The sequence below is a fragment of the Phasianus colchicus genome, unplaced genomic scaffold (genome assembly GCF_987193195.1).
Source record: "Phasianus colchicus unplaced genomic scaffold, bPhaCol1.hap1.1 HAP1_SCAFFOLD_66, whole genome shotgun sequence".
Lineage (NCBI taxonomy): Eukaryota > Metazoa > Chordata > Aves > Galliformes > Phasianidae > Phasianus > Phasianus colchicus.
The window spans coordinates 230,361-302,449 of record NW_028325240.1 but is presented as its reverse complement, the minus strand read 5'-3'; the positions used below and the strand labels follow the sequence as shown (position 1 = coordinate 302,449).

Here is a 72,089-nt window from a genome sequence, read left to right as displayed (position 1 = left end):
TGTTGTGTTGAGCAAAAGGATAGATATACTGGCTGAAAATAAACCTGTAAAAGTGAGGTAATGCATTTACTAAAACACCATGGGAGTGCTACAGATATCTAGGGGATATATGTATATAAGCTGCTCATTCAGTTTACGTGTTTGTCTTTTTCTTGGATGAGAAATAGTTGCTGTTTATTATTTCCTTAAATGCAACACAAGCATTTACTCATAATATCCAATCTGAGAACACCGTTCTTGTAACTGCTTATGAAAATCATAGATACAGAAATCAAAAGAAACTGTTTCAATCTGCTTGCATTTAAGGAAATAGGAAGTCTCTTTCCACCCTTGCGCATATTTAAGACTGTTTTCTGACAAATTGCTAGCTAAAGGCTTCAGTCTTTCTTTTTGTGCTTACTCCCTCAATGGAATAGCTGAGCTTTTGTAACTGTCCCTACTTTGAAGTTTTCTAGTGGATCCAGGTTGGTTTAAGTATCCTCTATTCCTCACTTCTGTCTTTTCTACCATTTTCTTCAAAAAGGAGCATGTTAAGAACATAAATTTCTATTCTGTTAAGAGTCTTCTCCTGCAGTTAGCTGGTTAGTAAATAATACTTTGCTCACTCACCTCACTCAACCTGCTGGCCACATTCTTTTTAATGCATCCCAGGATACCACTGGCCTTCTTGACCACAAGGCCACATTGCTGGTTTGTGGTCACCCTGCTGTCTACAGGGACACCCAGGCCCTGTTTGTAAGAGAATGTGATTGACTTCACTTCTTCCAGCAAAAAAAGAGAAGCAGGTCTAAGACATCTGTTTATCTCCAATTTAAACAACTTAATTTAGGTAGAATTATGTGTTTTACAGCTATTCACGTTGCTGTGAAAAGAAGCGCGGCTATACAAATAAGAAATCGCGCGGCTCTGCCCTCGCAACTCCCCCCGCCCCGCGCACGGAGGCGGCCCCCAGCCGCAGCCCCCAGCCGCTCCCCCCCTCGCGCAGCGCCACTCCGAGGTGCCGCCTGCCGCAGCGACGGCGGCGGGGAGCCCTCGCGCCCAGAGGCGGCCTTCCCGGGGTCTGCCCTCTCCGCCCCCCTCCCACCTACCTGAGGGCAGCCGGCATCCGTCCGCGCAGCGGCGCACAGCCGGTGGCACCGCGCGCACAGCCTGCCTGCCTGCCTGCCTGCCTGCCGCCCTCCCTCGGACGAGGGTCCCCTTAGACGAAAGCACAGCCCCAGCCCGGCCGCTACCGCGAGGGACCGCGCCCGCGGCCGGAGCCCGGGGGCCGCGAGGAGGGAGGGCTGAGCGCCCGGTGACAGGTGAGGACGGCCCCCGCGCCGCTCCCTACCTCGCGCCGCTCTCCTCGCAGCCGGCGGCTCGCTTACCCTCGACCGCCGCCGCCCCCTCGCTCCGTTCCCCCGCCCTAACGCGGAGTTCAACGCGACCCCGCTAGCCGCGAGGCCCCGCCCCCCGCCCCGCACTGACGGCTCTCTCCGCCAATAGCGAAGAAGACGGCCGTCCTCGAGCTCCGCCCTCACCTCCTTCGACCAATAGGAGCTATCCGTGGTGCTGCCCCTCCGCCTTCCCGGCAGGCTCGGTTGGCTCGCAGCTGCCGAGCAACGGGCGCGGGGCTGCGGGTGGGGCCGCTGAGGGCGGTGGCCGGGCCCCCGCTGCGGGCCGGGGTTGGTGCCGCGGGATTGTGCCCGGGGCTTCTCGTTCGGGAGCTTTCGCCTCATAGATGGACGTTTTTTGTTCCCCTCCCCTTTTTCCCTCTTGGCTCAGCCATCAGGAGGATGGAAATATCTCCCGCACTCTCAAAGCTGTAATCTCGGCTTGCAGAAATGATAACTGGTATGTGAAGATGTTTCTAATTTTTTTGTTTCTTCACTTGTTTGTGAACCTAGGGTAGGGAGAAAGAACTGAAGTAACCTGCAGTGAGATTCTATCACTTTTGTAACTCCTTAAGCATAGTCAAGAATGTATGTTTGTGAACTACTTTATTAAGATAGTCCTGGTGGAGTATACTTTATATCACTGGGAGTCCAGGATTTTCTGAACAGTTCTTAAATCAGAGTCTATTACTTACAGGGCCTGCCTTACAGCATAAGATCACATGGCAGTGCCTTCTGCTTTCAGTATTTTACCAGTGCTGTGGTACAACTGGGTCTGGTTAATACCTGTTCAGATACAAGACAGAGTAAGGAAAATGTGTTTATTATTTCAGATCAGCCCTTTTGTACAAGCTTGTTATTATCTTCAAGAGAACAGATTGATGCTTTTGTTTTCTGTAGCAGAAACGTTACGTATAGAAGAAAACAGCACTTCCAAAGAGCATTGCTTTTCTGAGGACTCTATGGATTCTGCACTTAATTCAGTAAATCTGTCAAGCCCAGCCCGTCAAAATTCCACTGAATATCGTACTTCGGGGAGTGCAGCATATTACAGGAATTCCTTTCAGCCAGTGACTGCTACCTCAAATTCAGCCCCGATCCTGCGCCGGCTGTCATTGAGCTCTGCTGGGAACAGCAGTTACTATGAAGTCAGTAGGAATCGAATACAGAGGAGGATTGAAGGTATGCCTGAACTTTCCAAAGTATGTAACAGCTTTTATGAACATGCAAAGTCCGTGAGTTATGAACAAAACAAAAGCATCAATCTGTTCAAAACGATGTTCAAAACGATGGGCTTTGTAGCTTTGTTATTTAATTCCTTGCTATGTTCTCTTGAAGATAATAACAAGCTCCAAGCCTGTTAACAAGTCTCCTGTGAGACAAGACTTACTGAAGAATAGTCATTCTCAAGTAATCACTGGTCCTTTACTACATTAAAAAATTTCCAGTAAAATGTCTAATAGACAAGTTTGAGACAGTCTTCCATAAATCATCTCAGCTGTATATGTTAAATATTATGAGCAGGATGTGGACATAAGGTTTGATTTTTTTTTTTCATTGTCTGATATTAGCATTAACACATATGCAATCTCAGTCAAGCATTTTCATTATCTTTCTTAATGGTTATCTTCTGAGAATTTGTTTAGGAGTGCATTATGTTTCTATTTTTTATAAATATAAAAAGAATTTTTTAACATAAAAAACCCTCTCATGTTAACTAGCAAATGTTTAATTTGTTCTACACAGTAGAGGGAGTCTCTAACTTCATATGCAAGAGGACAATTATCATCTGTAGATCTCCATATGTTCGGAGACAATAGCCATCACAAAAAACTGAAGAGACTACATGCAGAGCTGCAGAAGGCTGTAAATCCTAGACTCACATGCACACTAACACAATACAGTCTGATCACAATGCTGCAACTACGAGTCGTTAAACATCAGTGGGAACACCACTCCATTCTCTCATCATTGTATGTTCTCAGCTCCACTTGCACTAGGCCAACATCTAGCCTGAGGAAGAAGTTGGAAGCCTGATGCAAAAATCTGCATGAAACAAATGCTGCTTTGGCAAGAGACTTAAGAGCTGGAAAATATAGCTAACAGGTTCACAGAAGTGTAAACTCCACATTACCATCTTGAAAATTACTCTATGAAAGTTATAAAACATATGCTAGTGGAGCAGCATATTCTTGGGGGTAACTGGTACAATCTGTGAAACAAGTTCCTAGAATATGGTCTTTATTACTCTTCTTATATGACAACTTCCAATAATTTCTTGGGAAAATTCCAGAATTAAATAAAGGAAGAGTATTTTCCACAAACAAACAAACAACAGCAACAAAAAACACACAGAGAGCTTTTTAAGCACGTTTAACTTGTTCTATTAGCAATTACGTTCTCTCTCCTGAAGTCTGTATAAAACTGGAGTTTAGTGAAGAACTTGAGGTGTATTTCACAGTTATGATCTTCAGGCAACATTATCCCAAAGTGGAACAAAGACACCCAGAGAACCGGTTCCCTACTTAGTGAATTCAGTAAAGCAAGACATGCAATCCACCATAACATCTTCTATTAAACACAACACTTGTGGCAAAAAGAAGCTTTTAAGTCCACAAGCCCTTCTCTTTCAAGTACACAATCCTCAAGACAATAATGATAAACTTTCTAGTTTGATCTGTATCAAAAAAGCAAAGCAGTGGCTACTGAGGTTTTCGGAGAAAGCAAACTTTTATTTGTCGGCTTGAAGTAGCTGCAGCAACTTGCTAAAAGGAAAGCAATAGCCAGCTTTCTCACAGATACATCACCTTCCCCCCCCCACATCAGACCTCTTCTCCCAGAAATACCAGGACTCTGCTGAATATTTCCCATTTCCTCCGGAACATACAGCATTACACTCCGCAAGAGGACAGTTTCTTTCAGAAATGTGGCATTTTATCACAGATATACCGTTTTTATGCCCAGTAGAGCTCCTTTTCTCCCAGAAATAGCACTGCTCTTAGGAAGAGCTCCCATTTTCTAACCAAAATGCTGCTTTACACTCCTCAAGATCACACTTACCCCCATCAAGATGGCAGTGTCACAGAAATACCAGCTTCTGCCCCCAAAATGGGACTTTGGCTCTCCAAAACAAGACATTTTCTCCCAGAAATACCAGGACTCTTAGAAATACCTCACGTTTCATCTCAAGAATACTGCTTTCCACTCCTCAAGATCACACTGACTCCCATCACAATGGCCTTGTCTCCCACATACACCAGCTTTCTCCCAAATACACGACATTTTCTCCCACATACACCCGTTTTCTCCCAAAGATGGGACATATTCTCCCAGAAATGCCAGCTTATTCTTTAAAAAACGGCCTTTTTTCCCCAAAATACCAGCTTTCTCACAAACACCTGTCATTTTCCAACCAAGTCTGCTACTATCTCCCAGAAACAGCCGGTTTCCGAGAAATACCTGACGTTTGCTCTCCCAAATACTACTTGACACTCCTCCAGAGGACATTGTCTCCCCTATTTACCACGTTGTCTCCCCAAGAGACCACTTGGCACACCAAAAAGACCACCGTTGCTCTCCAGTACAAGATCTTCTTTCCCACCGGTTCCCACTTTTCTCCCCCAGCTATGTCATTTCCTCCCAGAAGTGCCACTTTTCCCTTGGAAATTTCACCTTCTCTTCCAAAAAGAGGAGATTTGCTCCCAGAAATACCCCTTCTCTTACAACTGCCACACGCTTTCTCCCCAAAAAGCCTCCATGACAATGCCAAATGGGACACTTGCAGCCAAGAAGAGGACACCTTCTCTCAGAAAGACCACTTTTCTCCCCAAGAGAGGAGATTTTCTCCCAATTGGATGACATTTGCTGTAAGAAAGACCTGTTTTCTTCCCTCAAGAGGACATTGTCTTTCCCACTGAGGACATTTTCTCCCAGAAGTGCCGCTACTCTGTGAAACACCTCCATTTCCTCCCAAATCTACTCCATGACACGCCTCAGGATGACACTTACTCCCCGATTTGGGGCATTTTCTCCCAGAAATACCACTTCTCTCCCAAAGGGATGGCCTTTTCCCTCTCTAGCATCTGTTTCCTCACCAATACCTGGCATTTTCTCCCAGAAACACCAGCTTTCTCACAGATACATCACCTTCCCCCCCCCACATCAGACCTCTTCTCCCAGAAATACCAGGACTCTGCTGAATATTTCCCATTTCCTCCGGAACATACAGCATTACACTCCGCAAGAGGACAGTTTCTTTCAGAAATGTGGCATTTTATCACAGATACACCGTTTTTATGCCCAGTAGAGCTCCTTTTCTCCCAGAAATAGCACTGCTCTTAGGAAGAGCTCCCATTTTCTAACCAAAATGCTGCTTTACACTCCTCAAGATCACACTTACCCCCATCAAGATGGCAGTGTCACAGAAATACCAGCTTCTGCCCCCAAAATGGGACTTTGGCTCTCCAAAACAAGACATTTTCTCCCAGAAATACCAGGACTCTTAGAAATACCTCACGTTTCATCTCAAGAATACTGCTTTCCACTCCTCAAGATCACACTGACTCCCATCACAATGGCCTTTTCTCCCACATACACCAGCTTTCTCCCAAATACACGACATTTTCTCCCACATACACCCGTTTTCTCCCAAAGATGGGACATATTCTCCCAGAAATGCCAGCTTATTCTTTAAAAAACGGCCTTTTTTCCCCAAAATACCAGCTTTCTCACAAACACCTGTCATTTTCCAACCAAGTCTGCTACTATCTCCCAGAAACAGCCGGTTTCCGAGAAATACCTGACGTTTGCTCTCCCAAATACTACTTGACACTCCTCCAGAGGACATTGTCTCCCCTGTTTACCACGTTGTCTCCCCAAGAGACCACTTGGCACACCAAAAAGACCACCGTTGCTCTCCAGTACAAGATCTTCTTTCCCACCGGTTCCCACTTTTCTCCCCCAGCTATGTCATTTCCTCCCAGAAATGCCACTTTTCCCTTGGAAATTTCACCTTCTCTTCCAAAAAGAGGAGATTTGCTCCCAGAAATACCCCTTCTCTTACAACTGCCACACGCTTTCTCCCCAAAAAGCCTCCATGACAATGCCAAATGGGACACTTGCAGCCAAGAAGAGGACACCTTCTCTCAGAAAGACCACTTTTCTCCCCAAGAGAGGAGATTTTCTCCCAATTGGATGACATTTGCTGTAAGAAAGACCCGTTTTCTTCCCTCAAGAGGACATTGTCTTTCCCACTGAGGACATTTTCTCCCAGAAGTGCCGCTACTCTGTGAAACACCTCCATTTCCTCCCAAATCTACTCCATGACACGCCTCAGGATGACACTTACTCCCCGATTTGGGGCATTTTCTCCCAGAAATACCACTTCTCTCCCAAAGGGATGGCCTTTTCCCTCTCTAGCATCTGTTTCCTCACCAATACCTGGCATTTTCTCCCAGAAACACCAGCTTTCTCACAGATACATCACCTTCCCCCCCCCCACATCAGACCTCTTCTCCCAGAAATACCAGGACTCTGCTGAATATTTCCCATTTCCTCCGGAACATACAGCATTACACTCCGCAAGAGGACAGTTTCTTTCAGAAATGTGGCATTTTATCACAGATACACTATTTTTATGCCCAGTAGAGCTCCTTTTCTCCCAGAAATAGCACTGCTCTTAGGAAGAGCTCCCATTTTCTAACCAAAATGCTGCTTTACACTCCTCAAGATCACACTTACCCCCATCAAGATGGCAGTGTCACAGAAATACCAGCTTCTGCCCCCAAAATGGGACTTTGGCTCTCCAAAACAAGACATTTTCTCCCAGAAATACCAGGACTCTTAGAAATACCTCACGTTTCATCTCAAGAATACTGCTTTCCACTCCTCAAGATCACACTGACTCCCATCACAATGGCCTTGTCTCCCACATACACCAGCTTTCTCCCAAATACACGACATTTTCTCCCACATACACCCGTTTTCTCCCAAAGATGGGACATATTCTCCCAGAAATGCCAGCTTATTCTTTAAAAAACGGCCTTTTTTCCCCAAAATACCAGCTTTCTCACAAACACCTGTCATTTTCCAACCAAGTCTGCTACTATCTCCCAGAAACAGCCGGTTTCCGAGAAATACCTGACGTTTGCTCTCCCAAATACTACTTGACACTCCTCCAGAGGACATTGTCTCCCCTATTTACCACGTTGTCTCCCCAAGAGACCACTTGGCACACCAAAAAGACCACCGTTGCTCTCCAGTACAAGATCTTCTTTCCCACCGGTTCCCACTTTTCTCCCCCAGCTATGTCATTTCCTCCCAGAAGTGCCACTTTTCCCTTGGAAATTTCACCTTCTCTTCCAAAAAGAGGAGATTTGCTCCCAGAAATACCCCTTCTCTTACAACTGCCACACGCTTTCTCCCCAAAAAGCCTCCATGACAATGCCAAATGGGACACTTGCAGCCAAGAAGAGGACACCTTCTCTCAGAAAGACCACTTTTCTCCCCAAGAGAGGAGATTTTCTCCCAATTGGATGACATTTGCTGTAAGAAAGACCTGTTTTCTTCCCTCAAGAGGACATTGTCTTTCCCACTGAGGACATTTTCTCCCAGAAGTGCCGCTACTCTGTGAAACACCTCCATTTCCTCCCAAATCTACTCCATGACACGCCTCAGGATGACACTTACTCCCCGATTTGGGGCATTTTCTCCCAGAAATACCACTTCTCTCCCAAAGGGATGGCCTTTTCCCTCTCTAGCATCTGTTTCCTCACCAATACCTGGCATTTTCTCCCAGAAACACCAGCTTTCTCACAGATACATCACCTTCCCCCCCCCACATCAGACCTCTTCTCCCAGAAATACCAGGACTCTGCTGAATATTTCCCATTTCCTCCGGAACATACAGCATTACACTCCGCAAGAGGACAGTTTCTTTCAGAAATGTGGCATTTTATCACAGATACACCGTTTTTATGCCCAGTAGAGCTCCTTTTCTCCCAGAAATAGCACTGCTCTTAGGAAGAGCTCCCATTTTCTAACCAAAATGCTGCTTTACACTCCTCAAGATCACACTTACCCCCATCAAGATGGCAGTGTCACAGAAATACCAGCTTCTGCCCCCAAAATGGGACTTTGGCTCTCCAAAACAAGACATTTTCTCCCAGAAATACCAGGACTCTTAGAAATACCTCACGTTTCATCTCAAGAATACTGCTTTCCACTCCTCAAGATCACACTGACTCCCATCACAATGGCCTTTTCTCCCACATACACCAGCTTTCTCCCAAATACACGACATTTTCTCCCACATACACCCGTTTTCTCCCAAAGATGGGACATATTCTCCCAGAAATGCCAGCTTATTCTTTAAAAAACGGCCTTTTTTCCCCAAAATACCAGCTTTCTCACAAACACCTGTCATTTTCCAACCAAGTCTGCTACTATCTCCCAGAAACAGCCGGTTTCCGAGAAATACCTGACGTTTGCTCTCCCAAATACTACTTGACACTCCTCCAGAGGACATTGTCTCCCCTGTTTACCACGTTGTCTCCCCAAGAGACCACTTGGCACACCAAAAAGACCACCGTTGCTCTCCAGTACAAGATCTTCTTTCCCACCGGTTCCCACTTTTCTCCCCCAGCTATGTCATTTCCTCCCAGAAATGCCACTTTTCCCTTGGAAATTTCACCTTCTCTTCCAAAAAGAGGAGATTTGCTCCCAGAAATACCCCTTCTCTTACAACTGCCACACGCTTTCTCCCCAAAAAGCCTCCATGACAATGCCAAATGGGACACTTGCAGCCAAGAAGAGGACACCTTCTCTCAGAAAGACCACTTTTCTCCCCAAGAGAGGAGATTTTCTCCCAATTGGATGACATTTGCTGTAAGAAAGACCCGTTTTCTTCCCTCAAGAGGACATTGTCTTTCCCACTGAGGACATTTTCTCCCAGAAGTGCCGCTACTCTGTGAAACACCTCCATTTCCTCCCAAATCTACTCCATGACACGCCTCAGGATGACACTTACTCCCCGATTTGGGGCATTTTCTCCCAGAAATACCACTTCTCTCCCAAAGGGATGGCCTTTTCCCTCTCTAGCATCTGTTTCCTCACCAATACCTGGCATTTTCTCCCAGAAACACCAGCTTTCTCACAGATACATCACCTTCCCCCCCCCCACATCAGACCTCTTCTCCCAGAAATACCAGGACTCTGCTGAATATTTCCCATTTCCTCCGGAACATACAGCATTACACTCCGCAAGAGGACAGTTTCTTTCAGAAATGTGGCATTTTATCACAGATACACTATTTTTATGCCCAGTAGAGCTCCTTTTCTCCCAGAAATAGCACTGCTCTTAGGAAGAGCTCCCATTTTCTAACCAAAATGCTGCTTTACACTCCTCAAGATCACACTTACCCCCATCAAGATGGCAGTGTCACAGAAATACCAGCTTCTGCCCCCAAAATGGGACTTTGGCTCTCCAAAACAAGACATTTTCTCCCAGAAATACCAGGACTCTTAGAAATACCTCACGTTTCATCTCAAGAATACTGCTTTCCACTCCTCAAGATCACACTGACTCCCATCACAATGGCCTTGTCTCCCACATACACCAGCTTTCTCCCAAATACACGACATTTTCTCCCACATACACCCGTTTTCTCCCAAAGATGGGACATATTCTCCCAGAAATGCCAGCTTATTCTTTAAAAAACGGCCTTTTTTCCCCAAAATACCAGCTTTCTCACAAACACCTGTCATTTTCCAACCAAGTCTGCTACTATCTCCCAGAAACAGCCGGTTTCCGAGAAATACCTGACGTTTGCTCTCCCAAATACTACTTGACACTCCTCCAGAGGACATTGTCTCCCCTATTTACCACGTTGTCTCCCCAAGAGACCACTTGGCACACCAAAAAGACCACCGTTGCTCTCCAGTACAAGATCTTCTTTCCCACCGGTTCCCACTTTTCTCCCCCAGCTATGTCATTTCCTCCCAGAAGTGCCACTTTTCCCTTGGAAATTTCACCTTCTCTTCCAAAAAGAGGAGATTTGCTCCCAGAAATACCCCTTCTCTTACAACTGCCACACGCTTTCTCCCCAAAAAGCCTCCATGACAATGCCAAATGGGACACTTGCAGCCAAGAAGAGGACACCTTCTCTCAGAAAGACCACTTTTCTCCCCAAGAGAGGAGATTTTCTCCCAATTGGATGACATTTGCTGTAAGAAAGACCTGTTTTCTTCCCTCAAGAGGACATTGTCTTTCCCACTGAGGACATTTTCTCCCAGAAGTGCCGCTACTCTGTGAAACACCTCCATTTCCTCCCAAATCTACTCCATGACACGCCTCAGGATGACACTTACTCCCCGATTTGGGGCATTTTCTCCCAGAAATACCACTTCTCTCCCAAAGGGATGGCCTTTTCCCTCTCTAGCATCTGTTTCCTCACCAATACCTGGCATTTTCTCCCAGAAACACCAGCTTTCTCACAGATACATCACCTTCCCCCACCCACATCAGACCTCTTCTCCCAGAAATACCAGGACTCTGCTGAATATTTCCCATTTCCTCCGGAACATACAGCATTACACTCCGCAAGAGGACAGTTTCTTTCAGAAATGTGGCATTTTATCACAGATACACCGTTTTTATGCCCAGTAGAGCTCCTTTTCTCCCAGAAATAGCACTGCTCTTAGGAAGAGCTCCCATTTTCTAACCAAAATGCTGCTTTACACTCCTCAAGATCACACTTACCCCCATCAAGATGGCAGTGTCACAGAAATACCAGCTTCTGCCCCCAAAATGGGACTTTGGCTCTCCAAAACAAGACATTTTCTCCCAGAAATACCAGGACTCTTAGAAATACCTCACGTTTCATCTCAAGAATACTGCTTTCCACTCCTCAAGATCACACTGACTCCCATCACAATGGCCTTTTCTCCCACATACACCAGCTTTCTCCCAAATACACGACATTTTCTCCCACATACACCCGTTTTCTCCCAAAGATGGGACATATTCTCCCAGAAATGCCAGCTTATTCTTTAAAAAACGGCCTTTTTTCCCCAAAATACCAGCTTTCTCACAAACACCTGTCATTTTCCAACCAAGTCTGCTACTATCTCCCAGAAACAGCCGGTTTCTGAGAAATACCTGACGTTTGCTCTCCCAAATACTACTTGACACTCCTCCAGAGGACATTGTCTCCCCTATTTACCACGTTGTCTCCCCAAGAGACCACTTGGCACACCAAAAAGACCACCGTTGCTCTCCAGTACAAGATCTTCTTTCCCACCGGTTCCCACTTTTCTCCCCCAGCTATGTCATTTCCTCCCAGAAATGCCACTTTTCCCTTGGAAATTTCACCTTCTCTTCCAAAAAGAGGAGATTTGCTCCCAGAAATACCCCTTCTCTTACAACTGCCACACGCTTTCTCCCCAAAAAGCCTCCATGACAATGCCAAATGGGACACTTGCAGCCAAGAAGAGGACACCTTCTCTCAGAAAGACCACTTTTCTCCCCAAGAGAGGAGATTTTCTCCCAATTGGATGACATTTGCTGTAAGAAAGACCCGTTTTCTTCCCTCAAGAGGACATTGTCTTTCCCACTGAGGACATTTTCTCCCAGAAGTGCCGCTACTCTGTGAAACACCTCCATTTCCTCCCAAATCTACTCCATGACACGCCTCAGGATGACACTTACTCCCCGATTTGGGGCATTTTCTCCCAGAAATACCACTTCTCTCCCAAAGGGATGGCCTTTTCCCTCTCTAGCATCTGTTTCCTCACCAATACCTGGCATTTTCTCCCAGAAACACCAGCTTTCTCACAGATACATCACCTTCCCCCCCCCCACATCAGACCTCTTCTCCCAGAAATACCAGGACTCTGCTGAATATTTCCCATTTCCTCCGGAACATACAGCATTACACTCCGCAAGAGGACAGTTTCTTTCAGAAATGTGGCATTTTATCACAGATACACTATTTTTATGCCCAGTAGAGCTCCTTTTCTCCCAGAAATAGCACTGCTCTTAGGAAGAGCTCCCATTTTCTAACCAAAATGCTGCTTTACACTCCTCAAGATCACACTTACCCCCATCAAGATGGCAGTGTCACAGAAATACCAGCTTCTGCCCCCAAAATGGGACTTTGGCTCTCCAAAACAAGACATTTTCTCCCAGAAATACCAGGACTCTTAGAAATACCTCACGTTTCATCTCAAGAATACTGCTTTCCACTCCTCAAGATCACACTGACTCCCATCACAATGGCCTTGTCTCCCACATACACCAGCTTTCTCCCAAATACACGACATTTTCTCCCACATACACCCGTTTTCTCCCAAAGATGGGACATATTCTCCCAGAAATGCCAGCTTATTCTTTAAAAAACGGCCTTTTTTCCCCAAAATACCAGCTTTCTCACAAACACCTGTCATTTTCCAACCAAGTCTGCTACTATCTCCCAGAAACAGCCGGTTTCCGAGAAATACCTGACGTTTGCTCTCCCAAATACTACTTGACACTCCTCCAGAGGACATTGTCTCCCCTATTTACCACGTTGTCTCCCCAAGAGACCACTTGGCACACCAAAAAGACCACCGTTGCTCTCCAGTACAAGATCTTCTTTCCCACCGGTTCCCACTTTTCTCCCCCAGCTATGTCATTTCCTCCCAGAAGTGCCACTTTTCCCTTGGAAATTTCACCTTCTCTTCCAAAAAGAGGAGATTTGCTCCCAGAAATACCCCTTCTCTTACAACTGCCACACGCTTTCTCCCCAAAAAGCCTCCATGACAATGCCAAATGGGACACTTGCAGCCAAGAAGAGGACACCTTCTCTCAGAAAGACCACTTTTCTCCCCAAGAGAGGAGATTTTCTCCCAATTGGATGACATTTGCTGTAAGAAAGACCTGTTTTCTTCCCTCAAGAGGACATTGTCTTTCCCACTGAGGACATTTTCTCCCAGAAGTGCCGCTACTCTGTGAAACACCTCCATTTCCTCCCAAATCTACTCCATGACACGCCTCAGGATGACACTTACTCCCCGATTTGGGGCATTTTCTCCCAGAAATACCACTTCTCTCCCAAAGGGATGGCCTTTTCCCTCTCTAGCATCTGTTTCCTCACCAATACCTGGCATTTTCTCCCAGAAACACCAGCTTTCTCACAGATACATCACCTTCCCCCACCCACATCAGACCTCTTCTCCCAGAAATACCAGGACTCTGCTGAATATTTCCCATTTCCTCCGGAACATACAGCATTACACTCCGCAAGAGGACAGTTTCTTTCAGAAATGTGGCATTTTATCACAGATACACCGTTTTTATGCCCAGTAGAGCTCCTTTTCTCCCAGAAATAGCACTGCTCTTAGGAAGAGCTCCCATTTTCTAACCAAAATGCTGCTTTACACTCCTCAAGATCACACTTACCCCCATCAAGATGGCAGTGTCACAGAAATACCAGCTTCTGCCCCCAAAATGGGACTTTGGCTCTCCAAAACAAGACATTTTCTCCCAGAAATACCAGGACTCTTAGAAATACCTCACGTTTCATCTCAAGAATACTGCTTTCCACTCCTCAAGATCACACTGACTCCCATCACAATGGCCTTTTCTCCCACATACACCAGCTTTCTCCCAAATACACGACATTTTCTCCCACATACACCCGTTTTCTCCCAAAGATGGGACATATTCTCCCAGAAATGCCAGCTTATTCTTTAAAAAACGGCCTTTTTTCCCCAAAATACCAGCTTTCTCACAAACACCTGTCATTTTCCAACCAAGTCTGCTACTATCTCCCAGAAACAGCCGGTTTCTGAGAAATACCTGACGTTTGCTCTCCCAAATACTACTTGACACTCCTCCAGAGGACATTGTCTCCCCTATTTACCACGTTGTCTCCCCAAGAGACCACTTGGCACACCAAAAAGACCACCGTTGCTCTCCAGTACAAGATCTTCTTTCCCACCGGTTCCCACTTTTCTCCCCCAGCTATGTCATTTCCTCCCAGAAATGCCACTTTTCCCTTGGAAATTTCACCTTCTCTTCCAAAAAGAGGAGATTTGCTCCCAGAAATACCCCTTCTCTTACAACTGCCACACGCTTTCTCCCCAAAAAGCCTCCATGACAATGCCAAATGGGACACTTGCAGCCAAGAAGAGGACACCTTCTCTCAGAAAGACCACTTTTCTCCCCAAGAGAGGAGATTTTCTCCCAATTGGATGACATTTGCTGTAAGAAAGACCTGTTTTCTTCCCTCAAGAGGACATTGTCTTTCCCACTGAGGACATTTTCTCCCAGAAGTGCCGCTACTCTGTGAAACACCTCCATTTCCTCCCAAATCTACTCCATGACACGCCTCAGGATGACACTTACTCCCCGATTTGGGGCATTTTCTCTCAGAAATACCACTTCTCTCCCAAAGGGATGGCCTTTTCCCTCTCTAGCATCTGTTTCCTCACCAATACCTGGCATTTTCTCCCAGAAACACCAGCTTTCTCACAGATACATCACCTTCCCCCCCCCCACATCAGACCTCTTCTCCCAGAAATACCAGGACTCTGCTGAATATTTCCCATTTCCTCCGGAACATACAGCATTACACTCCGCAAGAGGACAGTTTCTTTCAGAAATGTGGCATTTTATCACAGATACACCGTTTTTATGCCCAGTAGAGCTCCTTTTCTCCCAGAAATAGCACTGCTCTTAGGAAGAGCTCTCATTTTCTAACCAAAATGCTGCTTTACACTCCTCAAGATCACACTTACCCCCATCAAGATGGCAGTGTCACAGAAATACCAGCTTCTGCCCCCAAAATGGGACTTTGGCTCTCCAAAACAAGACATTTTCTCCCAGAAATACCAGGACTCTTAGAAATACCTCACGTTTCATCTCAAGAATACTGCTTTCCACTCCTCAAGATCACACTGACTCCCATCACAATGGCCTTTTCTCCCACATACACCAGCTTTCTCCCAAATACACGACATTTTCTCCCACATACACCCGTTTTCTCCCAAAGATGGGACATATTCTCCCAGAAATGCCAGCTTATTCTTTAAAAAACGGCCTTTTTTCCCCAAAATACCAGCTTTCTCACAAACACCTGTCATTTTCCAACCAAGTCTGCTACTATCTCCCAGAAACAGCCGGTTTCCGAGAAATACCTGACGTTTGCTCTCCCAAATACTACTTGACACTCCTCCAGAGGACATTGTCTCCCCTATTTACCACGTTGTCTCCCCAAGAGACCACTTGGCACACCAAAAAGACCACCGTTGCTCTCCAGTACAAGATCTTCTTTCCCACCGGTTCCCACTTTTCTCCCCCAGCTATGTCATTTCCTCCCAGAAATGCCACTTTTCCCTTGGAAATTTCACCTTCTCTTCCAAAAAGAGGAGATTTGCTCCCAGAAATACCCCTTCTCTTACAACTGCCACACGCTTTCTCCCCAAAAAGCCTCCATGACAATGCCAAATGGGACACTTGCAGCCAAGAAGAGGACACCTTCTCTCAGAAAGACCACTTTTCTCCCCAAGAGAGGAGATTTTCTCCCAATTGGATGACATTTGCTGTAAGAAAGACCTGTTTTCTTCCCTCAAGAGGACATTGTCTTTCCCACTGAGGACATTTTCTCCCAGAAGTGCCGCTACTCTGTGAAACACCTCCATTTCCTCCCAAATCTACTCCATGACACGCCTCAGGATGACACTTACTCCCCGATTTGGGGCATTTTCTCCCAGAAATACCACTTCTCTCCCAAAGGGATGGCCTTTTCCCTCTCTAGCATCTGTTTCCTCACCAATACCTGGCATTTTCTCCCAGAAACACCAGCTTTCTCACAGATACATCACCTTCCCCCCCCCACATCAGACCTCTTCTCCCAGAAATACCAGGACTCTGCTGAATATTTCCCATTTCCTCCGGAACATACAGCATTACACTCCGCAAGAGGACAGTTTCTTTCAGAAATGTGGCATTTTATCACAGATACACCGTTTTTATGCCCAGTAGAGCTCCTTTTCTCCCAGAAATAGCACTGCTCTTAGGAAGAGCTCCCATTTTCTAACCAAAATGCTGCTTTACACTCCTCAAGATCACACTTACCCCCATCAAGATGGCAGTGTCACAGAAATACCAGCTTCTGCCCCCAAAATGGGACTTTGGCTCTCCAAAACAAGACATTTTCTCCCAGAAATACCAGGACTCTTAGAAATACCTCACGTTTCATCTCAAGAATACTGCTTTCCACTCCTCAAGATCACACTGACTCCCATCACAATGGCCTTTTCTCCCACATACACCAGCTTTCTCCCAAATACACGACATTTTCTCCCACATACACCCGTTTTCTCCCGAAGATGGGACATATTCTCCCAGAAATGCCAGCTTATTCTTTAAAAAACGGCCTTTTTTCCCCAAAATACCAGCTTTCTCACAAACACCTGTCATTTTCCAACCAAGTCTGCTACTATCTCCCAGAAACAGCCGGTTTCCGAGAAATACCTGACGTTTGCTCTCCCAAATACTACTTGACACTCCTCCAGAGGACATTGTCTCCCCTATTTACCACGTTGTCTCCCCAAGAGACCACTTGGCACACCAAAAAGACCACCGTTGCTCTCCAGTACAAGATCTTCTTTCCCACCGGTTCCCACTTTTCTCCCCCAGCTATGTCATTTCCTCCCAGAAATGCCACTTTTCCCTTGGAAATTTCACCTTCTCTTCCAAAAAGAGGAGATTTGCTCCCAGAAATACCCCTTCTCTTACAACTGCCACACGCTTTCTCCCCAAAAAGCCTCCATGACAATGCCAAATGGGACACTTGCAGCCAAGAAGAGGACACCTTCTCTCAGAAAGACCACTTTTCTCCCCAAGAGAGGAGATTTTCTCCCAATTGGATGACATTTGCTGTAAGAAAGACCTGTTTTCTTCCCTCAAGAGGACATTGTCTTTCCCACTGAGGACATTTTCTCCCAGAAGTGCCGCTACTCTGTGAAACACCTCCATTTCCTCCCAAATCTACTCCATGACACGCCTCAGGATGACACTTACTCCCCGATTTGGGGCATTTTCTCCCAGAAATACCACTTCTCTCCCAAAGGGATGGCCTTTTCCCTCTCTAGCATCTGTTTCCTCACCAATACCTGGCATTTTCTCCCAGAAACACCAGCTTTCTCACAGATACATCACCTTCCCCCCCCCCACATCAGACCTCTTCTCCCAGAAATACCAGGACTCTGCTGAATATTTCCCATTTCCTCCGGAACATACAGCATTACACTCCGCAAGAGGACAGTTTCTTTCAGAAATGTGGCATTTTATCACAGATACACCGTTTTTATGCCCAGTAGAGCTCCTTTTCTCCCAGAAATAGCACTGCTCTTAGGAAGAGCTCCCATTTTCTAACCAAAATGCTGCTTTACACTCCTCAAGATCACACTTACCCCCATCAAGATGGCAGTGTCACAGAAATACCAGCTTCTGCCCCCAAAATGGGACTTTGGCTCTCCAAAACAAGACATTTTCTCCCAGAAATACCAGGACTCTTAGAAATACCTCACGTTTCATCTCAAGAATACTGCTTTCCACTCCTCAAGATCACACTGACTCCCATCACAATGGCCTTGTCTCCCACATACACCAGCTTTCTCCCAAATACACGACATTTTCTCCCACATACACCCGTTTTCTCCCAAAGATGGGACATATTCTCCCAGAAATGCCAGCTTATTCTTTAAAAAACGGCCTTTTTTCCCCAAAATACCAGCTTTCTCACAAACACCTGTCATTTTCCAACCAAGTCTGCTACTATCTCCCAGAAACAGCCGGTTTCCGAGAAATACCTGACGTTTGCTCTCCCAAATACTACTTGACACTCCTCCAGAGGACATTGTCTCCCCTATTTACCACGTTGTCTCCCCAAGAGACCACTTGGCACACCAAAAAGACCACCGTTGCTCTCCAGTACAAGATCTTCTTTCCCACCGGTTCCCACTTTTCTCCCCCAGCTATGTCATTTCCTCCCAGAAATGCCACTTTTCCCTTGGAAATTTCACCTTCTCTTCCAAAAAGAGGAGATTTGCTCCCAGAAATACCCCTTCTCTTACAACTGCCACACGCTTTCTCCCCAAAAAGCCTCCATGACAATGCCAAATGGGACACTTGCAGCCAAGAAGAGGACACCTTCTCTCAGAAAGACCACTTTTCTCCCCAAGAGAGGAGATTTTCTCCCAATTGGATGACATTTGCTGTAAGAAAGACCTGTTTTCTTCCCTCAAGAGGACATTGTCTTTCCCACTGAGGACATTTTCTCCCAGAAGTGCCGCTACTCTGTGAAACACCTCCATTTCCTCCCAAATCTACTCCATGACACGCCTCAGGATGACACTTACTCCCCGATTTGGGGCATTTTCTCCCAGAAATACCACTTCTCTCCCAAAGGGATGGCCTTTTCCCTCTCTAGCATCTGTTTCCTCACCAATACCTGGCATTTTCTCCCAGAAACACCAGCTTTCTCACAGATACATCACCTTCCCCCACCCACATCAGACCTCTTCTCCCAGAAATACCAGGACTCTGCTGAATATTTCCCATTTCCTCCGGAACATACAGCATTACACTCCGCAAGAGGACAGTTTCTTTCAGAAATGTGGCATTTTATCACAGATACACCGTTTTTATGCCCAGTAGAGCTCCTTTTCTCCCAGAAATAGCACTGCTCTTAGGAAGAGCTCCCATTTTCTAACCAAAATGCTGCTTTACACTCCTCAAGATCACACTTACCCCCATCAAGATGGCAGTGTCACAGAAATACCAGCTTCTGCCCCCAAAATGGGACTTTGGCTCTCCAAAACAAGACATTTTCTCCCAGAAATACCAGGACTCTTAGAAATACCTCACGTTTCATCTCAAGAATACTGCTTTCCACTCCTCAAGATCACACTGACTCCCATCACAATGGCCTTTTCTCCCACATACACCAGCTTTCTCCCAAATACACGACATTTTCTCCCACATACACCCGTTTTCTCCCAAAGATGGGACATATTCTCCCAGAAATGCCAGCTTATTCTTTAAAAAACGGCCTTTTTTCCCCAAAATACCAGCTTTCTCACAAACACCTGTCATTTTCCAACCAAGTCTGCTACTATCTCCCAGAAACAGCCGGTTTCCGAGAAATACCTGACGTTTGCTCTCCCAAATACTACTTGACACTCCTCCAGAGGACATTGTCTCCCCTATTTACCACGTTGTCTCCCCAAGAGACCACTTGGCACACCAAAAAGACCACCGTTGCTCTCCAGTACAAGATCTTCTTTCCCACCGGTTCCCACTTTTCTCCCCCAGCTATGTCATTTCCTCCCAGAAGTGCCACTTTTCCCTTGGAAATTTCACCTTCTCTTCCAAAAAGAGGAGATTTGCTCCCAGAAATACCCCTTCTCTTACAACTGCCACACGCTTTCTCCCCAAAAAGCCTCCATGACAATGCCAAATGGGACACTTGCAGCCAAGAAGAGGACACCTTCTCTCAGAAAGACCACTTTTCTCCCCAAGAGAGGAGATTTTCTCCCAATTGGATGACATTTGCTGTAAGAAAGACCTGTTTTCTTCCCTCAAGAGGACATTGTCTTTCCCACTGAGGACATTTTCTCCCAGAAGTGCCGCTACTCTGTGAAACACCTCCATTTCCTCCCAAATCTACTCCATGACACGCCTCAGGATGACACTTACTCCCCGATTTGGGGCATTTTCTCCCAGAAATACCACTTCTCTCCCAAAGGGATGGCCTTTTCCCTCTCTAGCATCTGTTTCCTCACCAATACCTGGCATTTTCTCCCAGAAACACCAGCTTTCTCACAGATATATCACCTTCCCCCACCCACATCAGACCTCTTCTCCCAGAAATACCAGGACTCTGCTGAATATTTCCCATTTCCTCCGGAACATACAGCATTACACTCCGCAAGAGGACAGTTTCTTTCAGAAATGTGGCATTTTATCACAGATACACCGTTTTTATGCCCAGTAGAGCTCCTTTTCTCCCAGAAATAGCACTGCTCTTAGGAAGAGCTCCCATTTTCTAACCAAAATGCTGCTTTACACTCCTCAAGATCACACTTACCCCCATCAAGATGGCAGTGTCACAGAAATACCAGCTTCTGCCCCCAAAATGGGACTTTGGCTCTCCAAAACAAGACATTTTCTCCCAGAAATACCAGGACTCTTAGAAATACCTCACGTTTCATCTCAAGAATACTGCTTTCCACTCCTCAAGATCACACTGACTCCCATCACAATGGCCTTTTCTCCCACATACACCAGCTTTCTCCCAAATACACGACATTTTCTCCCACATACACCCGTTTTCTCCCAAAGATGGGACATATTCTCCCAGAAATGCCAGCTTATTCTTTAAAAAACGGCCTTTTTTCCCCAAAATACCAGCTTTCTCACAAACACCTGTCATTTTCCAACCAAGTCTGCTACTATCTCCCAGAAACAGCCGGTTTCCGAGAAATACCTGACGTTTGCTCTCCCAAATACTACTTGACACTCCTCCAGAGGACATTGTCTCCCCTATTTACCACGTTGTCTCCCCAAGAGACCACTTGGCACACCAAAAAGACCACCGTTGCTCTCCAGTACAAGATCTTCTTTCCCACCGGTTCCCACTTTTCTCCCCCAGCTATGTCATTTCCTCCCAGAAATGCCACTTTTCCCTTGGAAATTTCACCTTCTCTTCCAAAAAGAGGAGATTTGCTCCCAGAAATACCCCTTCTCTTACAACTGCCACACGCTTTCTCCCCAAAAAGCCTCCATGACAATGCCAAATGGGACACTTGCAGCCAAGAAGAGGACACCTTCTCTCAGAAAGACCACTTTTCTCCCCAAGAGAGGAGATTTTCTCCCAATTGGATGACATTTGCTGTAAGAAAGACCCGTTTTCTTCCCTCAAGAGGACATTGTCTTTCCCACTGAGGACATTTTCTCCCAGAAGTGCCGCTACTCTGTGAAACACCTCCATTTCCTCCCAAATCTACTCCATGACACGCCTCAGGATGACACTTACTCCCCGATTTGGGGCATTTTCTCCCAGAAATACCACTTCTCTCCCAAAGGGATGGCCTTTTCCCTCTCTAGCATCTGTTTCCTCACCAATACCTGGCATTTTCTCCCAGAAACACCAGCTTTCTCACAGATACATCACCTTCCCCCCCCCACATCAGACCTCTTCTCCCAGAAATACCAGGACTCTGCTGAATATTTCCCATTTCCTCCGGAACATACAGCATTACACTCCGCAAGAGGACAGTTTCTTTCAGAAATGTGGCATTTTATCACAGATACACCGTTTTTATGCCCAGTAGAGCTCCTTTTCTCCCAGAAATAGCACTGCTCTTAGGAAGAGCTCCCATTTTCTAACCAAAATGCTGCTTTACACTCCTCAAGATCACACTTACCCCCATCAAGATGGCAGAGTCACAGAAATACCAGCTTCTGCCCCCAAAATGGGACTTTGGCTCTCCAAAACAAGACATTTTCTCCCAGAAATACCAGGACTCTTAGAAATACCTCACGTTTCATCTCAAGAATACTGCTTTCCACTCCTCAAGATCACACTGACTCCCATCACAATGGCCTTTTCTCCCACATACACCAGCTTTCTCCCAAATACACGACATTTTCTCCCACATACACCCGTTTTCTCCCAAAGATGGGACATATTCTCCCAGAAATGCCAGCTTATTCTTTAAAAAACGGCCTTTTTTCCCCAAAATACCAGCTTTCTCACAAACACCTGTCATTTTCCAACCAAGTCTGCTACTATCTCCCAGAAACAGCCGGTTTCCGAGAAATACCTGACGTTTGCTCTCCCAAATACTACTTGACACTCCTCCCGAGGACATTGTCTCCCCTATTTACCACGTTGTCTCCCCAAGAGACCACTTGGCACACCAAAAAGACCACCGTTGCTCTCCAGTACAAGATCTTCTTTCCCACCGGTTCCCACTTTTCTCCCCCAGCTATGTCATTTCCTCCCAGAAATGCCACTTTTCCCTTGGAAATTTCACCTTCTCTTCCAAAAAGAGGAGATTTGCTCCCAGAAATACCCCTTCTCTTACAACTGCCACACGCTTTCTCCCCAAAAAGCCTCCATGACAATGCCAAATGGGACACTTGCAGCCAAGAAGAGGACACCTTCTCTCAGAAAGACCACTTTTCTCCCCAAGAGAGGAGATTTTCTCCCAATTGGATGACATTTGCTGTAAGAAAGACCTGTTTTCTTCCCTCAAGAGGACATTGTCTTTCCCACTGAGGACATTTTCTCCCAGAAGTGCCGCTACTCTGTGAAACACCTCCATTTCCTCCCAAATCTACTCCATGACACGCCTCAGGATGACACTTACTCCCCGATTTGGGGCATTTTCTCCCAGAAATACCACTTCTCTCCCAAAGGGATGGCCTTTTCCCTCTCTAGCATCTGTTTCCTCACCAATACCTGGCATTTTCTCCCAGAAACACCAGCTTTCTCACAGATACATCACCTTCCCCCCCCCACATCAGACCTCTTCTCCCAGAAATACCAGGACTCTGCTGAATATTTCCCATTTCCTCCGGAACATACAGCATTACACTCCGCAAGAGGACAGTTTCTTTCAGAAATGTGGCATTTTATCACAGATACACCGTTTTTATGCCCAGTAGAGCTCCTTTTCTCCCAGAAATAGCACTGCTCTTAGGAAGAGCTCCCATTTTCTAACCAAAATGCTGCTTTACACTCCTCAAGATCACACTTACCCCCATCAAGATGGCACTGTCACAGAAATACCAGCTTCTGCCCCCAAAAAGGGACTTTGGCTCTCCAAAACAAGACATTTTCTCCCAGAAATACCAGGACTCTTAGAAATACCTCACGTTTCATCTCAAGAATACTGCTTTCCACTCCTCAAGATCACACTGACTCCCATCACAATGGCCTTTTCTCCCACATACACCAGCTTTCTCCCAAATACACGACATTTTCTCCCACATACACCCGTTTTCTCCCAAAGATGGGACATATTCTCCCAGAAATGCCAGCTTATTCTTTAAAAAACGGCCTTTTTTCCCCAAAATACCAGCTTTCTCACAAACACCTGTCATTTTCCAACCAAGTCTGCTACTATCTCCCAGAAACAGCCGGTTTCCGAGAAATACCTGACGTTTGCTCTCCCAAATACTACTTGACACTCCTCCAGAGGACATTGTCTCCCCTATTTACCACGTTGTCTCCCCAAGAGACCACTTGGCACACCAAAAAGACCACCGTTGCTCTCCAGTACAAGATCTTCTTTCCCACCGGTTCCCACTTTTCTCCCCCAGCTATGTCATTTCCTCCCAGAAATGCCACTTTTCCCTTGGAAATTTCACCTTCTCTTCCAAAAAGAGGAGATTTGCTCCCAGAAATACCCCTTCTCTTACAACTGCCACACGCTTTCTCCCCAAAAAGCCTCCATGACAATGCCAAATGGGACACTTGCAGCCAAGAAGAGGACACCTTCTCTCAGAAAGACCACTTTTCTCCCCAAGAGAGGAGATTTTCTCCCAATTGGATGACATTTGCTGTAAGAAAGACCCGTTTTCTTCCCTCAAGAGGACATTGTCTTTCCCACTGAGGACATTTTCTCCCAGAAGTGCCGCTACTCTGTGAAACACCTCCATTTCCTCCCAAATCTACTCCATGACACGCCTCAGGATGACACTTACTCCCCGATTTGGGGCATTTTCTCCCAGAAATACCACTTCTCTCCCAAAGGGATGGCCTTTTCCCTCTCTAGCATCTGTTTCCTCACCAATACCTGGCATTTTCTCCCAGAAACACCAGCTTTCTCACAGATACATCACCTTCCCCCCCCCACATCAGACCTCTTCTCCCAGAAATACCAGGACTCTGCTGAATATTTCCCATTTCCTCCGGAACATACAGCATTACACTCCGCAAGAGGACAGTTTCTTTCAGAAATGTGGCATTTTATCACAGATACACCGTTTTTATGCCCAGTAGAGCTCCTTTTCTCCCAGAAATAGCACTGCTCTTAGGAAGAGCTCCCATTTTCTAACCAAAATGCTGCTTTACACTCCTCAAGATCACACTTACCCCCATCAAGATGGCAGTGTCACAGAAATACCAGCTTCTGCCCCCAAAATGGGACTTTGGCTCTCCAAAACAAGACATTTTCTCCCAGAAATACCAGGACTCTTAGAAATACCTCACGTTTCATCTCAAGAATACTGCTTTCCACTCCTCAAGATCACACTGACTCCCATCACAATGGCCTTTTCTCCCACATACACCAGCTTTCTCCCAAATACACGACATTTTCTCCCACATACACCCGTTTTCTCCCAAAGATGGGACATATTCTCCCAGAAATGCCAGCTTATTCTTTAAAAAACGGCCTTTTTTCCCCAAAATACCAGCTTTCTCACAAACACCTGTCATTTTCCAACCAAGTCTGCTACTATCTCCCAGAAACAGCCGGTTTCCGAGAAATACCTGACGTTTGCTCTCCCAAATACTACTTGACACTCCTCCCGAGGACATTGTCTCCCCTATTTACCACGTTGTCTCCCCAAGAGACCACTTGGCACACCAAAAAGACCACCGTTGCTCTCCAGTACAAGATCTTCTTTCCCACCGGTTCCCACTTTTCTCCCCCAGCTATGTCATTTCCTCCCAGAAATGCCACTTTTCCCTTGGAAATTTCACCTTCTCTTCCAAAAAGAGGAGATTTGCTCCCAGAAATACCCCTTCTCTTACAACTGCCACACGCTTTCTCCCCAAAAAGCCTCCATGACAATGCCAAATGGGACACTTGCAGCCAAGAAGAGGACACCTTCTCTCAGAAAGACCACTTTTCTCCCCAAGAGAGGAGATTTTCTCCCAATTGGATGACATTTGCTGTAAGAAAGACCCGTTTTCTTCCCTCAAGAGGACATTGTCTTTCCCACTGAGGACATTTTCTCCCAGAAGTGCCGCTACTCTGTGAAACACCTCCATTTCCTCCCAAATCTACTCCATGACACGCCTCAGGATGACACTTACTCCCCGATTTGGGGCATTTTCTCCCAGAAATACCACTTCTCTCCCAAAGGGATGGCCTTTTCCCTCTCTAGCATCTGTTTCCTCACCAATACCTGGCATTTTCTCCCAGAAACACCAGCTTTCTCACAGATACATCACCTTCCCCCCCCCACATCAGACCTCTTCTCCCAGAAATACCAGGACTCTGCTGAATATTTCCCATTTCCTCCGGAACATACAGCATTACACTCCGCAAGAGGACAGTTTCTTTCAGAAATGTGGCATTTTATCACAGATACACCGTTTTTATGCCCAGTAGAGCTCCTTTTCTCCCAGAAATAGCACTGCTCTTAGGAAGAGCTCCCATTTTCTAACCAAAATGCTGCTTTACACTCCTCAAGATCACACTTACCCCCATCAAGATGGCAGTGTCACAGAAATACCAGCTTCTGCCCCCAAAATGGGACTTTGGCTCTCCAAAACAAGACATTTTCTCCCAGAAATACCAGGACTCTTAGAAATACCTCACGTTTCATCTCAAGAATACTGCTTTCCACTCCTCAAGATCACACTGACTCCCATCACAATGGCCTTTTCTCCCACATACACCAGCTTTCTCCCAAATACACGACATTTTCTCCCACATACACCCGTTTTCTCCCAAAGATGGGACATATTCTCCCAGAAATGCCAGCTTATTCTTTAAAAAACGGCCTTTTTTCCCCAAAATACCAGCTTTCTCACAAACACCTGTCATTTTCCAACCAAGTCTGCTACTATCTCCCAGAAACAGCCGGTTTCCGAGAAATACCTGACGTTTGCTCTCCCAAATACTACTTGACACTCCTCCAGAGGACATTGTCTCCCCTATTTACCACGTTGTCTCCCCAAGAGACCACTTGGCACACCAAAAAGACCACCGTTGCTCTCCAGTACAAGATCTTCTTTCCCACCGGTTCCCACTTTTCTCCCCCAGCTATGTCATTTCCTCCCAGAAATGCCACTTTTCCCTTGGAAATTTCACCTTCTCTTCCAAAAAGAGGAGATTTGCTCCCAGAAATACCCCTTCTCTTACAACTGCCACACGCTTTCTCCCCAAAAAGCCTCCATGACAATGCCAAATGGGACACTTGCAGCCAAGAAGAGGACACCTTCTCTCAGAAAGACCACTTTTCTCCCCAAGAGAGGAGATTTTCTCCCAATTGGATGACATTTGCTGTAAGAAAGACCCGTTTTCTTCCCTCAAGAGGACATTGTCTTTCCCACTGAGGACATTTTCTCCCAGAAGTGCCGCTACTCTGTGAAACACCTCCATTTCCTCCCAAATCTACTCCATGACACGCCTCAGGATGACACTTACTCCCCGATTTGGGGCATTTTCTCCCAGAAATACCACTTCTCTCCCAAAGGGATGGCCTTTTCCCTCTCTAGCATCTGTTTCCTCACCAATACCTGGCATTTTCTCCCAGAAACACCAGCTCTCTCACAGATACATCACCTTCCCCCCCCCACATCAGACCTCTTCTCCCAGAAATACCAGGACTCTGCTGAATATTTCCCATTTCCTCCGGAACATACAGCATTACACTCCGCAAGAGGACAGTTTCTTTCAGAAATGTGGCATTTTATCACAGATACACCATTTTTATGCCCAGTAGAGCTCCTTTTCTCCCAGAAATAGCACTGCTCTTAGGAAGAGCTCCCATTTTCTAACCAAAATGCTGCTTTACACTCCTCAAGATCACACTTACCCCCATCAAGATGGCAGTGTCACAGAAATACCAGCTTCTGCCCCCAAAATGGGACTTTGGCTCTCCAAAACAAGACATTTTCTCCCAGAAATACCAGGACTCTTAGAAATACCTCACGTTTCATCTCAAGAATACTGCTTTCCACTCCTCAAGATCACACTGACTCCCATCACAATGGCCTTTTCTCCCACATACACCAGCTTTCTCCCAAATACACGACATTTTCTCCCACATACACCCGTTTTCTCCCAAAGATGGGACATATTCTCCCAGAAATGCCAGCTTATTCTTTAAAAAACGGCCTTTTTTCCCCAAAATACCAGCTTTCTCACAAACACCTGTCATTTTCCAACCAAGTCTGCTACTATCTCCCAGAAACAGCCGGTTTCCGAGAAATACCTGACGTTTGCTCTCCCAAATACTACTTGACACTCCTCCAGAGGACATTGTCTCCCCTATTTACCACGTTGTCTCCCCAAGAGACCACTTGGCACACCAAAAAGACCACCGTTGCTCTCCAGTACAAGATCTTCTTTCCCACCGGTTCCCACTTTTCTCCCCCAGCTATGTCATTTCCTCCCAGAAATGCCACTTTTCCCTTGGAAATTTCACCTTCTCTTCCAAAAAGAGGAGATTTGCTCCCAGAAATACCCCTTCTCTTACAACTGCCACACGCTTTCTCCCCAAAAAGCCTCCATGACGATGCCAAATGGGACACTTGCAGCCAAGAAGAGGACACCTTCTCTCAGAAAGACCACTTTTCTCCCCAAGAGAGGAGATTTTCTCCCAATTGGATGACATTTGCTGTAAGAAAGACCCGTTTTCTTCCCTCAAGAGGACATTGTCTTTCCCACTGAGGACATTTTCTCCCAGAAGTGCCGCTACTCTGTGAAACACCTCCATTTCCTCCCAAATCTACTCCATGACACGCCTCAGGATGACACTTACTCCCCGATTTGGGGCATTTTCTCCCAGAAATACCACTTCTCTCCCAAAGGGATGGCCTTTTCCCTCTCTAGCATCTGTTTCCTCACCAATACCTGGCATTTTCTCCCAGAAACACCAGCTTTCTCACAGATACATCACCTTCCCCCCCCCCACATCAGACCTCTTCTCCCAGAAATACCAGGACTCTGCTGAATATTTCCCATTTCCTCCGGAACATACAGCATTACACTCCGCAAGAGGACAGTTTCTTTCAGAAATGTGGCATTTTATCACAGATACACCGTTTTTATGCCCAGTAGAGCTCCTTTTCTCCCAGAAATAGCACTGCTCTTAGGAAGAGCTCCCATTTTCTAACCAAAATGCTGCTTTACACTCCTCAAGATCACACTTACCCCCATCAAGATGGCAGTGTCACAGAAATACCAGCTTCTGCCCCCAAAATGGGACTTTGGCTCTCCAAAACAAGACATTTTCTCCCAGAAATACCAGGACTCTTAGAAATACCTCACGTTTCATCTCAAGAATACTGCTTTCCACTCCTCAAGATCACACTGACTCCCATCACAATGGCCTTTTCTCCCACATACACCAGCTTTCTCCCAAATACACGACATTTTCTCCCACATACACCCGTTTTCTCCCAAAGATGGGACATATTCTCCCAGAAATGCCAGCTTATTCTTTAAAAAACGGCCTTTTTTCCCCAAAATACCAGCTTTCTCACAAACACCTGTCATTTTCCAACCAAGTCTGCTACTATCTCCCAGAAACAGCCGGTTTCCGAGAAATACCTGACGTTTGCTCTCCCAAATACTACTTGACACTCCTCCAGAGGACATTGTCTCCCCTATTTACCACGTTGTCTCCCCAAGAGACCACTTGGCACACCAAAAAGACCACCGTTGCTCTCCAGTACAAGATCTTCTTTCCCACCGGTTCCCACTTTTCTCCCCCAGCTATGTCATTTCCTCCCAGAAATGCCACTTTTCCCTTGGAAATTTCACCTTCTCTTCCAAAAAGAGGAGATTTGCTCCCAGAAATACCCCTTCTCTTACAACTGCCACACGCTTTCTCCCCAAAAAGCCTCCATGACAATGCCAAATGGGACACTTGCAGCCAAGAAGAGGACACCTTCTCTCAGAAAGACCACTTTTCTCCCCAAGAGAGGAGATTTTCTCCCAATTGGATGACATTTGCTGTAAGAAAGACCCGTTTTCTTCCCTCAAGAGGACATTGTCTTTCCCACTGAGGACATTTTCTCCCAGAAGTGCCGCTACTCTGTGAAACACCTCCATTTCCTCCCAAATCTACTCCATGACACGCCTCAGGATGACACTTACTCCCCGATTTGGGGCATTTTCTCCCAGAAATACCACTTCTCTCCCAAAGGGATGGCCTTTTCCCTCTCTAGCATCTGTTTCCTCACCAATACCTGGCATTTTCTCCCAGAAACACCAGCTCTCTCACAGATACATCACCTTCCCCCCCCCACATCAGACCTCTTCTCCCAGAAATACCAGGACTCTGCTGAATATTTCCCATTTCCTCCGGAACATACAGCATTACACTCCGCAAGAGGACAGTTTCTTTCAGAAATGTGGCATTTTATCACAGATACACCATTTTTATGCCCAGTAGAGCTCCTTTTCTCCCAGAAATAGCACTGCTCTTAGGAAGAGCTCCCATTTTCTAACCAAAATGCTGCTTTACACTCCTCAAGATCACACTTACCCCCATCAAGATGGCAGAGTCAGAGAAATACCAGCTTCTGCCCCCAAAATGGGACTTTGGCTCTCCAAAACAAGACATTTTCTCCCAGAAATACCAGGACTCTTAGAAATACCTCACGTTTCATCTCAAGAATACTGCTTTCCACTCCTCAAGATCACACTGACTCCCATCACAATGGCCTTTTCTCCCACATACACCAGCTTTCTCCCAAATACACGACATTTTCTCCCACATACACCCGTTTTCTCCCAAAGATGGGACATATTCTCCCAGAAATGCCAGCTTATTCTTTAAAAAACGGCCTTTTTTCCCCAAAATACCAGCTTTCTCACAAACACCTGTCATTTTCCAACCAAGTCTGCTACTATCTCCCAGAAACAGCCGGTTTCCGAGAAATACCTGACGTTTGCTCTCCCAAATACTACTTGACACTCCTCCCGAGGACATTGTCTCCCCTATTTACCACGTTGTCTCCCCAAGAGACCACTTGGCACACCAAAAAGACCACCGTTGCTCTCCAGTACAAGATCTTCTTTCCCACCGGTTCCCACTTTTCTCCCCCAGCTATGTCATTTCCTCCCAGAAATGCCACTTTTCCCTTGGAAATTTCACCTTCTCTTCCAAAAAGAGGAGATTTGCTCCCAGAAATACCCCTTCTCTTACAACTGCCACACGCTTTCTCCCCAAAAAGCCTCCATGACAATGCCAAATGGGACACTTGCAGCCAAGAAGAGGACACCTTCTCTCAGAAAGACCACTTTTCTCCCCAAGAGAGGAGATTTTCTCCCAATCGGATGACATTTGCTGTAAGAAAGACCTGTTTTCTTCCCTCAAGAGGACATTGTCTTTCCCACTGAGGACATTTTCTCCCAGAAGTGCCGCTACTCTGTGAAACACCTCCATTTCCTCCCAAATCTACTCCATGACACGCCTCAGGATGACACTTACTCCCCGATTTGGGGCATTTTCTCCCAGAAATACCACTTCTCTCCCAAAGGGATGGCCTTTTCCCTCTCTAGCATCTGTTTCCTCACCAATACCTGGCATTTTCTCCCAGAAACACCAGCTTTCTCACAGATACATCACCTTCCCCCCCCCACATCAGACCTCTTCTCCCAGAAATACCAGGACTCTGCTGAATATTTCCCATTTCCTCCGGAACATACAGCATTACACTCCGCAAGAGGACAGTTTCTTTCAGAAATGTGGCATTTTATCACAGATACACCGTTTTTATGCCCAGTAGAGCTCCTTTTCTCCCAGAAATAGCACTGCTCTTAGGAAGAGCTCCCATTTTCTAACCAAAATGCTGCTTTACACTCCTCAAGATCACACTTACCCCCATCAAGATGGCAGTGTCACAGAAATACCAGCTTCTGCCCCCAAAATGGGACTTTGGCTCTCCAAAACAAGACATTTTCTCCCAGAAATACCAGGACTCTTAGAAATACCTCACGTTTCATCTCAAGAATACTGCTTTCCACTCCTCAAGATCACACTGACTCCCATCACAATGGCCTTTTCTCCCACATACACCAGCTTTCTCCCAAAGATGGGACATATTCTCCCAGAAATGCCAGCTTATTCTTTAAAAAACGGCCTTTTTTCCCCAAAATACCAGCTTTCTCACAAACACCTGTCATTTTCCAACCAAGTCTGCTACTATCTCCCAGAAACAGCCGGTTTCCGAGAAATACCTGACGTTTGCTCTCCCAAATACTACTTGACACTCCTCCCGAGGACATTGTCTCCCCTATTTACCACGTTGTCTCCCCAAGAGACCACTTGGCACACCAAAAAGACCACCGTTGCTCTCCAGTACAAGATCTTCTTTCCCACCGGTTCCCACTTTTCTCCCCCAGCTATGTCATTTCCTCCCAGAAATGCCACTTTTCCCTTGGAAATTTCACCTTCTCTTCCAAAAAGAGGAGATTTGCTCCCAGAAATACCCCTTCTCTTACAACTGCCACACGCTTTCTCCCCAAAAAGCCTCCATGACAATGCCAAATGGGACACTTGCAGCCAAGAAGAGGACACCTTCTCTCAGAAAGACCACTTTTCTCCCCAAGAGAGGAGATTTTCTCCCAATTGGATGACATTTGCTGTAAGAAAGACCCGTTTTCTTCCCTCAAGAGGACATTGTCTTTCCCACTGAGGACATTTTCTCCCAGAAGTGCCGCTACTCTGTGAAACACCTCCATTTCCTCCCAAATCTACTCCATGACACGCCTCAGGATGACACTTACTCCCCGATTTGGGGCATTTTCTCCCAGAAATACCACTTCTCTCCCAAAGGGATGGCCTTTTCCCTCTCTAGCATCTGTTTCCTCACCAATACCTGGCATTTTCTCCCAGAAACACCAGCTTTCTCACAGATACATCACCTTCCCCCCCCCACATCAGACCTCTTCTCCCAGAAATACCAGGACTCTGCTGAATATTTCCCATTTCCTCCGGAACATACAGCATTACACTCCGCAAGAGGACAGTTTCTTTCAGAAATGTGGCATTTTATCACAGATACACCATTATTATGCCCAGTAGACCTCCTTTTCTCCCAGAAATAGCACTGCTCTTAGGAAGAGCTCCCATTTTCTAACCAAAATGCTGCTTTACACTCCTCAAGATCACACTTACCCCCATCAAGATGGCAGTGTCACAGAAATACCAGCTTCTGCCCCCAAAATGGGACTTTGGCTCTCCAAAACAAGACATTTTCTCCCAGAAATACCAGGACTCTTAGAAATACCTCACGTTTCATCTCAAGAATACTGCTTTCCACTCCTCAAGATCACACTGACTCCCATCACAATGGCCTTTTCTCCCACATACACCAGCTTTCTCCCAAATACACGACATTTTCTCCCACATACACCCGTTTTCTCCCAAAGATGGGACATATTCTCCCAGAAATGCCAGCTTATTCTTTAAAAAACGGCCTTTTTTCCCCAAAATACCAGCTTTCTCACAAACACCTGTCATTTTCCAACCAAGTCTGCTACTATCTCCCAGAAACAGCCGGTTTCCGAGAAATACCTGACGTTTGCTCTCCCAAATACTACTTGACACTCCTCCCGAGGACATTGTCTCCCCTATTTACCACGTTGTCTCCCCAAGAGACCACTTGGCACACCAAAAAGACCACCGTTGCTCTCCAGTACAAGATCTTCTTTCCCACCGGTTCCCACTTTTCTCCCCCAGCTATGTCATTTCCTCCCAGAAATGCCACTTTTCCCTTGGAAATTTCACCTTCTCTTCCAAAAAGAGGAGATTTGCTCCCAGAAATACCCCTTCTCTTACAACTGCCACACGCTTTCTCCCCAAAAAGCCTCCATGACAATGCCAAATGGGACACTTGCAGCCAAGAAGAGGACACCTTCTCTCAGAAAGACCACTTTTCTCCCCAAGAGAGGAGATTTTCTCCCAATTGGATGACATTTGCTGTAAGAAAGACCCGTTTTCTTCCCTCAAGAGGACATTGTCTTTCCCACTGAGGACATTTTCTCCCAGAAGTGCCGCTACTCTGTGAAACACCTCCATTTCCTCCCAAATCTACTCCATGACACGCCTCAGGATGACACTTACTCCCCGATTTGGGGCATTTTCTCCCAGAAATACCACTTCTCTCCCAAAGGGATGGCCTTTTCCCTCTCTAGCATCTGTTTCCTCACCAATACCTGGCATTTTCTCCCAGAAACACCAGCTTTCTCACAGATACATCACCTTCCCCCCCCCACATCAGACCTCTTCTCCCAGAAATACCAGGACTCTGCTGAATATTTCCCATTTCCTCCGGAACATACAGCATTACACTCCGCAAGAGGACAGTTTCTTTCAGAAATGTGGCATTTTATCACAGATACACCATTATTATGCCCAGTAGACCTCCTTTTCTCCCAGAAATAGCACTGCTCTTAGGAAGAGCTCCCATTTTCTAACCAAAATGCTGCTTTACACTCCTCAAGATCACACTTACCCCCATCAAGATGGCAGTGTCACAGAAATACCAGCTTCTGCCCCCAAAATGGGACTTTGGCTCTCCAAAACAAGACATTTTCTCCCAGAAATACCAGGACTCTTAGAAATACCTCACGTTTCATCTCAAGAATACTGCTTTCCACTCCTCAAGATCACACTGACTCCCATCACAATGGCCTTTTCTCCCACATACACCAGCTTTCTCCCAAATACACGACATTTTCTCCCACATACACCCGTTTTCTCCCAAAGATGGGACATATTCTCCCAGAAATGCCAGCTTATTCTTTAAAAAACGGCCTTTTTTCCCCAAAATACCAGCTTTCTCACAAACACCTGTCATTTTCCAACCAAGTCTGCTACTATCTCCCAGAAACAGCCGGTTTCCGAGAAATACCTGACGTTTGCTCTCCCAAATACTACTTGACACTCCTCCCGAGGACATTGTCTCCCCTATTTACCACGTTGTCTCCCCAAGAGACCACTTGGCACACCAAAAAGACCACCGTTGCTCTCCAGTACAAGATCTTCTTTCCCACCGGTTCCCACTTTTCTCCCCCAGCTATGTCATTTCCTCCCAGAAATGCCACTTTTCCCTTGGAAATTTCACCTTCTCTTCCAAAAAGAGGAGATTTGCTCCCAGAAATACCCCTTCTCTTACAACTGCCACACGCTTTCTCCCCAAAAAGCCTCCATGACAATGCCAAATGGGACACTTGCAGCCAAGAAGAGGACACCTTCTCTCAGAAAGACCACTTTTCTCCCCAAGAGAGGAGATTTTCTCCCAATCGGATGACATTTGCTGTAAGAAAGACCTGTTTTCTTCCCTCAAGAGGACATTGTCTTTCCCACTGAGGACATTTTCTCCCAGAAGTGCCGCTACTCTGTGAAACACCTCCATTTCCTCCCAAATCTACTCCATGACACGCCTCAGGATGACACTTACTCCCCGATTTGGGGCATTTTCTCCCAGAAATACCACTTCTCTCCCAAAGGGATGGCCTTTTCCCTCTCTAGCATCTGTTTCCTCACCAATACCTGGCATTTTCTCCCAGAAACACCAGCTTTCTCACAGATACATCACCTTCCCCCCCCCACATCAGACCTCTTCTCCCAGAAATACCAGGACTCTGCTGAATATTTCCCATTTCCTCCGGAACATACAGCATTACACTCCGCAAGAGGACAGTTTCTTTCAGAAATGTGGCATTTTATCACAGATACACCGTTTTTATGCCCAGTAGAGCTCCTTTTCTCCCAGAAATAGCACTGCTCTTAGGAAGAGCTCCCATTTTCTAACCAAAATGCTGCTTTACACTCCTCAAGATCACACTTACCCCCATCAAGATGGCAGTGTCACAGAAATACCAGCTTCTGCCCCCAAAATGGGACTTTGGCTCTCCAAAACAAGACATTTTCTCCCAGAAATACCAGGACTCTTAGAAATACCTCACGTTTCATCTCAAGAATACTGCTTTCCACTCCTCAAGATCACACTGACTCCCATCACAATGGCCTTTTCTCCCACATACACCAGCTTTCTCCCAAAGATGGGACATATTCTCCCAGAAATGCCAGCTTATTCTTTAAAAAACGGCCTTTTTTCCCCAAAATACCAGCTTTCTCACAAACACCTGTCATTTTCCAACCAAGTCTGCTACTATCTCCCAGAAACAGCCGGTTTCCGAGAAATACCTGACGTTTGCTCTCCCAAATACTACTTGACACTCCTCCCGAGGACATTGTCTCCCCTATTTACCACGTTGTCTCCCCAAGAGACCACTTGGCACACCAAAAAGACCACCGTTGCTCTCCAGTACAAGATCTTCTTTCCCACCGGTTCCCACTTTTCTCCCCCAGCTATGTCATTTCCTCCCAGAAATGCCACTTTTCCCTTGGAAATTTCACCTTCTCTTCCAAAAAGAGGAGATTTGCTCCCAGAAATACCCCTTCTCTTACAACTGCCACACGCTTTCTCCCCAAAAAGCCTCCATGACAATGCCAAATGGGACACTTGCAGCCAAGAAGAGGACACCTTCTCTCAGAAAGACCACTTTTCTCCCCAAGAGAGGAGATTTTCTCCCAATTGGATGACATTTGCTGTAAGAAAGACCCGTTTTCTTCCCTCAAGAGGACATTGTCTTTCCCACTGAGGACATTTTCTCCCAGAAGTGCCGCTACTCTGTGAAACACCTCCATTTCCTCCCAAATCTACTCCATGACACGCCTCAGGATGACACTTACTCCCCGATTTGGGGCATTTTCTCCCAGAAATACCACTTCTCTCCCAAAGGGATGGCCTTTTCCCTCTCTAGCATCTGTTTCCTCACCAATACCTGGCATTTTCTCCCAGAAACACCAGCTTTCTCACAGATACATCACCTTCCCCCCCCCACATCAGACCTCTTCTCCCAGAAATACCAGGACTCTGCTGAATATTTCCCATTTCCTCCGGAACATACAGCATTACACTCCGCAAGAGGACAGTTTCTTTCAGAAATGTGGCATTTTATCACAGATACACCATTATTATGCCCAGTAGAGCTCCTTTTCTCCCAGAAATAGCACTGCTCTTAGGAAGAGCTCCCATTTTCTAACCAAAATGCTGCTTTACACTCCTCAAGATCACACTTACCCCCATCAAGATGGCAGTGTCACAGAAATACCAGCTTCTGCCCCCAAAATGGGACTTTGGCTCTCCAAAACAAGACATTTTCTCCCAGAAATACCAGGACTCTTAGAAATACCTCACGTTTCATCTCAAGAATACTGCTTTCCACTCCTCAAGATCACACTGACTCCCATCACAATGGCCTTTTCTCCCACATACACCAGCTTTCTCCCAAATACACGACATTTTCTCCCACATACACCCGTTTTCTCCCAAAGATGGGACATATTCTCCCAGAAATGCCAGCTTATTCTTTAAAAAACGGCCTTTTTTCCCCAAAATACCAGCTTTCTCACAAACACCTGTCATTTTCCAACCAAGTCTGCTACTATCTCCCAGAAACAGCCGGTTTCCGAGAAATACCTGACGTTTGCTCTCCCAAATACTACTTGACACTCCTCCCGAGGACATTGTCTCCCCTATTTACCACGTTGTCTCCCCAAGAGACCACTTGGCACACCAAAAAGACCACCGTTGCTCTCCAGTACAAGATCTTCTTTCCCACCGGTTCCCACTTTTCTCCCCCAGCTATGTCATTTCCTCCCAGAAATGCCACTTTTCCCTTGGAAATTTCACCTTCTCTTCCAAAAAGAGGAGATTTGCTCCCAGAAATACCCCTTCTCTTACAACTGCCACACGCTTTCTCCCCAAAAAGCCTCCATGACAATGCCAAATGGGACACTTGCAGCCAAGAAGAGGACACCTTCTCTCAGAAAGACCACTTTTCTCCCCAAGAGAGGAGATTTTCTCCCAATTGGATGACATTTGCTGTAAGAAAGACCCGTTTTCTTCCCTCAAGAGGACATTGTCTTTCCCACTGAGGACATTTTCTCCCAGAAGTGCCGCTACTCTGTGAAACACCTCCATTTCCTCCCAAATCTACTCCATGACACGCCTCAGGATGACACTTACTCCCCGATTTGGGGCATTTTCTCCCAGAAATACCACTTCTCTCCCAAAGGGATGGCCTTTTCCCTCTCTAGCATCTGTTTCCTCACCAATACCTGGCATTTTCTCCCAGAAACACCAGCTTTCTCACAGATACATCACCTTCCCCCCCCCACATCAGACCTCTTCTCCCAGAAATACCAGGACTCTGCTGAATATTTCCCATTTCCTCCGGAACATACAGCATTACACTCCGCAAGAGGACAGTTTCTTTCAGAAATGTGGCATTTTATCACAGATACACCATTATTATGCCCAGTAGAGCTCCTTTTCTCCCAGAAATAGCACTGCTCTTAGGAAGAGCTCCCATTTTCTAACCAAAATGCTGCTTTACACTCCTCAAGATCACACTTACCCCCATCAAGATGGCAGTGTCACAGAAATACCAGCTTCTGCCCCCAAAATGGGACTTTGGCTCTCCAAAACAAGACATTTTCTCCCAGAAATACCAGGACTCTTAGAAATACCTCACGTTTCATCTCAAGAATACTGCTTTCCACTCCTCAAGATCACACTGACTCCCATCACAATGGCCTTTTCTCCCACATACACCAGCTTTCTCCCAAATACACGACATTTTCTCCCACATACACCCGTTTTCTCCCAAAGATGGGACATATTCTCCCAGAAATGCCAGCTTATTCTTTAAAAAACGGCCTTTTTTCCCCAAAATACCAGCTTTCTCACAAACACCTGTCATTTTCCAACCAAGTCTGCTACTATCTCCCAGAAACAGCCGGTTTCCGAGAAATACCTGACGTTTGCTCTCCCAAATACTACTTGACACTCCTCCCGAGGACATTGTCTCCCCTATTTACCACGTTGTCTCCCCAAGAGACCACTTGGCACACCAAAAAGACCACCGTTGCTCTCCAGTACAAGATCTTCTTTCCCACCGGTTCCCACTTTTCTCCCCCAGCTATGTCATTTCCTCCCAGAAATGCCACTTTTCCCTTGGAAATTTCACCTTCTCTTCCAAAAAGAGGAGATTTGCTCCCAGAAATACCCCTTCTCTTACAACTGCCACACGCTTTCTCCCCAAAAAGCCTCCATGACAATGCCAAATGGGACACTTGCAGCCAAGAAGAGGACACCTTCTCTCAGAAAGACTACTTTTCTCCCCAAGAGAGGAGATTTTCTCCCAATCGGATGACATTTGCTGTAAGAAAGACCTGTTTTCTTCCCTCAAGAGGACATTGTCTTTCCCACTGAGGACATTTTCTCCCAGAAGTGCCGCTACTCTGTGAAACACCTCCATTTCCTCCCAAATCTACTCCATGACACGCCTCAGGATGACACTTACTCCCCGATTTGGGGCATTTTCTCCCAGAAATACCACTTCTCTCCCAAAGGGATGGCCTTTTCCCTCTCTAGCATCTGTTTCCTCACCAATACCTGGCATTTTCTCCCAGAAACACCAGCTTTCTCACAGATACATCACCTTCCCCCCCCCACATCAGACCTCTTCTCCCAGAAATACCAGGACTCTGCTGAATATTTCCCATTTCCTCCGGAACATACAGCATTACACTCCGCAAGAGGACAGTTTCTTTCAGAAATGTGGCATTTTATCACAGATACACCATTATTATGCCCAGTAGACCTCCTTTTCTCCCAGAAATAGCACTGCTCTTAGGAAGAGCTCCCATTTTCTAACCAAAATGCTGCTTTACACTCCTCAAGATCACACTTACCCCCATCAAGATGGCAGTGTCACAGAAATACCAGCTTCTGCCCCCAAAATGGGACTTTGGCTCTCCAAAACAAGACATTTTCTCCCAGAAATACCAGGACTCTTAGAAATACCTCACGTTTCATCTCAAGAATACTGCTTTCCACTCCTCAAGATCACACTGACTCCCATCACAATGGCCTTTTCTCCCACATACACCAGCTTTCTCCCAAATACACGACATTTTCTCCCACATACACCCGTTTTCTCCCAAAGATGGGACATATTCTCCCAGAAATGCCAGCTTATTCTTTAAAAAACGGCCTTTTTTCCCCAAAATACCAGCTTTCTCACAAACACCTGTCATTTTCCAACCAAGTCTGCTACTATCTCCCAGAAACAGCCGGTTTCCGAGAAATACCTGACGTTTGCTCTCCCAAATACTACTTGACACTCCTCCAGAGGACATTGTCTCCCCTATTTACCACGTTGTCTCCCCAAGAGACCACTTGGCACACCAAAAAGACCACCGTTGCTCTCCAGTACAAGATCTTCTTTCCCACCGGTTCCCACTTTTCTCCCCCAGCTATGTCATTTCCTCCCAGAAATGCCACTTTTCCCTTGGAAATTTCACCTTCTCTTCCAAAAAGAGGAGATTTGCTCCCAGAAATACCCCTTCTCTTACAACTGCCACACGCTTTCTCCCCAAAAAGCCTCCATGACAATGCCAAATGGGACACTTGCAGCCAAGAAGAGGACACCTTCTCTCAGAAAGACCACTTTTCTCCCCAAGAGAGGAGATTTTCTCCCAATTGGATGACATTTGCTGTAAGAAAGACCCGTTTTCTTCCCTCAAGAGGACATTGTCTTTCCCACTGAGGACATTTTCTCCCAGAAGTGCCGCTACTCTGTGAAACACCTCCATTTCCTCCCAAATCTACTCCATGACACGCCTCAGGATGACACTTACTCCCCGATTTGGGGCATTTTCTCCCAGAAATACCACTTCTCTCCCAAAGGGATGGCCTTTTCCCTCTCTAGCATCTGTTTCCTCACCAATACCTGGCATTTTCTCCCAGAAACACCAGCTTTCTCACAGATACATCACCTTCCCCCCCCCACATCAGACCTCTTCTCCCAGAAATACCAGGACTCTGCTGAATATTTCCCATTTCCTCCGGAACATACAGCATTACACTCCGCAAGAGGACAGTTTCTTTCAGAAATGTGGCATTTTATCACAGATACACCATTTTTATGCCCAGTAGAGCTCCTTTTCTCCCAGAAATAGCACTGCTCTTAGGAAGAGCTCCCATTTTCTAACCAAAATGCTGCTTTACACTCCTCAAGATCACACTTACCCCCATCAAGATGGCAGTGTCACAGAAATACCAGCTTCTGCCCCCAAAATGGGACTTTGGCTCTCCAAAACAAGACATTTTCTCCCAGAAATACCAGGACTCTTAGAAATACCTCACGTTTCATCTCAAGAATACTGCTTTCCACTCCTCAAGATCACACTGACTCCCATCACAATGGCCTTTTCTCCCACATACACCAGCTTTCTCCCAAAGATGGGACATATTCTCCCAGAAATGCCAGCTTATTCTTTAAAAAACGGCCTTTTTTCCCCAAAATACCAGCTTTCTCACAAACACCTGTCATTTTCCAACCAAGTCTGCTACTATCTCCCAGAAACAGCCGGTTTCCGAGAAATACCTGACGTTTGCTCTCCCAAATACTACTTGACACTCCTCCCGAGGACATTGTCTCCCCTATTTACCACGTTGTCTCCCCAAGAGACCACTTGGCACACCAAAAAGACCACCGTTGCTCTCCAGTACAAGATCTTCTTTCCCACCGGTTCCCACTTTTCTCCCCCAGCTATGTCATTTCCTCCCAGAAATGCCACTTTTCCCTTGGAAATTTCACCTTCTCTTCCAAAAAGAGGAGATTTGCTCCCAGAAATACCCCTTCTCTTACAACTGCCACACGCTTTCTCCCCAAAAAGCCTCCATGACAATGCCAAATGGGACACTTGCAGCCAAGAAGAGGACACCTTCTCTCAGAAAGACCACTTTTCTCCCCAAGAGAGGAGATTTTCTCCCAATTGGATGACATTTGCTGTAAGAAAGACCCGTTTTCTTCCCTCAAGAGGACATTGTCTTTCCCACTGAGGACATTTTCTCCCAGAAGTGCCGCTACTCTGTGAAACACCTCCATTTCCTCCCAAATCTACTCCATGACACGCCTCAGGATGACACTTACTCCCCGATTTGGGGCATTTTCTCCCAGAAATACCACTTCTCTCCCAAAGGGATGGCCTTTTCCCTCTCTAGCATCTGTTTCCTCACCAATACCTGGCATTTTCTCCCAGAAACACCAGCTTTCTCACAGATACATCACCTTCCCCCCCCCACATCAGACCTCTTCTCCCAGAAATACCAGGACTCTGCTGAATATTTCCCATTTCCTCCGGAACATACAGCATTACACTCCGCAAGAGGACAGTTTCTTTCAGAAATGTGGCATTTTATCACAGATACACCATTATTATGCCCAGTAGACCTCCTTTTCTCCCAGAAATAGCACTGCTCTTAGGAAGAGCTCCCATTTTCTAACCAAAATGCTGCTTTACACTCCTCAAGATCACACTTACCCCCATCAAGATGGCAGTGTCACAGAAATACCAGCTTCTGCCCCCAAAATGGGACTTTGGCTCTCCAAAACAAGACATTTTCTCCCAGAAATACCAGGACTCTTAGAAATACCTCACGTTTCATCTCAAGAATACTGCTTTCCACTCCTCAAGATCACACTGACTCCCATCACAATGGCCTTTTCTCCCACATACACCAGCTTTCTCCCAAATACACGACATTTTCTCCCACATACACCCGTTTTCTCCCAAAGATGGGACATATTCTCCCAGAAATGCCAGCTTATTCTTTAAAAAACGGCCTTTTTTCCCCAAAATACCAGCTTTCTCACAAACACCTGTCATTTTCCAACCAAGTCTGCTACTATCTCCCAGAAACAGCCGGTTTCCGAGAAATACCTGACGTTTGCTCTCCCAAATACTACTTGACACTCCTCCAGAGGACATTGTCTCCCCTATTTACCACGTTGTCTCCCCAAGAGACCACTTGGCACACCAAAAAGACCACCGTTGCTCTCCAGTACAAGATCTTCTTTCCCACCGGTTCCCACTTTTCTCCCCCAGCTATGTCATTTCCTCCCAGAAATGCCACTTTTCCCTTGGAAATTTCACCTTCTCTTCCAAAAAGAGGAGATTTGCTCCCAGAAATACCCCTTCTCTTACAACTGCCACACGCTTTCTCCCCAAAAAGCCTCCATGACAATGCCAAATGGGACACTTGCAGCCAAGAAGAGGACACCTTCTCTCAGAAAGACCACTTTTCTCCCCAAGAGAGGAGATTTTCTCCCAATTGGATGACATTTGCTGTAAGAAAGACCCGTTTTCTTCCCTCAAGAGGACATTGTCTTTCCCACTGAGGACATTTTCTCCCAGAAGTGCCGCTACTCTGTGAAACACCTCCATTTCCTCCCAAATCTACTCCATGACACGCCTCAGGATGACACTTACTCCCCGATTTGGGGCATTTTCTCCCAGAAATACCACTTCTCTCCCAAAGGGATGGCCTTTTCCCTCTCTAGCATCTGTTTCCTCACCAATACCTGGCATTTTCTCCCAGAAACACCAGCTTTCTCACAGATACATCACCTTCCCCCCCCCCACATCAGACCTCTTCTCCCAGAAATACCAGGACTCTGCTGAATATTTCCCATTTCCTCCGGAACATACAGCATTACACTCCGCAAGAGGACAGTTTCTTTCAGAAATGTGGCATTTTATCACAGATACACCATTTTTATGCCCAGTAGAGCTCCTTTTCTCCCAGAAATAGCACTGCTCTTAGGAAGAGCTCCCATTTTCTAACCAAAATGCTGCTTTACACTCCTCAAGATCACACTTACCCCCATCAAGATGGCAGTGTCACAGAAATACCAGCTTCTGCCCCCAAAATGGGACTTTGGCTCTCCAAAACAAGACATTTTCTCCCAGAAATACCAGGACTCTTAGAAATACCTCACGTTTCATCTCAAGAATACTGCTTTCCACTCCTCAAGATCACACTGACTCCCATCACAATGGCCTTTTCTCCCACATACACCAGCTTTCTCCCAAATACACGACATTTTCTCCCACATACACCCGTTTTCTCCCAAAGATGGGACATATTCTCCCAGAAATGCCAGCTTATTCTTTAAAAAACGGCCTTTTTTCCCCAAAATACCAGCTTTCTCACAAACACCTGTCATTTTCCAACCAAGTCTGCTACTATCTCCCAGAAACAGCCGGTTTCCGAGAAATACCTGACGTTTGCTCTCCCAAATACTACTTGACACTCCTCCAGAGGACATTGTCTCCCCTATTTACCACGTTGTCTCCCCAAGAGACCACTTGGCACACCAAAAAGACCACCGTTGCTCTCCAGTACAAGATCTTCTTTCCCACCGGTTCCCACTTTTCTCCCCCAGCTATGTCATTTCCTCCCAGAAATGCCACTTTTCCCTTGGAAATTTCACCTTCTCTTCCAAAAAGAGGAGATTTGCTCCCAGAAATACCCCTTCTCTTACAACTGCCACACGCTTTCTCCCCAAAAAGCCTCCATGACAATGCCAAATGGGACACTTGCAGCCAAGAAGAGGACACCTTCTCTCAGAAAGACCACTTTTCTCCCCAAGAGAGGAGATTTTCTCCCAATTGGATGACATTTGCTGTAAGAAAGACCCGTTTTCTTCCCTCAAGAGGACATTGTCTTTCCCACTGAGGACATTTTCTCCCAGAAGTGCCGCTACTCTGTGAAACACCTCCATTTCCTCCCAAATCTACTCCATGACACGCCTCAGGATGACACTTACTCCCCGATTTGGGGCATTTTCTCCCAGAAATACCACTTCTCTCCCAAAGGGATGGCCTTTTCCCTCTCTAGCATCTGTTTCCTCACCAATACCTGGCATTTTCTCCCAGAAACACCAGCTTTCTCACAGATACATCACCTTCCCCCCCCCACATCAGACCTCTTCTCCCAGAAATACCAGGACTCTGCTGAATATTTCCCATTTCCTCCGGAACATACAGCATTACACTCCGCAAGAGGACAGTTTCTTTCAGAAATGTGGCATTTTATCACAGATACACCGTTTTTATGCCCAGTAGAGCTCCTTTTCTCCCAGAAATAGCACTGCTCTTAGGAAGAGCTCCCATTTTCTAACCAAAATGCTGCTTTACACTCCTCAAGATCACACTTACCCCCATCAAGATGGCAGTGTCACAGAAATACCAGCTTCTGCCCCCAAAATGGGACTTTGGCTCTCCAAAACAAGACATTTTCTCCCAGAAATACCAGGACTCTTAGAAATACCTCACGTTTCATCTCAAGAATACTGCTTTCCACTCCTCAAGATCACACCGACTCCCATCACAATGGCCTTTTCTCCCACATACACCAGCTTTCTCCCAAATACACGACATTTTCTCCCACATACACCCGTTTTCTCCCAAAGATGGGACATATTCTCCCAGAAATGCCAGCTTATTCTTTAAAAAACGGCCTTTTTTCCCCAAAATACCAGCTTTCTCACAAACACCTGTCATTTTCCAACCAAGTCTGCTACTATCTCCCAGAAACAGCCGGTTTCCGAGAAATACCTGACGTTTGCTCTCCCAAATACTACTTGACACTCCTCCAGAGGACATTGTCTCCCCTATTTACCACGTTGTCTCCCCAAGAGACCACTTGGCACACCAAAAAGACCACCGTTGCTCTCCAGTACAAGATCTTCTTTCCCACCGGTTCCCACTTTTCTCCCCCAGCTATGTCATTTCCTCCCAGAAATGCCACTTTTCCCTTGGAAATTTCACCTTCTCTTCCAAAAAGAGGAGATTTGCTCCCAGAAATACCCCTTCTCTTACAACTGCCACACGCTTTCTCCCCAAAAAGCCTCCATGACAATGCCAAATGGGACACTTGCAGCCAAGAAGAGGACACCTTCTCTCAGAAAGACCACTTTTCTCCCCAAGAGAGGAGATTTTCTCCCAATTGGATGACATTTGCTGTAAGAAAGACCCGTTTTCTTCCCTCAAGAGGACATTGTCTTTCCCACTGAGGACATTTTCTCCCAGAAGTGCCGCTACTCTGTGAAACACCTCCATTTCCTCCCAAATCTACTCCATGACACGCCTCAGGATGACACTTACTCCCCGATTTGGGGCATTTTCTCCCAGAAATACCACTTCTCTCCCAAAGGGATGGCCTTTTCCCTCTCTAGCATCTGTTTCCTCACCAATACCTGGCATTTTCTCCCAGAAACACCAGCTTTCTCACAGATACATCACCTTCCCCCCCCCCACATCAGACCTCTTCTCCCAGAAATACCAGGACTCTGCTGAATATTTCCCATTTCCTCCGGAACATACAGCATTACACTCCGCAAGAGGACAGTTTCTTTCAGAAATGTGGCATTTTATCACAGATACACCGTTTTTATGCCCAGTAGAGCTCCTTTTCTCCCAGAAATAGCACTGCTCTTAGGAAGAGCTCCCATTTTCTAACCAAAATGCTGCTTTACACTCCTCAAGATCACACTTACCCCCATCAAGATGGCAGTGTCACAGAAATACCAGCTTCTGCCCCCAAAATGGGACTTTGGCTCTCCAAAACAAGACATTTTCTCCCAGAAATACCAGGACTCTTAGAAATACCTCACGTTTCATCTCAAGAATACTGCTTTCCACTCCTCAAGATCACACTGACTCCCATCACAATGGCCTTTTCTCCCACATACACCAGCTTTCTCCCAAATACACGACATTTTCTCCCACATACACCCGTTTTCTCCCAAAGATGGGACATATTCTCCCAGAAATGCCAGCTTATTCTTTAAAAAACGGCCTTTTTTCCCCAAAATACCAGCTTTCTCACAAACACCTGTCATTTTCCAACCAAGTCTGCTACTATCTCCCAGAAACAGCCGGTTTCCGAGAAATACCTGACGTTTGCTCTCCCAAATACTACTTGACACTCCTCCAGAGGACATTGTCTCCCCTATTTACCACGTTGTCTCCCCAAGAGACCACTTGGCACACCAAAAAGACCACCGTTGCTCTCCAGTACAAGATCTTCTTTCCCACCGGTTCCCACTTTTCTCCCCCAGCTATGTCATTTCCTCCCAGAAATGCCACTTTTCCCTTGGAAATTTCACCTTCTCTTCCAAAAAGAGGAGATTTGCTCCCAGAAATACCCCTTCTCTTACAACTGCCACACGCTTTCTCCCCAAAAAGCCTCCATGACAATGCCAAATGGGACACTTGCAGCCAAGAAGAGGACACCTTCTCTCAGAAAGACCACTTTTCTCCCCAAGAGAGGAGATTTTCTCCCAATTGGATGACATTTGCTGTAAGAAAGACCCGTTTTCTTCCCTCAAGAGGACATTGTCTTTCCCACTGAGGACATTTTCTCCCAGAAGTGCCGCTACTCTGTGAAACACCTCCATTTCCTCCCAAATCTACTCCATGACACGCCTCAGGATGACACTTACTCCCCGATTTGGGGCATTTTCTCCCAGAAATACCACTTCTCTCCCAAAGGGATGGCCTTTTCCCTCTCTAGCATCTGTTTCCTCACCAATACCTGGCATTTTCTCCCAGAAACACCAGCTTTCTCACAGATACATCACCTTCCCCCCCCCACATCAGACCTCTTCTCCCAGAAATACCAGGACTCTGCTGAATATTTCCCATTTCCTCCGGAACATACAGCATTACACTCCGCAAGAGGACAGTTTCTTTCAGAAATGTGGCATTTTATCACAGATACACCGTTTTTATGCCCAGTAGAGCTCCTTTTCTCCCAGAAATAGCACTGCTCTTAGGAAGAGCTCCCATTTTCTAACCAAAATGCTGCTTTACACTCCTCAAGATCACACTTACCCCCATCAAGATGGCAGTGTCACAGAAATACCAGCTTCTGCCCCCAAAATGGGACTTTGGCTCTCCAAAACAAGACATTTTCTCCCAGAAATACCAGGACTCTTAGAAATACCTCACGTTTCATCTCAAGAATACTGCTTTCCACTCCTCAAGATCACACCGACTCCCATCACAATGGCCTTTTCTCCCACATACACCAGCTTTCTCCCAAATACACGACATTTTCTCCCACATACACCCGTTTTCTCCCAAAGATGGGACATATTCTCCCAGAAATGCCAGCTTATTCTTTAAAAAACGGCCTTTTTTCCCCAAAATACCAGCTTTCTCACAAACACCTGTCATTTTCCAACCAAGTCTGCTACTATCTCCCAGAAACAGCCGGTTTCCGAGAAATACCTGACGTTTGCTCTCCCAAATACTACTTGACACTCCTCCAGAGGACATTGTCTCCCCTATTTACCACGTTGTCTCCCCAAGAGACCACTTGGCACACCAAAAAGACCACCGTTGCTCTCCAGTACAAGATCTTCTTTCCCACCGGTTCCCACTTTTCTCCCCCAGCTATGTCATTTCCTCCCAGAAATGCCACTTTTCCCTTGGAAATTTCACCTTCTCTTCCAAAAAGAGGAGATTTGCTCCCAGAAATACCCCTTCTCTTACAACTGCCACACGCTTTCTCCCCAAAAAGCCTCCATGACAATGCCAAATGGGACACTTGCAGCCAAGAAGAGGACACCTTCTCTCAGAAAGACCACTTTTCTCCCCAAGAGAGGAGATTTTCTCCCAATTGGATGACATTTGCTGTAAGAAAGACCCGTTTTCTTCCCTCAAGAGGACATTGTCTTTCCCACTGAGGACATTTTCTCCCAGAAGTGCCGCTACTCTGTGAAACACCTCCATTTCCTCCCAAATCTACTCCATGACACGCCTCAGGATGACACTTACTCCCCGATTTGGGGCATTTTCTCCCAGAAATACCACTTCTCTCCCAAAGGGATGGCCTTTTCCCTCTCTAGCATCTGTTTCCTCACCAATACCTGGCATTTTCTCCCAGAAACACCAGCTTTCTCACAGATACATCACCTTCCCCCCCCCACATCAGACCTCTTCTCCCAGAAATACCAGGACTCTGCTGAATATTTCCCATTTCCTCCGGAACATACAGCATTACACTCCGCAAGAGGACAGTTTCTTTCAGAAATGTGGCATTTTATCACAGATACACCGTTTTTATGCCCAGTAGAGCTCCTTTTCTCCCAGAAATAGCACTGCTCTTAGGAAGAGCTCCCATTTTCTAACCAAAATGCTGCTTTACACTCCTCAAGATCACACTTACCCCCATCAAGATGGCAGTGTCACAGAAATACCAGCTTCTGCCCCCAAAATGGGACTTTGGCTCTCCAAAACAAGACATTTTCTCCCAGAAATACCAGGACTCTTAGAAATACCTCACGTTTCATCTCAAGAATACTGCTTTCCACTCCTCAAGATCACACTGACTCCCATCACAATGGCCTTTTCTCCCACATACACCAGCTTTCTCCCAAATACACGACATTTTCTCCCACATACACCCGTTTTCTCCCAAAGATGGGACATATTCTCCCAGAAATGCCAGCTTATTCTTTAAAAAACGGCCTTTTTTCCCCAAAATACCAGCTTTCTCACAAACACCTGTCATTTTCCAACCAAGTCTGCTACTATCTCCCAGAAACAGCCGGTTTCCGAGAAATACCTGACGTTTGCTCTCCCAAATACTACTTGACACTCCTCCAGAGGACATTGTCTCCCCTATTTACCACGTTGTCTCCCCAAGAGACCACTTGGCACACCAAAAAGACCACCGTTGCTCTCCAGTACAAGATCTTCTTTCCCACCGGTTCCCACTTTTCTCCCCCAGCTATGTCATTTCCTCCCAGAAATGCCACTTTTCCCTTGGAAATTTCACCTTCTCTTCCAAAAAGAGGAGATTTGCTCCCAGAAATACCCCTTCTCTTACAACTGCCACACGCTTTCTCCCCAAAAAGCCTCCATGACAATGCCAAATGGGACACTTGCAGCCAAGAAGAGGACACCTTCTCTCAGAAAGACCACTTTTCTCCCCAAGAGAGGAGATTTTCTCCCAATTGGATGACATTTGCTGTAAGAAAGACCCGTTTTCTTCCCTCAAGAGGACATTGTCTTTCCCACTGAGGACATTTTCTCCCAGAAGTGCCGCTACTCTGTGAAACACCTCCATTTCCTCCCAAATCTACTCCATGACACGCCTCAGGATGACACTTACTCCCCGATTTGGGGCATTTTCTCCCAGAAATACCACTTCTCTCCCAAAGGGATGGCCTTTTCCCTCTCTAGCATCTGTTTCCTCACCAATACCTGGCATTTTCTCCCAGAAACACCAGCTTTCTCACAGATACATCACCTTCCCCCCCCCCACATCAGACCTCTTCTCCCAGAAATACCAGGACTCTGCTGAATATTTCCCATTTCCTCCGGAACATACAGCATTACACTCCGCAAGAGGACAGTTTCTTTCAGAAATGTGGCATTTTATCACAGATACACCGTTTTTATGCCCAGTAGAGCTCCTTTTCTCCCAGAAATAGCACTGCTCTTAGGAAGAGCTCCCATTTTCTAACCAAAATGCTGCTTTACACTCCTCAAGATCACACTTACCCCCATCAAGATGGCAGTGTCACAGAAATACCAGCTTCTGCCCCCAAAATGGGACTTTGGCTCTCCAAAACAAGACATTTTCTCCCAGAAATACCAGGACTCTTAGAAATACCTCACGTTTCATCTCAAGAATACTGCTTTCCACTCCTCAAGATCACACTGACTCCCATCACAATGGCCTTTTCTCCCACATACACCAGCTTTCTCCCAAATACACGACATTTTCTCCCACATACACCCGTTTTCTCCCAAAGATGGGACATATTCTCCCAGAAATGCCAGCTTATTCTTTAAAAAATGGCCTTTTTTCCCCAAAATACCAGCTTTCTCACAAACACCTGTCATTTTCCAACCAAGTCTGCTACTATCTCCCAGAAACAGCCGGTTTCCGAGAAATACCTGACGTTTGCTCTCCCAAATACTACTTGACACTCCTCCAGAGGACATTGTCTCCCCTATTTACCACGTTGTCTCCCCAAGAGACCACTTGGCACACCAAAAAGACCACCGTTGCTCTCCAGTACAAGATCTTCTTTCCCACCGGTTCCCACTTTTCTCCCCCAGCTATGTCATTTCCTCCCAGAAATGCCACTTTTCCCTTGGAAATTTCACCTTCTCTTCCAAAAAGAGGAGATTTGCTCCCAGAAATACCCCTTCTCTTACAACTGCCACACGCTTTCTCCCCAAAAAGCCTCCATGACAATGCCAAATGGGACACTTGCAGCCAAGGACACCTTCTCTCAGAAAGACCACTTTTCTCCCCAAGAGAGGAGATTTTCTCCCAATTGGATGACATTTGCTGTAAGAAAGACCTGTTTTCTTCCCTCAAGAGGACATTGTCTTTCCCACTGAGGACATTTTCTCCCAGAAGTGCCGCTACTCTGTGAAACACCTCCATTTCCTCCCAAATCTACTCCATGACACGCCTCAGGATGACACTTACTCCCCGATTTGGGGCATTTTCTCCCAGAAATACCACTTCTCTCCCAAAGGGATGGCCTTTTCCCTCTCTAGCATCTGTTTCCTCACCAATACCTGGCATTTTCTCCCAGAAACACCAGCTTTCTCACAGATACATCACCTTCCCCCCCCCACATCAGACCTCTTCTCCCAGAAATACCAGGACTCTGCTGAATATTTCCCATTTCCTCCGGAACATACAGCATTACACTCCGCAAGAGGACAGTTTCTTTCAGAAATGTGGCATTTTATCACAGATACACCATTTTTATGCCCAGTAGAGCTCCTTTTCTCCCAGAAATAGCACTGCTCTTAGGAAGAGCTCCCATTTTCTAACCAAAATGCTGCTTTACACTCCTCAAGATCACACTTACCCCCATCAAGATGGCAGTGTCACAGAAATACCAGCTTCTGCCCCCAAAATGGGACTTTGGCTCTCCAAAACAAGACATTTTCTCCCAGAAATACCAGGACTCTTAGAAATACCTCACGTTTCATCTCAAGAATACTGCTTTCCACTCCTCAAGATCACACTGACTCCCATCACAATGGCCTTTTCTCCCACATACACCAGCTTTCTCCCAAATACACGACATTTTCTCCCACATACACCCGTTTTCTCCCAAAGATGGGACATATTCTCCCAGAAATGCCAGCTTATTCTTTAAAAAACGGCCTTTTTTCCCCAAAATACCAGCTTTCTCACAAACACCTGTCATTTTCCAACCAAGTCTGCTACTATCTCCCAGAAACAGCTGGTTTCCGAGAAATACCTGACGTTTGCTCTCCCAAATACTACTTGACACTCCTCCAGAGGACATTGTCTCCCCTATTTACCACGTTGTCTCCCCAAGAGACCACTTGGCACACCAAAAAGACCACCGTTGCTCTCCAGTACAAGATCTTCTTTCCCACCGGTTCCCACTTTTCTCCCCCAGCTATGTCATTTCCTCCCAGAAATGCCACTTTTCCCTTGGAAATTTCACCTTCTCTTCCAAAAAGAGGAGATTTGCTCCCAGAAATACCCCTTCTCTTACAACTGCCACACGCTTTCTCCCCAAAAAGCCTCCATGACAATGCCAAATGGGACACTTGCAGCCAAGAAGAGGACACCTTCTCTCAGAAAGACCACTTTTCTCCCCAAGAGAGGAGATTTTCTCCCAATTGGATGACATTTGCTGTAAGAAAGACCCGTTTTCTTCCCTCAAGAGGACATTGTCTTTCCCACTGAGGACATTTTCTCCCAGAAGTGCCGCTACTCTGTGAAACACCTCCATTTCCTCCCAAATCTACTCCATGACACGCCTCAGGATGACACTTACTCCCCGATTTGGGGCATTTTCTCCCAGAAATACCACTTCTCTCCCAAAGGGATGGCCTTTTCCCTCTCTAGCATCTGTTTCCTCACCAATACCTGGCATTTTCTCCCAGAAACACCAGCTTTCTCACAGATACATCACCTTCCCCCCCCCACATCAGACCTCTTCTCCCAGAAATACCAGGACTCTGCTGAATATTTCCCATTTCCTCCGGAACATACAGCATTACACTCCGCAAGAGGACAGTTTCTTTCAGAAATGTGGCATTTTATCACAGATACACCATTATTATGCCCAGTAGACCTCCTTTTCTCCCAGAAATAGCACTGCTCTTAGGAAGAGCTCCCATTTTCTAACCAAAATGCTGCTTTACACTCCTCAAGATCACACTTACCCCCATCAAGATGGCAGTGTCACAGAAATACCAGCTTCTGCCCCCAAAATGGGACTTTGGCTCTCCAAAACAAGACATTTTCTCCCAGAAATACCAGGACTCTTAGAAATACCTCACGTTTCATCTCAAGAATACTGCTTTCCACTCCTCAAGATCACACTGACTCCCATCACAATGGCCTTTTCTCCCACATACACCAGCTTTCTCCCAAATACACGACATTTTCTCCCACATACACCCGTTTTCTCCCAAAGATGGGACATATTCTCCCAGAAATGCCAGCTTATTCTTTAAAAAACGGCCTTTTTTCCCCAAAATACCAGCTTTCTCACAAACACCTGTCATTTTCCAACCAAGTCTGCTACTATCTCCCAGAAACAGCCGGTTTCCGAGAAATACCTGACGTTTGCTCTCCCAAATACTACTTGACACTCCTCCAGAGGACATTGTCTCCCCTATTTACCACGTTGTCTCCCCAAGAGACCACTTGGCACACCAAAAAGACCACCGTTGCTCTCCAGTACAAGATCTTCTTTCCCACCGGTTCCCACTTTTCTCCCCCAGCTATGTCATTTCCTCCCAGAAATGCCACTTTTCCCTTGGAAATTTCACCTTCTCTTCCAAAAAGAGGAGATTTGCTCCCAGAAATACCCCTTCTCTTACAACTGCCACACGCTTTCTCCCCAAAAAGCCTCCATGACAATGCCAAATGGGACACTTGCAGCCAAGAAGAGGACACCTTCTCTCAGAAAGACCACTTTTCTCCCCAAGAGAGGAGATTTTCTCCCAATTGGATGACATTTGCTGTAAGAAAGACCCGTTTTCTTCCCTCAAGAGGACATTGTCTTTCCCACTGAGGACATTTTCTCCCAGAAGTGCCGCTACTCTGTGAAACACCTCCATTTCCTCCCAAATCTACTCCATGACACGCCTCAGGATGACACTTACTCCCCGATTTGGGGCATTTTCTCCCAGAAATACCACTTCTCTCCCAAAGGGATGGCCTTTTCCCTCTCTAGCATCTGTTTCCTCACCAATACCTGGCATTTTCTCCCAGAAACACCAGCTTTCTCACAGATACATCACCTTCCCCCCCCCACATCAGACCTCTTCTCCCAGAAATACCAGGACTCTGCTGAATATTTCCCATTTCCTCCGGAACATACAGCATTACACTCCGCAAGAGGACAGTTTCTTTCAGAAATGTGGCATTTTATCACAGATACACCATTTTTATGCCCAGTAGAGCTCCTTTTCTCCCAGAAATAGCACTGCTCTTAGGAAGAGCTCCCATTTTCTAACCAAAATGCTGCTTTACACTCCTCAAGATCACACTTACCCCCATCAAGATGGCAGTGTCACAGAAATACCAGCTTCTGCCCCCAAAATGGGACTTTGGCTCTCCAAAACAAGACATTTTCTCCCAGAAATACCAGGACTCTTAGAAATACCTCACGTTTCATCTCAAGAATACTGCTTTCCACTCCTCAAGATCACACTGACTCCCATCACAATGGCCTTTTCTCCCACATACACCAGCTTTCTCCCAAATACACGACATTTTCTCCCACATACACCCGTTTTCTCCCAAAGATGGGACATATTCTCCCAGAAATGCCAGCTTATTCTTTAAAAAACGGCCTTTTTTCCCCAAAATACCAGCTTTCTCACAAACACCTGTCATTTTCCAACCAAGTCTGCTACTATCTCCCAGAAACAGCCGGTTTCCGAGAAATACCTGACGTTTGCTCTCCCAAATACTACTTGACACTCCTCCAGAGGACATTGTCTCCCCTATTTACCACGTTGTCTCCCCAAGAGACCACTTGGCACACCAAAAAGACCACCGTTGCTCTCCAGTACAAGATCTTCTTTCCCACCGGTTCCCACTTTTCTCCCCCAGCTATGTCATTTCCTCCCAGAAATGCCACTTTTCCCTTGGAAATTTCACCTTCTCTTCCAAAAAGAGGAGATTTGCTCCCAGAAATACCCCTTCTCTTACAACTGCCACACGCTTTCTCCCCAAAAAGCCTCCATGACAATGCCAAATGGGACACTTGCAGCCAAGAAGAGGACACCTTCTCTCAGAAAGACCACTTTTCTCCCCAAGAGAGGAGATTTTCTCCCAATTGGATGACATTTGCTGTAAGAAAGACCCGTTTTCTTCCCTCAAGAGGACATTGTCTTTCCCACTGAGGACATTTTCTCCCAGAAGTGCCGCTACTCTGTGAAACACCTCCATTTCCTCCCAAATCTACTCCATGACACGCCTCAGGATGACACTTACTCCCCGATTTGGGGCATTTTCTCCCAGAAATACCACTTCTCTCCCAAAGGGATGGCCTTTTCCCTCTCTAGCATCTGTTTCCTCACCAATACCTGGCATTTTCTCCCAGAAACACCAGCTTTCTCACAGATACATCACCTTCCCCCCCCCCACATCAGACCTCTTCTCCCAGAAATACCAGGACTCTGCTGAATATTTCCCATTTCCTCCGGAACATACAGCATTACACTCCGCAAGAGGACAGTTTCTTTCAGAAATGTGGCATTTTATCACAGATACACCATTTTTATGCCCAGTAGAGCTCCTTTTCTCCCAGAAATAGCACTGCTCTTAGGAAGAGCTCCCATTTTCTAACCAAAATGCTGCTTTACACTCCTCAAGATCACACTTACCCCCATCAAGATGGCAGTGTCACAGAAATACCAGCTTCTGCCCCCAAAATGGGACTTTGGCTCTCCAAAACAAGACATTTTCTCCCAGAAATACCAGGACTCTTAGAAATACCTCACGTTTCATCTCAAGAATACTGCTTTCCACTCCTCAAGATCACACTGACTCCCATCACAATGGCCTTTTCTCCCACATACACCAGCTTTCTCCCAAAGATGGGACATATTCTCCCAGAAATGCCAGCTTATTCTTTAAAAAACGGCCTTTTTTCCCCAAAATACCAGCTTTCTCACAAACACCTGTCATTTTCCAACCAAGTCTGCTACTATCTCCCAGAAACAGCCGGTTTCCGAGAAATAACTGACGTTTGCTCTCCCAAATACTACTTGACACTCCTCCAGAGGACATTGTCTCCCCTATTTACCACGTTGTCTCCCCAAGAGACCACTTGGCACACCAAAAAGACCACCGTTGCTCTCCAGTACAAGTTCTTCTTTCCCACCGGTTCCCACTTTTCTCCCCCAGCTATGTCATTTCCTCCCAGAAATGCCACTTTTCCCTTGGAAATTTCACCTTCTCTTCCAAAAAGAGGAGATTTGCTCCCAGAAATACCCCTTCTCTTACAACTGCCACACGCTTTCTCCCCAAAAAGCCTCCATGACAATGCCAAATGGGACACTTGCAGCCAAGAAGAGGACACCTTCTCTCAGAAAGACCACTTTTCTCCCCAAGAGAGGAGATTTTCTCCCAATTGGATGACATTTGCTGTAAGAAAGACCCGTTTTCTTCCCTCAAGAGGACATTGTCTTTCCCACTGAGGACATTTTCTCCCAGAAGTGCCGCTACTCTGTGAAACACCTCCATTTCCTCCCAAATCTACTCCATGACACGCCTCAGGATGACACTTACTCCCCGATTTGGGGCATTTTCTCCCAGAAATACCACTTCTCTCCCAAAGGGATGGCCTTTTCCCTCTCTAGCATCTGTTTCCTCACCAATACCTGGCATTTTCTCCCAGAAACACCAGCTTTCTCACAGATACATCACCTTCCCCCCCCCACATCAGACCTCTTCTCCCAGAAATACCAGGACTCTGCTGAATATTTCCCATTTCCTCCGGAACATACAGCATTACACTCCGCAAGAGGACAGTTTCTTTCAGAAATGTGGCATTTTATCACAGATACACCATTTTTATGCCCAGTAGAGCTCCTTTTCTCCCAGAAATAGCACTGCTCTTAGGAAGAGCTCCCATTTTCTAACCAAAATGCTGCTTTACACTCCTCAAGATCACACTTACCCCCATCAAGATGGCAGTGTCACAGAAATACCAGCTTCTGCCCCCAAAATGGGACTTTGGCTCTCCAAAACAAGACATTTTCTCCCAGAAATACCAGGACTCTTAGAAATACCTCACGTTTCATCTCAAGAATACTGCTTTCCACTCCTCAAGATCACACTGACTCCCATCACAATGGCCTTTTCTCCCACATACACCAGCTTTCTCCCAAATACACGACATTTTCTCCCACATACACCCGTTTTCTCCCAAAGATGGGACATATTCTCCCAGAAATGCCAGCTTATTCTTTAAAAAACGGCCTTTTTTCCCCAAAATACCAGCTTTCTCACAAACACCTGTCATTTTCCAACCAAGTCTGCTACTATCTCCCAGAAACAGCCGGTTTCCGAGAAATACCTGACGTTTGCTCTCCCAAATACTACTTGACACTCCTCCAGAGGACATTGTCTCCCCTATTTACCACGTTGTCTCCCCAAGAGACCACTTGGCACACCAAAAAGACCACCGTTGCTCTCCAGTACAAGATCTTCTTTCCCACCGGTTCCCACTTTTCTCCCCCAGCTATGTCATTTCCTCCCAGAAATGCCACTTTTCCCTTGGAAATTTCACCTTCTCTTCCAAAAAGAGGAGATTTGCTCCCAGAAATACCCCTTCTCTTACAACTGCCACACGCTTTCTCCCCAAAAAGCCTCCATGACAATGCCAAATGGGACACTTGCAGCCAAGAAGAGGACACCTTCTCTCAGAAAGACCACTTTTCTCCCCAAGAGAGGAGATTTTCTCCCAATTGGATGACATTTGCTGTAAGAAAGACCCGTTTTCTTCCCTCAAGAGGACATTGTCTTTCCCACTGAGGACATTTTCTCCCAGAAGTGCCGCTACTCTGTGAAACACCTCCATTTCCTCCCAAATCTACTCCATGACACGCCTCAGGATGACACTTACTCCCCGATTTGGGGCATTTTCTCCCAGAAATACCACTTCTCTCCCAAAGGGATGGCCTTTTCCCTCTCTAGCATCTGTTTCCTCACCAATACCTGGCATTTTCTCCCAGAAACACCAGCTTTCTCACAGATACATCACCTTCCCCCCCCCACATCAGACCTCTTCTCCCAGAAATACCAGGACTCTGCTGAATATTTCCCATTTCCTCCGGAACATACAGCATTACACTCCGCAAGAGGACAGTTTCTTTCAGAAATGTGGCATTTTATCACAGATACACCATTTTTATGCCCAGTAGAGCTCCTTTTCTCCCAGAAATAGCACTGCTCTTAGGAAGAGCTCCCATTTTCTAACCAAAATGCTGCTTTACACTCCTCAAGATCACACTTACCCCCATCAAGATGGCAGTGTCACAGAAATACCAGCTTCTGCCCCCAAAATGGGACTTTGGCTCTCCAAAACAAGACATTTTCTCCCAGAAATACCAGGACTCTTAGAAATACCTCACGTTTCATCTCAAGAATACTGCTTTCCACTCCTCAAGATCACACTGACTCCCATCACAATGGCCTTTTCTCCCACATACACCCGTTTTCTCCCAAAGATGGGACATATTCTCCCAGAAATGCCAGCTTATTCTTTAAAAAACGGCCTTTTTTCCCCAAAATACCAGCTTTCTCACAAACACCTGTCATTTTCCAACCAAGTCTGCTACTATCTCCCAGAAACAGCCGGTTTCCGAGAAATACCTGACGTTTGCTCTCCCAAATACTACTTGACACTCCTCCAGAGGACATTGTCTCCCCTATTTACCACGTTGTCTCCCCAAGAGACCACTTGGCACACCAAAAAGACCACCGTTGCTCTCCAGTACAAGATCTTCTTTCCCACCGGTTCCCACTTTTCTCCCCCAGCTATGTCATTTCCTCCCAGAAATGCCACTTTTCCCTTGGAAATTTCACCTTCTCTTCCAAAAAGAGGAGATTTGCTCCCAGAAATACCCCTTCTCTTACAACTGCCACACGCTTTCTCCCCAAAAAGCCTCCATGACAATGCCAAATGGGACACTTGCAGCCAAGAAGAGGACACCTTCTCTCAGAAAGACCACTTTTCTCCCCAAGAGAGGAGATTTTCTCCCAATTGGATGACATTTGCTGTAAGAAAGACCCGTTTTCTTCCCTCAAGAGGACATTGTCTTTCCCACTGAGGACATTTTCTCCCAGAAGTGCCGCTACTCTGTGAAACACCTCCATTTCCTCCCAAATCTACTCCATGACACGCCTCAGGATGACACTTACTCCCCGATTTGGGGCATTTTCTCCCAGAAATACCACTTCTCTCCCAAAGGGATGGCCTTTTCCCTCTCTAGCATCTGTTTCCTCACCAATACCTGGCATTTTCTCCCAGAAACACCAGCTTTCTCACAGATACATCACCTTCCCCCCCCCCACATCAGACCTCTTCTCCCAGAAATACCAGGACTCTGCTGAATATTTCCCATTTCCTCCGGAACATACAGCATTACACTCCGCAAGAGGACAGTTTCTTTCAGAAATGTGGCATTTTATCACAGATACACCATTTTTATGCCCAGTAGAGCTCCTTTTCTCCCAGAAATAGCACTGCTCTTAGGAAGAGCTCCCATTTTCTAACCAAAATGCTGCTTTACACTCCTCAAGATCACACTTACCCCCATCAAGATGGCAGTGTCACAGAAATACCAGCTTCTGCCCCCAAAATGGGACTTTGGCTCTCCAAAACAAGACATTTTCTCCCAGAAATACCAGGACTCTTAGAAATACCTCACGTTTCATCTCAAGAATACTGCTTTCCACTCCTCAAGATCACACTGACTCCCATCACAATGGCCTTTTCTCCCACATACACCAGCTTTCTCCCAAATACACGACATTTTCTCCCACATACACCCGTTTTCTCCCAAAGATGGGACATATTCTCCCAGAAATGCCAGCTTATTCTTTAAAAAACGGCCTTTTTTCCCCAAAATACCAGCTTTCTCACAAACACCTGTCATTTTCCAACCAAGTCTGCTACTATCTCCCAGAAACAGCCGGTTTCCGAGAAATACCTGACGTTTGCTCTCCCAAATACTACTTGACACTCCTCCAGAGGACATTGTCTCCCCTATTTACCACGTTGTCTCCCCAAGAGACCACTTGGCACACCAAAAAGACCACCGTTGCTCTCCAGTACAAGATCTTCTTTCCCACCGGTTCCCACTTTTCTCCCCCAGCTATGTCATTTCCTCCCAGAAATGCCACTTTTCCCTTGGAAATTTCACCTTCTCTTCCAAAAAGAGGAGATTTGCTCCCAGAAATACCCCTTCTCTTACAACTGCCACACGCTTTCTCCCCAAAAAGCCTCCATGACAATGCCAAATGGGACACTTGCAGCCAAGAAGAGGACACCTTCTCTCAGAAAGACCACTTTTCTCCCCAAGAGAGGAGATTTTCTCCCAATTGGATGACATTTGCTGTAAGAAAGACCTGTTTTCTTCCCTCAAGAGGACATTGTCTTTCCCACTGAGGACATTTTCTCCCAGAAGTGCCGCTACTCTGTGAAACACCTCCATTTCCTCCCAAATCTACTCCATGACACACCTCAGGATGACACTTACTCCCCGATTTGGGGCATTTTCTCCCAGAAATACCACTTCTCTCCCAAAGGGATGGCCTTTTCCCTCTCTAGCATCTGTTTCCTCACCAATACCTGGCATTTTCTCCCAGAAACACCAGCTTTCTCACAGATACATCACCTTCCCCCCCCCACATCAGACCTCTTCTCCCAGAAATACCAGGACTCTGCTGAATATTTCCCATTTCCTCCGGAACATACAGCATTACACTCCGCAAGAGGACAGTTTCTTTCAGAAATGTGGCATTTTATCACAGATACACCATTTTTATGCCCAGTAGAGCTCCTTTTCTCCCAGAAATAGCACTGCTCTTAGGAAGAGCTCCCATTTTCTAACCAAAATGCTGCTTTACACTCCTCAAGATCACACTTACCCCCATCAAGATGGCAGTGTCACAGAAATACCAGCTTCTGCCCCCAAAATGGGACTTTGGCTCTCCAAAACAAGACATTTTCTCCCAGAAATACCAGGACTCTTAGAAATACCTCACGTTTCATCTCAAGAATACTGCTTTCCACTCCTCAAGATCACACTGACTCCCATCACAATGGCCTTTTCTCCCACATACACCAGCTTTCTCCCAAATACACGACATTTTCTCCCACATACACCCGTTTTCTCCCAAAGATGGGACATATTCTCCCAGAAATGCCAGCTTATTCTTTAAAAAACGGCCTTTTTTCCCCAAAATACCAGCTTTCTCACAAACACCTGTCATTTTCCAACCAAGTCTGCTACTATCTCCCAGAAACAGCCGGTTTCCGAGAAATACCTGACGTTTGCTCTCCCAAATACTACTTGACACTCCTCCAGAGGACATTGTCTCCCCTATTTACCACGTTGTCTCCCCAAGAGACCACTTGGCACACCAAAAAGACCACCGTTGCTCTCCAGTACAAGATCTTCTTTCCCACCGGTTCCCACTTTTCTCCCCCAGCTATGTCATTTCCTCCCAGAAATGCCACTTTTCCCTTGGAAATTTCACCTTCTCTTCCAAAAAGAGGAGATTTGCTCCCAGAAATACCCCTTCTCTTACAACTGCCACACGCTTTCTCCCCAAAAAGCCTCCATGACAATGCCAAATGGGACACTTGCAGCCAAGAAGAGGACACCTTCTCTCAGAAAGACCACTTTTCTCCCCAAGAGAGGAGATTTTCTCCCAATTGGATGACATTTGCTGTAAGAAAGACCCGTTTTCTTCCCTCAAGAGGACATTGTCTTTCCCACTGAGGACATTTTCTCCCAGAAGTGCCGCTACTCTGTGAAACACCTCCATTTCCTCCCAAATCTACTCCATGACACGCCTCAGGATGACACTTACTCCCCGATTTGGGGCATTTTCTCCCAGAAATACCACTTCTCTCCCAAAGGGATGGCCTTTTCCCTCTCTAGCATCTGTTTCCTCACCAATACCTGGCATTTTCTCCCAGAAACACCAGCTTTCTCACAGATACATCACCTTCCCCCCCCCACATCAGACCTCTTCTCCCAGAAATACCAGGACTCTGCTGAATATTTCCCATTTCCTCCGGAACATACAGCATTACACTCCGCAAGAGGACAGTTTCTTTCAGAAATGTGGCATTTTATCACAGATACACCATTTTTATGCCCAGTAGAGCTCCTTTTCTCCCAGAAATAGCACTGCTCTTAGGAAGAGCTCCCATTTTCTAACCAAAATGCTGCTTTACACTCCTCAAGATCACACTTACCCCCATCAAGATGGCAGTGTCACAGAAATACCAGCTTCTGCCCCCAAAATGGGACTTTGGCTCTCCAAAACAAGACATTTTCTCCCAGAAATACCAGGACTCTTAGAAATACCTCACGTTTCATCTCAAGAATACTGCTTTCCACTCCTCAAGATCACACTGACTCCCATCACAATGGCCTTTTCTCCCACATACACCAGCTTTCTCCCAAATACACGACATTTTCTCCCACATACACCCGTTTTCTCCCAAAGATGGGACATATTCTCCCAGAAATGCCAGCTTATTCTTTAAAAAACGGCCTTTTTTCCCCAAAATACCAGCTTTCTCACAAACACCTGTCATTTTCCAACCAAGTCTGCTACTATCTCCCAGAAACAGCCGGTTTCCGAGAAATACCTGACGTTTGCTCTCCCAAATACTACTTGACACTCCTCCAGAGGACATTGTCTCCCCTATTTACCACGTTGTCTCCCCAAGAGACCACTTGGCACACCAAAAAGACCACCGTTGCTCTCCAGTACAAGATCTTCTTTCCCACCGGTTCCCACTTTTCTCCCCCAGCTATGTCATTTCCTCCCAGAAATGCCACTTTTCCCTTGGAAATTTCACCTTCTCTTCCAAAAAGAGGAGATTTGCTCCCAGAAATACCCCTTCTCTTACAACTGCCACACGCTTTCTCCCCAAAAAGCCTCCATGACAATGCCAAATGGGACACTTGCAGCCAAGAAGAGGACACCTTCTCTCAGAAAGACCACTTTTCTCCCCAAGAGAGGAGATTTTCTCCCAATTGGATGACATTTGCTGTAAGAAAGACCCGTTTTCTTCCCTCAAGAGGACATTGTCTTTCCCACTGAGGACATTTTCTCCCAGAAGTGCCGCTACTCTGTGAAACACCTCCATTTCCTCCCAAATCTACTCCATGACACGCCTCAGGATGACACTTACTCCCCGATTTGGGGCATTTTCTCCCAGAAATACCACTTCTCTCCCAAAGGGATGGCCTTTTCCCTCTCTAGCATCTGTTTCCTCACCAATACCTGGCATTTTCTCCCAGAAACACCAGCTTTCTCACAGATACATCACCTTCCCCCCCCCACATCAGACCTCTTCTCCCAGAAATACCAGGACTCTGCTGAATATTTCCCATTTCCTCCGGAACATACAGCATTACACTCCGCAAGAGGACAGTTTCTTTCAGAAATGTGGCATTTTATCACAGATACACCATTTTTATGCCCAGTAGAGCTCCTTTTCTCCCAGAAATAGCACTGCTCTTAGGAAGAGCTCCCATTTTCTAACCAAAATGCTGCTTTACACTCCTCAAGATCACACTTACCCCCATCAAGATGGCAGTGTCACAGAAATACCAGCTTCTGCCCCCAAAATGGGACTTTGGCTCTCCAAACCAAGACATTTTCTCCCAGAAATACCAGGACTCTTAGAAATACCTCACGTTTCATCTCAAGAATACTGCTTTCCACTCCTCAAGATCACACTGACTCCCATCACAATGGCCTTTTCTCCCACATACACCCGTTTTCTCCCAAAGATGGGACATATTCTCCCAGAAATGCCAGCTTATTCTTTAAAAAACGGCCTTTTTTCCCCAAAATACCAGCTTTCTCACAAACACCTGTCATTTTCCAACCAAGTCTGCTACTATCTCCCAGAAACAGCCGGTTTCCGAGAAATACCTGACGTTTGCTCTCCCAAATACTACTTGACACTCCTCCAGAGGACATTGTCTCCCCTATTTACCACGTTGTCTCCCCAAGAGACCACTTGGCACACCAAAAAGACCACCGTTGCTCTCCAGTACAAGATCTTCTTTCCCACCGGTTCCCACTTTTCTCCCCCAGCTATGTCATTTCCTCCCAGAAATGCCACTTTTCCCTTGGAAATTTCACCTTCTCTTCCAAAAAGAGGAGATTTGCTCCCAGAAATACCCCTTCTCTTACAACTGCCACACGCTTTCTCCCCAAAAAGCCTCCATGACAATGCCAAATGGGACACTTGCAGCCAAGAAGAGGACACCTTCTCTCAGAAAGACCACTTTTCTCCCCAAGAGAGGAGATTTTCTCCCAATTGGATGACATTTGCTGTAAGAAAGACCCGTTTTCTTCCCTCAAGAGGACATTGTCTTTCCCACTGAGGACATTTTCTCCCAGAAGTGCCGCTACTCTGTGAAACACCTCCATTTCCTCCCAAATCTACTCCATGACACGCCTCAGGATGACACTTACTCCCCGATTTGGGGCATTTTCTCCCAGAAATACCACTTCTCTCCCAAAGGGATGGCCTTTTCCCTCTCTAGCATCTGTTTCCTCACCAATACCTGGCATTTTCTCCCAGAAACACCAGCTTTCTCACAGATACATCACCTTCCCCCCCCCCACATCAGACCTCTTCTCCCAGAAATACCAGGACTCTGCTGAATATTTCCCATTTCCTCCGGAACATACAGCATTACACTCCGCAAGAGGACAGTTTCTTTCAGAAATGTGGCATTTTATCACAGATACACCATTTTTATGCCCAGTAGAGCTCCTTTTCTCCCAGAAATAGCACTGCTCTTAGGAAGAGCTCCCATTTTCTAACCAAAATGCTGCTTTACACTCCTCAAGATCACACTTACCCCCATCAAGATGGCAGTGTCACAGAAATACCAGCTTCTGCCCCCAAAATGGGACTTTGGCTCTCCAAAACAAGACATTTTCTCCCAGAAATACCAGGACTCTTAGAAATACCTCACGTTTCATCTCAAGAATACTGCTTTCCACTCCTCAAGATCACACTGACTCCCATCACAATGGCCTTTTCTCCCACATACACCAGCTTTCTCCCAAAGATGGGACATATTCTCCCAGAAATGCCAGCTTATTCTTTAAAAAACGGCCTTTTTTCCCCAAAATACCAGCTTTCTCACAAACACCTGTCATTTTCCAACCAAGTCTGCTACTATCTCCCAGAAACAGCCGGTTTCCGAGAAATACCTGACGTTTGCTCTCCCAAATACTACTTGACACTCCTCCAGAGGACATTGTCTCCCCTATTTACCACGTTGTCTCCCCAAGAGACCACTTGGCACACCAAAAAGACCACCGTTGCTCTCCAGTACAAGATCTTCTTTCCCACCGGTTCCCACTTTTCTCCCCCAGCTATGTCATTTCCTCCCAGAAATGCCACTTTTCCCTTGGAAATTTCACCTTCTCTTCCAAAAAGAGGAGATTTGCTCCCAGAAATACCCCTTCTCTTACAACTGCCACACGCTTTCTCCCCAAAAAGCCTCCATGACAATGCCAAATGGGACACTTGCAGCCAAGAAGAGGACACCTTCTCTCAGAAAGACCACTTTTCTCCCCAAGAGAGGAGATTTTCTCCCAATTGGATGACATTTGCTGTAAGAAAGACCCGTTTTCTTCCCTCAAGAGGACATTGTCTTTCCCACTGAGGACATTTTCTCCCAGAAGTGCCGCTACTCTGTGAAACACCTCCATTTCCTCCCAAATCTACTCCATGACACGCCTCAGGATGACACTTACTCCCCGATTTGGGGCATTTTCTCCCAGAAATACCACTTCTCTCCCAAAGGGATGGCCTTTTCCCTCTCTAGCATCTGTTTCCTCACCAATACCTGGCATTTTCTCCCAGAAACACCAGCTTTCTCACAGATACATCACCTTCCCCCCCCCACATCAGACCTCTTCTCCCAGAAATACCAGGACTCTGCTGAATATTTCCCATTTCCTCCGGAACATACAGCATTACACTCCGCAAGAGGACAGTTTCTTTCAGAAATGTGGCATTTTATCACAGATACACCATTTTTATGCCCAGTAGAGCTCCTTTTCTCCCAGAAATAGCACTGCTCTTAGGAAGAGCTCCCATTTTCTAACCAAAATGCTGCTTTACACTCCTCAAGATCACACTTACCCCCATCAAGATGGCAGTGTCACAGAAATACCAGCTTCTGCCCCCAAAATGGGACTTTGGCTCTCCAAACCAAGACATTTTCTCCCAGAAATACCAGGACTCTTAGAAATACCTCACGTTTCATCTCAAGAATACTGCTTTCCACTCCTCAAGATCACACTGACTCCCATCACAATGGCCTTTTCTCCCACATACACCCGTTTTCTCCCAAAGATGGGACATATTCTCCCAGAAATGCCAGCTTATTCTTTAAAAAACGGCCTTTTTTCCCCAAAATACCAGCTTTCTCACAAACACCTGTCATTTTCCAACCAAGTCTGCTACTATCTCCCAGAAACAGCCGGTTTCCGAGAAATACCTGACGTTTGCTCTCCCAAATACTACTTGACACTCCTCCAGAGGACATTGTCTCCCCTATTTACCACGTTGTCTCCCCAAGAGACCACTTGGCACACCAAAAAGACCACCGTTGCTCTCCAGTACAAGATCTTCTTTCCCACCGGTTCCCACTTTTCTCCCCCAGCTATGTCATTTCCTCCCAGAAATGCCACTTTTCCCTTGGAAATTTCACCTTCTCTTCCAAAAAGAGGAGATTTGCTCCCAGAAATACCCCTTCTCTTACAACTGCCACACGCTTTCTCCCCAAAAAGCCTCCATGACAATGCCAAATGGGACACTTGCAGCCAAGAAGAGGACACCTTCTCTCAGAAAGACCACTTTTCTCCCCAAGAGAGGAGATTTTCTCCCAATTGGATGACATTTGCTGTAAGAAAGACCCGTTTTCTTCCCTCAAGAGGACATTGTCTTTCCCACTGAGGACATTTTCTCCCAGAAGTGCCGCTACTCTGTGAAACACCTCCATTTCCTCCCAAATCTACTCCATGACACGCCTCAGGATGACACTTACTCCCCGATTTGGGGCATTTTCTCCCAGAAATACCACTTCTCTCCCAAAGGGATGGCCTTTTCCCTCTCTAGCATCTGTTTCCTCACCAATACCTGGCATTTTCTCCCAGAAACACCAGCTTTCTCACAGATACATCACCTTCCCCCCCCCCACATCAGACCTCTTCTCCCAGAAATACCAGGACTCTGCTGAATATTTCCCATTTCCTCCGGAACATACAGCATTACACTCCGCAAGAGGACAGTTTCTTTCAGAAATGTGGCATTTTATCACAGATACACCATTTTTATGCCCAGTAGAGCTCCTTTTCTCCCAGAAATAGCACTGCTCTTAGGAAGAGCTCCCATTTTCTAACCAAAATGCTGCTTTACACTCCTCAAGATCACACTTACCCCCATCAAGATGGCAGTGTCACAGAAATACCAGCTTCTGCCCCCAAAATGGGACTTTGGCTCTCCAAAACAAGACATTTTCTCCCAGAAATACCAGGACTCTTAGAAATACCTCACGTTTCATCTCAAGAATACTGCTTTCCACTCCTCAAGATCACACTGACTCCCATCACAATGGCCTTTTCTCCCACATACACCAGCTTTCTCCCAAAGATGGGACATATTCTCCCAGAAATGCCAGCTTATTCTTTAAAAAACGGCCTTTTTTCCCCAAAATACCAGCTTTCTCACAAACACCTGTCATTTTCCAACCAAGTCTGCTACTATCTCCCAGAAACAGCCGGTTTCCGAGAAATACCTGACGTTTGCTCTCCCAAATACTACTTGACACTCCTCCAGAGGACATTGTCTCCCCTATTTACCACGTTGTCTCCCCAAGAGACCACTTGGCACACCAAAAAGACCACCGTTGCTCTCCAGTACAAGATCTTCTTTCCCACCGGTTCCCACTTTTCTCCCCCAGCTATGTCATTTCCTCCCAGAAATGCCACTTTTCCCTTGGAAATTTCACCTTCTCTTCCAAAAAGAGGAGATTTGCTCCCAGAAATACCCCTTCTCTTACAACTGCCACACGCTTTCTCCCCAAAAAGCCTCCATGACAATGCCAAATGGGACACTTGCAGCCAAGAAGAGGACACCTTCTCTCAGAAAGACCACTTTTCTCCCCAAGAGAGGAGATTTTCTCCCAATTGGATGACATTTGCTGTAAGAAAGACCCGTTTTCTTCCCTCAAGAGGACATTGTCTTTCCCACTGAGGACATTTTCTCCCAGAAGTGCCGCTACTCTGTGAAACACCTCCATTTCCTCCCAAATCTACTCCATGACACGCCTCAGGATGACACTTACTCCCCGATTTGGGGCATTTTCTCCCAGAAATACCACTTCTCTCCCAAAGGGATGGCCTTTTCCCTCTCTAGCATCTGTTTCCTCACCAATACCTGGCATTTTCTCCCAGAAACACCAGCTTTCTCACAGATACATCACCTTCCCCCCCCCACATCAGACCTCTTCTCCCAGAAATACCAGGACTCTGCTGAATATTTCCCATTTCCTCCGGAACATACAGCATTACACTCCGCAAGAGGACAGTTTCTTTCAGAAATGTGGCATTTTATCACAGATACACCATTTTTATGCCCAGTAGAGCTCCTTTTCTCCCAGAAATAGCACTGCTCTTAGGAAGAGCTCCCATTTTCTAACCAAAATGCTGCTTTACACTCCTCAAGATCACACTTACCCCCATCAAGATGGCAGTGTCACAGAAATACCAGCTTCTGCCCCCAAAATGGGACTTTGGCTCTCCAAAACAAGACATTTTCTCCCAGAAATACCAGGACTCTTAGAAATACCTCACGTTTCATCTCAAGAATACTGCTTTCCACTCCTCAAGATCACACTGACTCCCATCACAATGGCCTTGTCTCCCACATACACCAGCTTTCTCCCAAATACACGACATTTTCTCCCACATACACCCGTTTTCTCCCAAAGATGGGACATATTCTCCCAGAAATGCCAGCTTATTCTTTAAAAAACGGCCTTTTTTCCCCAAAATACCAGCTTTCTCACAAACACCTGTCATTTTCCAACCAAGTCTGCTACTATCTCCCAGAAACAGCCGGTTTCCGAGAAATACCTGACGTTTGCTCTCCCAAATACTACTTGACACTCCTCCAGAGGACATTGTCTCCCCTATTTACCACGTTGTCTCCCCAAGAGACCACTTGGCACACCAAAAAGACCACCGTTGCTCTCCAGTACAAGATCTTCTTTCCCACCGGTTCCCACTTTTCTCCCCCAGCTATGTCATTTCCTCCCAGAAATGCCACTTTTCCCTTGGAAATTTCACCTTCTCTTCCAAAAAGAGGAGATTTGCTCCCAGAAATACCCCTTCTCTTACAACTGCCACACGCTTTCTCCCCAAAAAGCCTCCATGACAATGCCAAATGGGACACTTGCAGCCAAGAAGAGGACACCTTCTCTCAGAAAGACCACTTTTCTCCCCAAGAGAGGAGATTTTCTCCCAATTGGATGACATTTGCTGTAAGAAAGACCCGTTTTCTTCCCTCAAGAGGACATTGTCTTTCCCACTGAGGACATTTTCTCCCAGAAGTGCCGCTACTCTGTGAAACACCTCCATTTCCTCCCAAATCTACTCCATGACACGCCTCAGGATGACACTTACTCCCCGATTTGGGGCATTTTCTCCCAGAAATACCACTTCTCTCCCAAAGGGATGGCCTTTTCCCTCTCTAGCATCTGTTTCCTCACCAATACCTGGCATTTTCTCCCAGAAACACCAGCTTTCTCACAGATACATCACCTTCCCCCCCCCACATCAGACCTCTTCTCCCAGAAATACCAGGACTCTGCTGAATATTTCCCATTTCCTCCGGAACATACAGCATTACACTCCGCAAGAGGACAGTTTCTTTCAGAAATGTGGCATTTTATCACAGATACACCATTTTTATGCCCAGTAGAGCTCCTTTTCTCCCAGAAATAGCACTGCTCTTAGGAAGAGCTCCCATTTTCTAACCAAAATGCTGCTTTACACTCCTCAAGATCACACTTACCCCCATCAAGATGGCAGTGTCACAGAAATACCAGCTTCTGCCCCCAAAATGGGACTTTGGCTCTCCAAAACAAGACATTTTCTCCCAGAAATACCAGGACTCTTAGAAATACCTCACGTTTCATCTCAAGAATACTGCTTTCCACTCCTCAAGATCACACTGACTCCCATCACAATGGCCTTTTCTCCCACATACACCAGCTTTCTCCCAAATACACGACATTTTCTCCCACATACACCCGTTTTCTCCCAAAGATGGGACATATTCTCCCAGAAATGCCAGCTTATTCTTTAAAAAACGGCCTTTTTTCCCCAAAATACCAGCTTTCTCACAAACACCTGTCATTTTCCAACCAAGTCTGCTACTATCTCCCAGAAACAGCCGGTTTCCGAGAAATACCTGACGTTTGCTCTCCCAAATACTACTTGACACTCCTCCAGAGGACATTGTCTCCCCTATTTACCACGTTGTCTCCCCAAGAGACCACTTGGCACACCAAAAAGACCACCGTTGCTCTCCAGTACAAGATCTTCTTTCCCACCGGTTCCCACTTTTCTCCCCCAGCTATGTCATTTCCTCCCAGAAATGCCACTTTTCCCTTGGAAATTTCACCTTCTCTTCCAAAAAGAGGAGATTTGCTCCCAGAAATACCCCTTCTCTTACAACTGCCACACGCTTTCTCCCCAAAAAGCCTCCATGACAATGCCAAATGGGACACTTGCAGCCAAGAAGAGGACACCTTCTCTCAGAAAGACCACTTTTCTCCCCAAGAGAGGAGATTTTCTCCCAATTGGATGACATTTGCTGTAAGAAAGACCCGTTTTCTTCCCTCAAGAGGACATTGTCTTTCCCACTGAGGACATTTTCTCCCAGAAGTGCCGCTACTCTGTGAAACACCTCCATTTCCTCCCAAATCTACTCCATGACACGCCTCAGGATGACACTTACTCCCCGATTTGGGGCATTTTCTCCCAGAAATACCACTTCTCTCCCAAAGGGATGGCCTTTTCCCTCTCTAGCATCTGTTTCCTCACCAATACCTGGCATTTTCTCCCAGAAACACCAGCTTTCTCACAGATACATCACCTTCCCCCCCCCACATCAGACCTCTTCTCCCAGAAATACCAGGACTCTGCTGAATATTTCCCATTTCCTCCGGAACATACAGCATTACACTCCGCAAGAGGACAGTTTCTTTCAGAAATGTGGCATTTTATCACAGATACACCATTTTTATGCCCAGTAGAGCTCCTTTTCTCCCAGAAATAGCACTGCTCTTAGGAAGAGCTCCCATTTTCTAACCAAAATGCTGCTTTACACTCCTCAAGATCACACTTACCCCCATCAAGATGGCAGTGTCACAGAAATACCAGCTTCTGCCCCCAAAATGGGACTTTGGCTCTCCAAAACAAGACATTTTCTCCCAGAAATACCAGGACTCTTAGAAATACCTCACGTTTCATCTCAAGAATACTGCTTTCCACTCCTCAAGATCACACTGACTCCCATCACAATGGCCTTTTCTCCCACATACACCAGCTTTCTCCCAAATACACGACATTTTCTCCCACATACACCCGTTTTCTCCCAAAGATGGGACATATTCTCCCAGAAATGCCAGCTTATTCTTTAAAAAACGGCCTTTTTTCCCCAAAATACCAGCTTTCTCACAAACACCTGTCATTTTCCAACCAAGTCTGCTACTATCTCCCAGAAACAGCCGGTTTCCGAGAAATACCTGACGTTTGCTCTCCCAAATACTACTTGACACTCCTCCAGAGGACATTGTCTCCCCTATTTACCACGTTGTCTCCCCAAGAGACCACTTGGCACACCAAAAAGACCACCGTTGCTCTCCAGTACAAGATCTTCTTTCCCACCGGTTCCCACTTTTCTCCCCCAGCTATGTCATTTCCTCCCAGAAATGCCACTTTTCCCTTGGAAATTTCACCTTCTCTTCCAAAAAGAGGAGATTTGCTCCCAGAAATACCCCTTCTCTTACAACTGCCACACGCTTTCTCCCCAAAAAGCCTCCATGACAATGCCAAATGGGACACTTGCAGCCAAGAAGAGGACACCTTCTCTCAGAAAGACCACTTTTCTCCCCAAGAGAGGAGATTTTCTCCCAATTGGATGACATTTGCTGTAAGAAAGACCCGTTTTCTTCCCTCAAGAGGACATTGTCTTTCCCACTGAGGACATTTTCTCCCAGAAGTGCCGCTACTCTGTGAAACACCTCCATTTCCTCCCAAATCTACTCCATGACACGCCTCAGGATGACACTTACTCCCCGATTTGGGGCATTTTCTCCCAGAAATACCACTTCTCTCCCAAAGGGATGGCCTTTTCCCTCTCTAGCATCTGTTTCCTCACCAATACCTGGCATTTTCTCCCAGAAACACCAGC

General features: G+C 46.2%; 1 long non-coding RNA gene across 1 annotated transcript in view; it reads right to left on the bottom strand.

The window, feature by feature from the left end:
• LOC149911644 (uncharacterized) overlaps nucleotides 1-1,417 on the bottom strand; it is a 3,734-nt gene extending 2,317 nt beyond the window's left edge. Inside the window, exons 1-2 of the long non-coding RNA XR_016463073.1 lie at nucleotides 1,331-1,417; nucleotides 610-729 (exon numbers count right to left, since the gene is read on the bottom strand). This is a non-coding gene — a long non-coding RNA (uncharacterized LOC149911644). The remainder of the gene's footprint in view (nucleotides 1-609; nucleotides 730-1,330) is intronic.
• Nucleotides 1,418-72,089: the final 70,672 nt, after the last annotated feature.